The 68,298-nt window shown below is 58.2% G+C and overlaps 2 protein-coding genes across 9 annotated transcripts in view; one reads left to right on the forward strand and one right to left on the reverse strand.

Moving 5' to 3' along the window:
- The first annotated feature begins 4,820 nt into the window (after nt 1–4,820).
- CTTN (cortactin) lies at nt 4,821–35,766 on the forward strand. 6 transcript variants are annotated; one of them, XM_032879732.1, is made up of 18 exons: nt 4,822–4,904; nt 8,733–8,827; nt 10,633–10,719; nt 10,826–10,899; nt 12,619–12,748; nt 16,235–16,345; nt 17,312–17,366; nt 18,109–18,219; nt 21,166–21,276; nt 21,779–21,889; nt 22,747–22,857; nt 24,302–24,357; nt 26,815–26,884; nt 28,522–28,673; nt 30,946–31,038; nt 32,970–33,114; nt 33,855–33,926; nt 35,076–35,766. In XM_032879732.1, the coding sequence occupies exons 3-18, from the start codon at nt 10,633–10,635 to the stop codon at nt 35,210–35,212; spliced, it is 1,626 nt and encodes a 541-aa protein (XP_032735623.1). In that variant the 5' UTR covers nt 4,822–4,904; nt 8,733–8,827; the 3' UTR covers nt 35,213–35,766. The 6 variants fall into 6 exon arrangements, with proteins under 6 accessions (XP_032735627.1, XP_032735623.1, XP_032735625.1 ...); XM_032879734.1 differs by having other exon boundaries at nt 28,522–28,670; nt 30,949–31,038; XM_032879733.1 differs by having other exon boundaries at nt 4,886–4,904; nt 8,737–8,827.
- Nucleotides 35,767–58,096: 22,330 nt separating this feature from the next.
- SHANK2 (SH3 and multiple ankyrin repeat domains 2) overlaps nt 58,097–68,298 on the reverse strand; it is a 451,364-nt gene continuing 441,162 nt past the window's right edge. For all 3 annotated transcript variants that reach the window (XM_032879738.1, XM_032879741.1, XM_032879740.1), the window contains one exon: nt 58,097–59,229. In XM_032879738.1, the coding sequence (XP_032735629.1) occupies nt 58,659–59,229 (571 nt within the window). In that variant the 3' untranslated portion in view covers nt 58,097–58,658. The remainder of the gene's footprint in view (nt 59,230–68,298) is intronic.

Consider the following 68,298-nt stretch of genomic DNA (forward strand, 5'->3'; position numbering starts at 1 on the left):
TCTATTGTTTGTAAGCCACTCCCTCCACACTTTTCTGGGACAGAGACCCAGACACTAGGCCAGTCCCCTTGCAAAGAAGCACAGAGCATGGTTCCTGGAGGTCTCAGCGGTCAGCTTCAGGGGCAAACCGCCCCTCCCAACCCCCGTATGACCCACCTGGGTCCTCCATGCGATCACTATTGTCCCTGGAACAGAGAGAATAAGAGATTAATTATTTTGTGGATAACCTGGTGTTTTTGCTGTTTTTTTTTTTAAGATTTTTATTTATTTGACAAGCAGAGATCACAAGTAGGCAGAGAGGCAGACAGAGAGTCGGGGAAGCAGGCTCCCTGCTGAGCAGAGAGCCCGATGCGGGGCTCGATCCCAGGACCCTGGGATCATGACCTGAGCAGAAGACAGAGGCTTTAACCCACTGAGCCACCCAGGCGCCCCTGGGTAACCTGTTCTTAATTTAGCAAAAACAATTTCTTGGCCATGAGCCCTTAGCATGAAGATAACACTCAAGTGTCCAGATTTGGTAATAATAACTTGTGCGCTGAGAGTGGAACCCAGCCAGGCCAGCAGACGGCTGCTCCCGGGCGCTCCAGGATGCACAGAACGACGGAGGCATTAACGGTTAGGGTGAGGTCTCACTTCACTGTGGGACTTGGGCTCCTTGTGAGCTGGTCAGAATTCACATTTTCAGGGGCTCTGTACACTTTGTAGGCTCCTTACTCTGGGGGAAAATTGTATTTTTACGAATGTATTGGTATCAAAATGAATACAGCAACTACAAATACGTTCTTCAACCTAAAATTTCAATCTTTTTCCTTCTGATTTTAAAACATTTTTCAGGGCCCCTGGGTGGCTCAGTGGGCTAATCAGGTCACGATTTTGGGGGTCCTGAGATGGGATCCCGGCTAGGGCTCTGGCAGAGCGGGGTCTGCTTCTCTCCTTTTGCCCCTCCCCCACTCTAACTCGCTCACGAATAAGTAAATCTTTAAAATAAAACATTTTTAGGGGCCTTTGTGGTGGGCTGGATGGTGGCCTCCAAAAGGTAAATCCAGGGGCGCCTGGCTGCCTCAGTCCCTGAAGGAAGCGACTCCCCACCTCTGGGTTGTGAGTTCCAGCGCCACCTTGGGCAGCGAGATTTTACAAAGTCTTTAGGGAAAAACCAGTAAATCCCTGCCCTAATCCCTTGCACGTGGATCTTCCCTCCTGCGGCAAAGGTGGGACTCGGGGAGGGCTGGAGAGCTTATTCCGGGTTACTCCGCTGGGCCCGAAATGCAGTCCCACCTCTCCTCGTGCGGGGCAGCGGGGGCTCGGGGACCGCGGTCCGGGGCAGGGGTCGGAGGCCAGCGGCGCGACGCAGCCACGAGCTGGAGGGCGCAGGGAGGGCCGCTCCTGCAGCGCAGCCCGAAGGGGTGCGGACGGGGTCACAGCTCGCCTTCCCCGGTGGCCGAGACGGACGGCGAGTCTCTGGAGCCCGGCCCCGCCCGCCGCGAGGGCGCAGCAGCCCCAGCAGGTGCGCGCTGGCTCGGGGCGCCCCGCGCCTTCCAGGGAGGGTCCCCGGCCCCCGCCCGCACTCTGGTGGTTACCGCCACGGGCGGCCAGGGGCGTGCGGGCTCGGAGCGCTGCGGGAGAAGAGCGCCCCGGCCGCCGCCGGACCGCGGCCGCGCAGACCCGGACCAGAGTCCCAGGCGCCCCGCGGCCCGTGCCGGGACCTCACGTCCGCAGCGGCGGCCTTTCCCGGGGGCGCGCCCGGATTCCCTGGTGAAGCCCCGTTGGGCCAGGTTGAGCCCAGGCGCGAGCCAATCAGCGCCGGAGGGTTGCGGTGTGCGGCGTGCTGACTGGCTGAGGCCGAGGTCGTGGGCGGTTCCCTGGCGAGGCTCCCGGGCGAGGTGCGCGCGCGGACCCGGCTCGAACCGCGGGTGCGGAGCTGAGCACCTGCGCGCTCCCGAGCGAACGCGGGTGCGCGGAACGGTCGCCCCAGGCCCGCAGGCGCCCCCCGCCGTGAGGCCTCAGGAGGCGGGGTGTCGGCCAGCCTCTAGGATCTCCGTCTCTGCCTTCTTAAAAAGATGTTACGTACTCATTTGAGACCGAGCATGAGCACGGGGTGGGGGCGGGGCGGGGGGGGGGAGCAGGCTCCCCGCTGAGCAGGGAGCCCCACGGGGGGCTCATCCCAGGACCTGGAGATCATGACCTGAGCCCAAGGCAGACGCTTACCCATCCGAGCCTCCCAGGCGCCCTCCATCGCTGCTTAAGACTCTGTTCCCGGGCCTCACCGACTCCCTCCGCCTGCGGCTATCACCTGCGGGCCCACGCACGAGGCACCCGCATGCCGGGTCTGGGGCTCATAAAACGACACTCGGTCCTCATCTTACAAGTTCGGGACGCGGGTGCTGGCTGCCCGGCTGGGGAGACCGGGCATGGAAACGCACTGCGGCTGTCCACAGCCGGGCAGCTAGTCGGTGGGGGAGCTAGGGTTGTCGTCGGGGCCTCGACCTCCGCAGTCTTTGCGTGAAAGGACCCGTTCTTGTCCTCAGTGAGTGCAATCCTCCAGGGAAGACGCCGCAGAAGGGAGTCCACCCCCTTTGTGAGCACCTCACCCAGCGCCGTTGGGGCTGCAGTAATGATGGAAGGGGAAACCCTTGAGTCCTTTCTCTCTGACCCCCTCTGTTCCCCGTGCATGTCTGGTTCTCTCCCATCTCTGCACCTTTCCTTGACTCTCTCCCTGATCCTGGGACCCCTTTCCCACCATTTTTTACATCCTTCTCCTGCTCACTCTTAGCCCCATCTTTAGACACATCTTCCCCTCTTGAGCCTCAACTTGATGGTGCCTCCGATGTACCAAGTCCAAATCCGTATTCCGGCTCTGATCCCTCCATCTGGGTGCTTCTCTCTTCCTCCACCCCACCTCCCTCCCTTTTCCTTGTCTGAGCATCTGCGCAGAGACTAAGGGCCATCCTTTTGTAAGGAAGGATTTCAGACTTTAGAATGACAAAAGTGATTATCAGATATTTTTCAGCAGAACTCAGGGGCCTCTGGTAATCATTTGATTCCATGGGCTAGAGTTTTTGCCCACACTCTCTCATACTTCTGAAGAAATCAGATGGCAATGCAAGTAATTCTTGTCCGTAGATATACAAATTAGCTGAATGTAGTGAAATACAGTTGACTCTTGCCCCGTGGATAGACTGGTTTTGCATATTCATTTCAGCGGTCCCTTGGCTTCTCCTAGTAAAGCTGGAACACCTTATTGCTTCATTCATTATTAAGTTACATAACATCTTTGACATGTGTTCATTTTACAGGTATATGTGTAGGAAAGTCACTTTATGTTTTAAAATTATCCTTTGACACCTGACATCTCCTTTGCCACCCCTAATCCATCCAAACCTGACAATTTAACTTTCTCAATGTCTCTTGTATCTACTCTCACTCTCTCCATCTTACCTGCTACCACAAGTTTGCCTTAACTGGTTGTCCTAGGCTCCTACCTGACTGTCTTCCCATCGATTCCCCACAGAGAAGCTAGAGGGGTCTCATTGTAATCGAAACTTTATGATGTCTCTTCTCTGCTTAACTTACTCTAAGGACTTCCCATTTATTTTAGAATAAAGACCAAGGTCCTTGCTGTGCCCCGCCAATCTCTACATGACCCTGCCCGGTCTTATCCCACTGCCACGCTTCATCACTGTACTTTTTCTACCCAACTTTTTTTGGTTCCTCTGCCTCAGGGCCTTTGTACACGTTGTTTTCTCCGCCTGGAAAATTCTTCCCTCCTGACCTCCTTACTTCTACTGACCTTCACATCTTGGTGCAAATGTTAATTGCCCAAAAGAATCCTTCTCTGATCTCCTGGGTGAGTTAAGGTCCCAAATTCTCCCCAGTACAATTTCTTTTCTTTATTTTTCTTTTTAAAATATTTTATTTATTTATTTGACACAGACAGAGAGAGAAAGGGAACACAAGCAGGGGGAGTGGGAGAGGGAGAAGCAGGCTCCCCGCAGAGCAGGGACTCCCTATGCGGGGCTCCATCCCAGGACCCTAGGATCATGATCCGAGCTGAAGGCAGGCGCTTAAGGACTGAGCCACCCAGGCGCTCCCCCCAGCACAATTTCACAACACTGTTGACTTTCTCATAGCATTTATCTTGTTTCCTAATTATGTGTCCGTGTGATGATACCTGACTTCCCTTCTAGGCTGGAAGGGCCCTGAGGACAAGGTCCATGTTTATCCTGCTGACTCTCTATTCTTGCTACCTATGTGGCCTTCTCCGGGTGGACAGATGGTGGACGGGTGGGTGAATGGAGAGCGGAAGGAGGGACGGAGGCGACGGATGATGCTCTGGTGGGTGGGTGGGTGCATGGAAGATGCGGGTCATGGATGAAGGCGGGCAGATGGGTGGGCGGGTGGAGAGGATGCATGATGCGTGGCTGGGCAGGTGGAAGAAAGGACGGTGGGTGGACGAGGATGCGTCCCCTCGCTGACTGACCACTGCAGCACCCTCCTGGGAGTCCACCTGGCCTGGCGCATTTCGCCTTCTCACCCGGGGCAGTGCTAGGGATCTCAGCGCACGCCCTGGGAGCTTCCGCCCCGGCGCAGGCCGAGCGGGCGCCCCGCACTCACTCCGCGGGGAGGCGCCTGCATTCCCGGGCCGAGCTCGCGCGGCCGCCAGCGGAGCGCGCGGACGGTGCCACGTGGGCGCAGGAGGCGGCTCCGGCCAGACGAGACTCACCCGCCCGCTCCCAGGGCGCCGGCAAGCCGCCGCCCCCCATCTCCGGAGGGCGCGGGGCGGGGCCTCGCCGGGACCCGGATGCAGCCCCGCCCCCGCCGCGGAACCGGAAGTGGAGTCGGGCGCCCGGGAACAGCGGGCGCGGCGGATCCAGGGCCGGGCCGGGAGCGACGGACGCCAGGCCGCGGTGAGCGAGCGCGGCTTCCTCGGCCGGGCTGCAGGGCGGGGGCCCGGGTCCTCTGCCGGCTGCCCTGGGCGCCGCCAGCCCCGGAACGGGAAGGAAGCGGCGGTCGCTGCGGTCTCGCCGCGCTTCCGCTCGCGGTTTCTGGCGGGGCGGGGGCGGGGGGGGCGCGGGCCGGTCGCTGGGCTGCGGGAGGAGGGCTGCGGGCCCTGAGCGGGAGCAGCTGGGGCTGCGGGGAGGAAGGGGGCCGGAGGGTCGTCGGTCTGAGTGCGGCGTGCTTGGGCCCCGGTGGGGAGGGGGTGAGAGCCGAGGGACGGAGACCGGGGGTCTGCCCGGGGTCGGGTGGGCCGGGGTCCGGTCGGCCCAGGTCCGCGGGGCCGGGAAGGGCCAGGGTCAGGCGGGGCGGGGCCGGGCCGGGGTCCGAGGGGCGGGGTCTGGCGGGGAGAGGCCGAGGAAGGGCCGAGGTCTGGCGGGGGAGGGAGGCCTGGAGCCGGAGGAGGGCAAGGGTCGGGCGGGCAGGGGCCGGGAGTCGGGGGCACCTACCGGGAAGTTCTGCAATCAGGTCAGTGGGAATGCAGCGACACGCGCAGCTGCGGCTGGTCGAGAGGCTCTAAATTTGGAGCAGTCCCTCCTCTGGGGGTGTTGGAAGTCACCAGAAAGGTTCTTTTGGGCTGGTTGTTGTGTTTCCGTCTCTTGAATATTATGGGAGCTCGATCGCCCTGCTGGAGGGTCGGGAGAAGAGGGGACAGGGCTTCCTGAGACTGGAATCTGTGGGGGAGTGGGGCCTCTGGGGGAGGAATCCCATTTTCCGCTGACCGCAGCTCCGGAGGCATCCTGAGTGGGCGTCCCTTCCCAGAGACCGCCCTGCCAGCGCCCCATTTGGGCTGCGTGGACTTGGCCCCGCTGTGCTTTGTCAGGGGTTAGCGTCTGGTCTGGCCCAGCGGGCCCAGGGCTGTGCCTTGGACAGGCGCCTGTTGTCCCTGCCTCCCTCTGACCGTGGGGTGAGTCACTGCCCCAGTGCTTGGAGGCAGCCGGGTCTTAGAAAACCAATCCCAGATTTCCTCCGGAGCGGGAAGAGTCCTAAAGGCCGCTTTCCAGTGCTCCGGAATAAGAATAAAGAGGGCGGGGGCTGCAGGGTTGTTTCTGATCCTTTGTCTCCCAGTGGCTGCCGCTGACTTTTGGGCGGGTCATTTTGAGGGGCTTCTCTTTAAAGCCCGTCTGAGTGGTTGCGATGGGTGTGATTCAGACTTCCTTGGGTGCCGGGCAGCCCAGGGAGGTGCTCAGGGAGGTGCTCTTAAAGGGTGTGGTGGAGGGCCTGAGTCCTCGGGAGCACCGGGACTGCCTGGTGGTGCGGGATGCCAGGCTTCCCCAGCGGCTGCAGGAGGGTGTGGGCTCCAGCCCCGGCCTAGTCTTTCAGGTTTGTGGGGGTGCAGGCTGTTGGGGAAGCAAGCCTAGGCACCAGGGCCTTTTCTCTGGGGAGTGCGGTGTGAGGAGTGGCCGGCCGTGCACAGCTAGGGCCTTCTGGTCCAGTCTACTGCTCTGCTGCGCTGGCCATAGTGACCTTAATGGGAAGCCAACTCTGTCCCGTCATCTAGAACTTTGTCCCATAGAATGTTCCCCTCGGTTCATGTGGTGGCGCACGGTGATGTCACCCTTGTGCGGTCTTGATGAGTACGTGTGACGTGTGACGTTTGCAGGGAAGGTCCGTTGATGGTGAGGGGTGTATTTTGGTAACGGTTTTATTGAGGTGCAGTTCATACACCGTATAATTCACCCGGTTAAAGCGAACAATTCAGTCATTTTGTATGCATTCAGACTTGTGCCACCGTCGGCACAATCGACTTGAGAGTAATTTTATCCCCTCTAAAGGATCCCTGTTCCGTCCTTCCAGTATAGGTAGCCGCAAATCTACTGTTGTCTCCCTAGACTTGCCAGTTCTGGACATTTCACGTGAAGGGGATTGGCTGATATGTGGGGTTTTGTGTCTGGCTTCTTTCCCTTCGCATGTTCTCAAGACTCGCTCGTGCTGTAGCGGGTGGTCAGGTCCCTCCGTGTTGCCAGATAACATTCCAGCACGAGTGGGTCACGTGGACCTGCTGCATCACGTGGGCGCTGGCCTTGTTCCTGCTTTTTGGCCCTAAAGAAGAATCCTGCCGGACCGTTCCCGTGCGAGGTTTTGTGCTGCCATAAATCTTCCTTTCTCTTGGGCCTGCGTCTTGGGGTGGGGACTGCTGGGCCAGTGGTGACTGTGTGTCACCTTTCGCCGACCTGTGGCTCTGTTACTCGTTTTCCCTCGCACCAGCACTCTGGGGCGGCTCTGGGGTCCGCACCCGTCTCACTCGTTACTGTCTGGTGTTTCGTTTCAGCCTCAGCTCACTTGGGGGTCTGATTTGCATTTCCTTCACGGCTGATGCTCCCTCCTATCTTGTCGTGAGCTCAGCAGCCGTTTACTCCTCTTTGGAAAAACGTCAGTCAGATCTTCCCCCCTGGTTTTACAACGTGGTTAATTGTCCTGTTTGCTGTTGAGTCGTCTGAGTTCTTTATTTCGGGTATATGATCTGGAAACATTGTTTTCTCCCGTTCTGGGACTGGTCCTGAGTCTCTTGCCGGTGTCTCTTGAAGCAAAACCTTTCAGTTTTGTCCAATTTCTCTGTTCTTTCCTCTTCTCCCCTGTGCTTCTGGTGTCACATCTAAGAGCTGTCGCCAAATTGAAGGTGATGGAAATCTACACTGATGTTTTCTTGTGACAGTTTAATAATGGAAGCTTAGATTTGTGTGATCTCTGACCTGTTTTGGGGTTAGTGTTTGTATATGGTGTGAGGTAGGGCGCCAGAGGGATTGTCTTTGGGTCCAAAAAAAGACCCAGGCTTTTACATTCTCAGTTATTGTTATGATTTTTTTTTTAATTGAAAAATTTGAGGGGGTGGTAAGTGTGGACCTGGGTCTGTCCCTGGCTGCCCTTGGGTGGGTTTTTACAGGTGCTCGCTGATTACGGTAATAACCTCAGCCCCTAGCACGTACTAAGCAGCCTACAGAAGTTAGGGTCTCCAGAGGGGACTGAGAAGAGGGGAGGAGTGAATAGTAGCGTCAGGAACACAATAGGGAGTGTAGGAAGGCTGGCAAAGCATCATCCGTCCAGTTCCTGACGTGGGACAAGGCTGGGTGCCGACACAGGCAGCTGGTGCTTCTGAACGGCTTCTTCCTAGGCGCAAGGGGACCAGGTTCCTCGGCTCTGGGATGTCTGGCAGTACAGTGCCGGTGGGAGTTGTCTCGGGAGAGGGTGGTGGAGAAGGTGGTGCGGGGTGGCCCGAGGCGCTGGAGTCTTGATCCCTGTGCTACCAGTAACCGGACCCGCGCATCGGAAGCGCCGTCCCCTTCTCATACCGGTGACCATCACCATGTGGCTTTTGTCTCCAGCCACACACGATCCCTTCAGAGTTGTCCTTACGTTATTATTTTCTTAAACTTACAGTAATAGGATTTAGGATTTTGAGCAAAGTCATAATTTAGAAGGAGCAAAAACCGGAGACGTGTCAGGATGGTAGCCAGCAGGAGACGTCTGCGAGCCGTTGCCGCGGTCATCTCCGCTCGCGCGGGGAAGCAGCTCCACGCGGCCGTGAGTCCTGGGAAGCCTGCTGTTTTCTGTATTTTCTCATGTGTCTGAAAGGCGAGCTTTTACGTTCGTCAGCTGCGAATCTTGCCGTCCTCCTCTCAGGCTTCCGTACAAAGCCTCGCGCGGCGGGGGAGGATGTCGGAGTTTCCCGAAAGGACCTGAGCACGAGGCTCTGCCCAGACGGGCTGCTTCTGAGCTTTCTGCCCTTCATCTTTTCGCAGACAGAATCACTCCCAAATGCTGGGAATTCCTCGCAGGAGCACTGGCTTTCCACAGGGACCCCTGAGCAGCCCTTTGTCGCCAGCCGGAAAGAAGGGTTTGTACCCCGTGAGCCTTCTCACCTCGTCTCCCCTCGGACCGTCGGGGTGGCTCCATGGGCAGGAAGGGGGACTGTTCTGTTCTCCCTTTGGGTCTGCGGAGGTGGGGACCATCATTTTCCGCAGGAAATGTTGCTTAAAAAGTAAAGTCAAGGGGCGCCTGGCCGGTTCCGTCAGAATAACATGCGACCCTTGATCTTGGGGTCTGGGGTCGTGAGTTCGGACCCCCACGTTGGGTGTGGAGATTACTTAGAAGTAAGTAAAGTGAGTTGGCCCAGTTTCCAGTGTTGCCGGTGGTTGAAAGAGAAGGGGGTTCCAGAAGTCTCTGGAAGCCTCTCTGTTCTGGGAGGAGCCATCTGGCCTCTTGGATCTGTGAGGTGGAAGGCGGGAGGAGCTGCCAGGCAGGGTGTCAGGAAGCAGGTGCCAGTGCTCACCCTGCCCCCAGGAGGCTGGCTTCCAGAAGGTTGGCTCTGCTGTGTTCTCCGCATGAGTCCATGACAGCAGCAGCAAAGACCTTTCACCTTTGCCTGAGGGGGAAAGGTAGCCTCACTGACCCTCCCCAGAGACCCTGTCCTTCTGTGTGATGTCCTCACTGGCTGTACCCGTGGGCAGCTGACCTCCCACAGTTGTGGCCCCTTTCTACTGTGGTGACGTACGGGGCACATTTGACTGGGAGAGGCAGACTGGGGGCAAATGTATTTTCAGGTGGCTGTCCTTGCGTTTGTAAGTGGGCGCATGGGGATGGGGCACATCTGGTTGCTCCTCCCAGGGCTGAGCGTTTAGTCTGTTTTTTCACTAAACTCGTATCAAAAGCAGATTATATCTGGGAAATTCTTGCCGTGCCTGGGACAGCTGGACAGAGGAGAGCAGGGTTCGCGGTGGCCTTGAAGGGACTGCGTTGGTCCTGCCTTACCCAGGAGCAAACTTCTTGGCTCAGGTGACAGTGACAGGAGTCGCATCTGGGAACTTGAGAGCGCTGTCACGCGCCCCTCACCACCACCTTGAGTTTGGACTTGAGGCCCAGCAGATCTGGGGTCAGGGGTGGATCCAGACGGGAGGTTCTCGGGCTCTTGAGGGGCTTCTGTCCTGTTTGAGTTCAAGCCACAGAAGCTTTCGGTTGATTGAGTTAAAATAATCTCCGAGGTGCTTCCTGGCTCGGGGGAATTTTATGAAATCTTCTGGGGAAGACGGGTCCGCTCTTCTCAGACCTCGTTTTCTCTTGACACCATTAAAGGTTGAAAGGTTAGAGTTTACCTTTGTGGTTAGGGAAAGCCTCTGCTGCCCCGCCGTGAAGCCGTCATCCTCTGTGCCAGGTGAAACCGTCGCTGGGGCGGAAAGGCCACCTCCCGTCCTCGGGGCTGCCCGGGGCAGGAAAGGTTGGCAGTTCACGTCCTGGCTGCGTCCCGAGGTGGATGGTGAGGGACCCTCATAAATCACGTGGAACATTTATTCACTTGCCAGAGGCCGAGCTAAGGAAGCACTTGCATGTCCACTAAGCAATAGAAAGCAAAACGGGTCGTCTGTTTCCTTTTTTTTTCTTTTTGCGGGAGGGACGGGTTCTTCACGACGTAAGCGCACGCATGACGTTTTTATTTTCCCGAAGATGTTCTCACTTGAACTGAAGGCGGCATGTTCTGAGGCCTGTTTCGGATGCCCTTTGAGAACAGGGCTAGAAACAGTGCTCTGTGTCTTTCCTTTCTTGTGTTGGGGTCCACGCGGGGCAGGCGACCCCTGAGCCGGGTTGCAGTTGGGGTGCCGGGGGCCACCCGCCCAGCCCCCGTGACCCCGCACACTGCTCTTCCAGATGTGGAAGGCTTCGGCAGGCCACGCCGTGTCCATCACCCAGGACGACGGGGGCGCCGATGACTGGGAGACCGACCCCGACTTTGTGGTACGAGCCTCCATCCCGCCGCCTCTGTACTGCTCCCGAAAGCGGCTTTCCTCCGCGTGTCCCCGGGGTCGTGGGGAGTCCGCTGATCGTGTCTTCTTCTTTTCAGAACGACGTGAGCGAGAAAGAGCAGAGATGGGGGGCCAAAACCGTGCAGGGGTCTGGGCACCAGGAGCACATCAAGTAAGAGCCCGTTGGTGTGAAAACGGTCCCCTGAAAAGCAGACAGCAGGTGGGCCGGGGGCCCGGCCTCTGTCCCTCACGCAGTCCCTCCCTCCCTTCAGTGCGGGAGACGAGGGTAGGACACGGTGATGTACTTCTGCGTGTGTGTGTGTGTGTGTGTGTGTGTGTGTGTGTGTGAGCTCACAGATGCAGCGACTTCAAGTTCCTGCTGCGGACGAGTCCTTCATTTGCAATTCTGGTGTCCAGTCTCTCGCGGGAGGACGTGGTCCCCTGCGTCCCCTTTGCCAGTGGCCCGTCTCTGACACACACAGTGTCCTTGAAATTCACGCCTTAGACCTGAAACACCGCCCCACCCCTGCCGTGACTATTACAGTTTTACTATTTTATCACGGGCCTTTGGGTCCTGGATTCTAAGCACTGTGTTCTCGCAAAAAGCCCAAAATAGGGGAACTGAGTGACCGTTGTAGGAGAACGTGGCCTTGGTCCCGACTCGGCCCTGTCTTGACCTGTTCCCTCTCTGGGTGGTGTTTCCTTGTCAGGAAGTGTAGCTAAAACCGACTTTTAAAATGTGCTCAGACTTCTGCGTAGGCCGCACTGGCTTCAGAACATCCCTCTCGCTCCCTGTTCGTGAAGGACTGTCCCTGACCGGCTGACCCCTGGGACCATTGGCACCATTGGTCCTGCTTGGCCCCGCTGTCTCTCAGGAATATGAGGCCCTTCTTGGCCGAGAGAGTCGGTAAATCACCCATAGAAGAGGATGCAGCCCGTGCTGTGGGCATTTTAGACACGAGTGTCCGTTCCTCCCTGACTTGCTGGGCCCGCACCCTCCACAGAAGCCCTAGGAGGACGTCAAGGGAGGTCCCCGGGCCTGCTGGGAGGGGGGGCCAGCGCTGTCGTGCGTCAGGCCGTCTCCCCAGTGGGTTAGGTCACCCGTTCTTCTCCTCGTTCTCTCTGTTCCCGTGGCTTTGAGACATGTTGGCCGTCGCCGGCATTCTCTGGTGGAGCAGCCTCCGGGACGGTTCCAGGGGCCCTGGGGTCCTTCCAGGGGTGAGGAGCAGTGTTCTTCCTCCTGCTCCTGAGGGGGGCGGGTTTGTGCCACTTTGTGGTCTGATGGGGACAGCTGTAGATACTCCCTGACCTGCCAGGCTTTGACCACAGCTTGTGATCTGTTTGATGATCCCCAGTATTTTCCGGTAAAAGGTGGCTTTGGATGGTAAATCTGAAAGTCTTTCATTTCACTTTTGAATATTTCCAAAGCTGGAGTATTTCAAGTAAAGGGACACTGTTGAAATGTTTTGCCTCACTGTCTTGGACCAGTGTCCTCAGTGTGTCTGGGGTAAGGGACTGCTGACTTTGTTTCCCCTTCTGCCTTGGGTGGTGTTCACAGAACTGCTTTTCCTGGTGCTGTTACCTGATGAAGCAGAACCTTTTCTCCATTTGAGAGAAGGTCCACGTCTCAGGGTAGCTACTCGGGGGGTTTGGGATGCCTTGTAGGTGTGCACATTGGTTTCTTTTCCCCCTTAAGCTTAAGCTGCTGGAGCAGGTGGGCCGGCTGGCGGAGGAGTCAGGAAAGTGTGATGAAGTTGGGGACTTGGGGGGCCAGAGTCACGAGATCACAGGGGTACGATGGTGACATCTCTCGTCCTCGTGTGTCCTCCTCGAAGGCGAGGGTGCACTTCTGTTCCGTCGGTTTGCTTTCATTTCCTCTCTTCCCTTAAAGCATACACAAGCTGAGAGAGAACGTTTTTCAAGAACACCAGACCCTCAAGGAGAAGGAGCTTGAAACGGGACCGAAAGCCTCTCACGGCTACGGAGGGAAGTTCGGCGTGGAGCAGGACAGGATGGACAAGGTGAGGCGCGGCCGCTGCGTGTCTGTTCTCCGCTCGCACGTGGTCGGCCGAGAAGGGGCTCCGACCTCCTTGGGTTAACCGTTTGCAGTTGGTGTCTTGGAGCTGGGGTTTGCCCAGCAGTCATCCTCTGTCGGCTGACCTGACTCCCGCTCTTCAGAAGCTGCTGGAGGGTCTCACGGTTGCTGGGGTGTGGGGACGCATAGGGCGGCCTGCCCTGGGACCCAGACAGAGCCCAGAAGCCTCTTGACCGCCGGCGTTGCCGTGACCGCCACACGCCCTTCAGCTTGCCGCCTAACCCGGACCAGCCTGCCGACCGGGACCAAATCTGGGGGTGCCCTGGTTTCACGCCGCAGGCGAACGATGAGCCCCGTAGGTGTGCTGACATCTGTCGTGCGTGATGAACCGCACGTGGGAGTCTGGCGCTCCGTGAAACAAGGGCCAGGCAAGATCGCTCCCTCTGAGAACACTGGCCAAGCCTCCCCTGAGCTGGCACTGGTTGGGTTCAGGAACCTGGCGACATGGTGTCAGCCTTGTTGACTGAACGCATCAGGCTTTGTCAGCAGTTTGCGTCTTCTGTGTCCCGAGAGGGAGCAAGGAGCTCCGGGCGGCTGGTGGTGCGGGAGAGGACAGAGCAGGGGCTGGTGTGTCGCAGGCTTCTCCCCTGAGATGGTTCTTCACCTTCTCCAGACGTCCCTGGAGACGCGAGTTTCCCAGGCCCCGCGACGTGAGACTGCTGTGACCTGCTGGCGTCTGCTCACATCCTGTGTGGGGGGAGGCCGTCGGCAGGGGCGTGTTCTGCTTCTGGTCTGTAATTCCAGACCTGCCTCCCCTCCCGCCCCCCCGCGCTCGCACGGATCGGAGTCCGTGTCTGAGCAGACATGGAACGCCACCGCTGGGTCCCAGTGTGCCGCGCCACGCTGTTTTACCACAGAGTGGGTGGGCAGGGGGGCCTATGGGCTCCCCAAACGAGGTCCGAACTTCGCCTTAGCTGGAGTTGGACCAAGTGTGAGCCGCAGGAAAGACACGGACATTTCCTGGTGTGACACTCACTCCTGGAGATGTCTGGACAGGGAAAGCGGGCAGCGGGATGATCTGTGGATTTTTTTTTTTAAGATTTTATTTATTTATTTGACAAAGAGACCACAAGAGAGGGAACACAAGCAGGGGGAGTGGGAGAGGGAGAAGCAGGGAGCCCGATGGGCTCGATCCCAGGACCCTGGGATCATGACCTGAGCTGAAGAAGGCAGATGCATAACGACTGAGCCTTCAAGGCGCCTCTAATCTTCAGATTCTAAAGGAAAGCCTGGTAGCTTTTTGCAGTGCAAACACACAGAACCACCATGTGAAAGAATCCAGTCAGTAGAAGCCTTTCTCACCCCGCACGAAGCCTGTGCGCATGGGGCTGTGGGCAGTTGGAGAGAAATTAATGATTAGTTTGGGACCCGGGTCTGGGTTGGGAAAATGACACCCTGGGGAAAACAAGGTGTTAAGGAAGCTGGATGGTGGGAAGAACCTGGCGTTTACTTCTGGCTTCTCTGCTGCTGAGGGACTGCGCCTCCTGCCCGCTCAGCACCTTGGCCTCAGGTCTTTCTAGTCGAGAAGCTTCCCTAAGGAGTGTCCTCTTCCCCACTCCGGCCAGCCCGCAGCGCCCTTCCCCGGTGCCTTCTCCCTGTTGTCCTCTGTGCCCCGGAGGCTCTCTGGGGCCGGCGCCTGTCCTCACCTCGTGCCTGGCTGGCCACCGTGAAGGTGCCCAGGGATGTCTTCTGAGTGCCTGGGTTGTACGCCCCAGCTGACGTGCCAACCATCCCCAGATGGCTCGGGGCAGCCCCTTCGTGCCAGTGCAGCATGTGGGGCCCCTTAAAGAGGAGCCAGGGGCGGGTGCTGATGGGGCTTGGGTTCCTCCGACCCTGCCTCACTGTGCACTTCGGCAAGGTCGCTTGCGGCTCCGGGGGCACGGTTGAACCTTTTGTCAGAAAAAACGAAGATTCCCCAGCCCAGTCACTCTTACTTGTAACTTGTTCTCTCCAGAAGTTGGAAAAAGCCCTAAGCCCTGAGGTCTCTGTTAACAGTTGAGGACGATGCAGTAGAGACTTTCGGGAGTAAGACCCACCTCAGGCAGGCACAGATTGGCCAGAGGCATGTGGCCTGGGCCGTTGGGGCAGCCGCCAGCCCCTGTCTGCTCGGCTCTCGGGCCCCTGCCCTTGGCTCGGGTTCGAGCTGGCCACAGCCACACCCCGGGACCTGGAGTGTGCGTCCAGGCGGTGCCCTGCCCAGTGCTGAGCTCTAGTCACGAACATGGCTTCGTCAACCGGGTAAATCTGTGTGGATAAAAAGGTTGAGAAAAATTGCCAAGCTGTCACTCTGGCTACGTTTTTAGGAAAGTCTTAAAACTTTCACTTCTTCCTGGTGCGATTCATGCTGGGGGACCCCTTCGGAAGGCTGCCCCTCCGGGCTGCTCTGTCAGCGTTTTCTGGCCAGGGACCCTGGAGGCCACGCCGTGTCCCGGAGCTTGTCTGTCAGTACTGAGGTTGAGCAGACTCGGGGCGCGGGCGGTGGTAGCGCAGCCCCGGAGCTTCCAGGAGGATGCTGCTCCTTCCCCTGGGGTATGGCGAGAACGGACTCCTGAGTTGCCCACGGAGGGTCCGCGGTGGGGCTGACCCTGCTTTAGTTCAGTCTGGGCATCCTGTGGAACCCCACAAACGAGCGGCAGGTGATTGTGGGGTGCTTCCCGGGTGGTGTGACGGTCGGAGCTAGAAGGAGGGCTCAGATGTGCTGTCCCTGTGCTGTGTCCCGGGACCCCGCTGTCCATGGTCCTGTCCATTCTGGGGGCGGTGCTGGCGGTGCTCGGGGCTCGGTAGTAAATGTGTTCAGCTTTGCAGGCCGTGGGGTCTCGGACAGTTTCCAGAACTTGGTGGCTGAGTCTCAGAAGTGGCCTCAGGATATAAGTGAGCAGATGTGGCCGTGTTCCAGAAGCTTTGTTTACAGAGCGCTGGGTGGTCGGTGTGGCCCAGAAGCCCAACGGAGAGGCTCTGTAGCAAACGGCACGGTGGGCAGAGGGTGGCTGAGTCTGCCTCTTCCCATGGGCCATGAAGGGACACGGTGGCAGCTGCTCCTTGCCTGGACGGGGCGCTCGCTCGGTACTAGTAGCTGGACATGTGTCCTAACAGAAGCATGCTGTCTGCGGCTCGGTCCCTTAGGGTATTTTTGGCTCCTGGTCTCATGTCACGCTTTAGTGGAGCAAGTGACTGTCGCCAGCAGTCTCCGTGGACAGGCTGGATGTCGCAGGCCGGGTTTGGGGAGGAATTGACAGCAGGGTCCTTGCCTTGTCCCCACTGCGTCCAGAGGTCCCGCCTGGCGGCGTCTCAGGCAGCTCTGGGCACCCCCTCCGCCGGTGTTCGCGCTGTGTGTTTTGGGGAGGAGCCCAGCCCGGCTGTGGGGGTCTGGTGCAGCCAGCAGCTCACTGCCCCCCTCCGCGCCCCGTTGCAGTCGGCCGTCGGCCACGAGTACCAGTCGAAGCTCTCCAAGCACTGCTCCCAGGTGGACTCCGTCCGCGGCTTTGGAGGCAAGTTTGGTGTCCAGGTGGACAGAGTTGACCAGGTGAGTGGGGGGCGTGGGAGCCAGCACGTGGCGATCGGGCCACTCTCTCCAGACCGTGGCATCCGCTGGGACTGTCACTGTAGCACGAGGTGGCTCCGGCTCCGCACTGCCAGGTGGGCGTCCTGAGGGCAGGATTCCTGGAAGAACCCCCAGCGCCCCCCCTACCCCCCAGGGCTCGGAAATGGTTGGCTCGCTGGGCTGAGGACGTGAGGACAGGAACGCGTTCAGGATCGTTTTTGCTCTTGTGGGGGCAGTCCTCTGTGTTGCTGTCGCGTCATCAGATGGACCAGGAACAGCCTCACATTTGCCTGAGAATGCCCCTGGGACCCTGTCATAGCCACCCACGCTGCACAGACGTCCCTGTGACACGGGAGAGCCCCGCCCCCAACCCCTGCACCCATTTCCAGAACTGAGGCCTGGCGTCCAGGTGTCATCCAGGGCCTCGGCCTGTCCCCGATTCTCTGACTGAGCCCTGCCAGCATCTTTGCTCTCTGTCGTAGCCTCGGAGAGCCTGGGCTGTGGGCCCACACCTCAGTCTGCATTCAGGCTTTGTTCCGTGAGCCGTGGGTCTGTGTTAACTGTAAAATGGGTTGATGGTGCCTGCCTGTCCCAGGGCTGTGGGTGCAGATCCCCCCCGCCCCCATTCTCATGCCTGATGTCCGTGTTGCTCTCGGAAGAGCTCACGTGGAAAGCGAGGTCACGGCGGCAGTGGGAGTTGTCCCAGGCTGGCATTGGGCAGAAATCCACGAGCGGAACTTGCCCACGTGACCCAGTGCACGTTTTGTGGCCCGACACACATCAGACACCTGAGCTTTGGGCTTTGGTTAGACCTGCACCTGGGTTAAGTAATCAGAGGTCAAAAAATAACATGGTTCATGTTTTTAAAAATGTCTTACGTATTGTGGGTTCAAATGAACTGATTTGGAGGCATTTAAAAATGTGTGTCCCTTTCTTTGGTACCTGCAGTCCGCTGTCGGCTTCGAATACCAGGGCAAGACCGAGAAACACGCCTCGCAGAGAGGTAAGCTGCGCTGGACGGCCGTGCAGGAGGGAGCGGGGGAGGGCACTGTCACTGGAGGAGGTTTCCTGGGGAGGGCCGTGCTCCCTGAGTGTCCAGTGTCATCGTGGTGCCTCCCAGGCTGTGACAGAGGCTGCCTTCTCCCTTCTGAGCGGCGTTGTCCCGGGAGAGTCGGTCTCCGGCATGGCTGGTGACGAGCTCACTGCCCCTAGCGGTGGGAACCGGAGCCCTCCGATCCCTAATGCTTTACTCCCCGGGTGGTCCTCACGCGGCGCCCGTGACCGTCGAGTCGTGCCGCCTTCTAAAGCCTCTTTCTGAAAGCGGAAGCACGTCCCTTTCTCCAAGTGCTTGATGCGGTCTTCACGCACGCACGGGCTTACACCTGTGTCTTGCATGTCACCGGGCGGCCCCGGGAGCGGGCGCGCTGTCCGTTTGGCCTGGCCTGGACTGGACCTCTGCAGCCCCTTTGGGAAGGGGTGAGCCGTGTGGCTCTCCGTGCTCCGGCTGCTCGTTTCCCAGCCGGGACCGCAGCTCTCGTGCGCTGTTCACGGGTGCCGGGGCAGCACCGGAGACGGAGTTGGGGTCACTCATGGGTGATCCTGGGTGGGGGGTGTATTAAGCTGTGTGCTTGATCTCTTGCCGAGGCCTGACTCTGACACGTGTTTGTCTTGCTTGGTCAAAGAGCCAAAGTGACAGTTGAGGCTGTTGCTGGGCTCCTCGACCGACCGCCACCATATCTCCGCAGACTACTCGAGCGGCTTCGGCGGCAAGTATGGCGTGCAGGCCGACCGCGTGGACAAGAGCGCCGTGGGCTTCGACTACCAGGGCAAGACGGAGAAGCACGAGTCGCAGAAAGGTCGGGCCAGCGCAGGGCCTGCCTCCCTCCCCCTCCGTCCCGCATGCGCAGTGTCCGTCCACCCCGGGGAATCTCCTCCTCCGTGCCGGCAGCTCGCGTGACCCTTGCACGGCCTTGTTCGCTGCACGCGTGGGGACGCTCTGGTCCCGCTCAGGTCAGCGTAGGGATTTGTCTGTGTCGACTGCTCCGTCCCCGGCGCGCGGAGAAGCTACAGGCATGGAACCATATCTCCTTAGAACGTGGAATTGAGCTTACTTGCGATTTTTGAAGCCAAAAATCGACCACAGTGAATGTTCTTGTCCATTTGTCTCATCCGTAAGTGATCATTTAACAGTAAGTTTCGAGAAATGGAACTGCCGGGTCAGAGGGCGTTGTCTTCAAAGTTCAGGAGGCAACTGCACATTGGCCTCACCCGCCGGCCGCTTTTTCCCTCCGTTGTTGGGGATCCTGCCCGGCGAGGGGTCTCCCCGTGCGGCATTTACGGGTGCAGCCCCTCCCACGAAGGCCCTGGGCGCTCACTTCTTCACTAGGTTTTTGTCTGGCTTGCATATTTAAATTTCTTTAAGGTTTTTTATTTTATTTATTTATTTATTTTTAAAAGATTTTATTTATTTGACAGACAGAGAACACAAGCAGGCAGAGAGGCAGGCAGAGAGAGAGGGGGAAGCAGGCTCCCCGCAGAGCAGAGAGCCCGATGCGGGGCTCGATCCCAGGACCCTGGGATCATGACCCGAGCGGAAGGCAGAGGCTTTAACCCACTGAGCCACCCAGGCGCCCCCAGTTTTTTGTTTTTTAAAGTAATCTATGTACCCAGTGTGGGGCTCGAACTCACAACCCCCAAGATCAGGAGCCCCGTGCTCCACCAGCTGGGCACCCTTACACACTGAAATTGATAAACACAGCTCCCAACATGTAAAAACAGAGCTCACGTCTAATTTAAAAATCCTGATTTCTTTTTTCTAAGATTGATTGATTTATTTGAGAGAGTGACTGAGAGAGAGCACAAGTGGAGGGAGGGGGAGAGGGAGAGGGAGAAGCAGGCTCCCCACTGAGCAGGGAGCCCAGCGCGGGGCTCCAGCCCAGGAGCCTGAGATCATGACCTGAGCTGAGGCAGACGGTTAACTGACTGAGCCCCCCAGGCGCCCCTAAAAACCCAGATTCCTCTAAGAGAAGTCCACACTGGAAGTGCTGCTGGCTGGGCATTCCCCAGGGAAGCGGCCGCGAGCCTGGGGGCAGCTGGGCCTCTGCCTTGCCGTGGGCATCGCTGAGCGCGCCCCGCAGGGTCACGTGCAGCTCAGCCGCCTCTGTCCGCTTGTCGCAGACCTGTGCTCTGCTGCCCAGTATGGCGCGCGGCCTGCGCATCGGGGCCGGCCCTGGGGTCCACTCGGTGCTCTTCAGACTTTCTCTGCCACGAGCCCTTGAAGAAGAACAAAAACTGCTTCTGGGCAGTCGGGGAGCGGAGGCCAGAGCATGTGGGGCAGACGGGCCCCTGCAGCCCAGGCCTTCCCCCGAGGGGCCGATCGCCGTGGTCTGCTCCGAGAGGGGCCCCAGGAGAGCCCTGCTTAAGTGTCGAGATGGGTGCGTCAGTGGCCTCGCTGTGGCGTAGAAGGGATGCTTCTGGGAGACGCTCTGTGTGTGTCCTCATCTTGCTGCCTCTGGTTGAGGCGGCGGAGCGACCCCGTGAGAGCTGCTGGCTTGGCGGCTCCTCTCACACCTGGGAGATTTTTATAGCATGTGTCTGTCTGCCTGTTTTTTTTTCTGTTTTTGGTTTTTTTTAACTTAAATTCAGTCAGTTGACACATGGTGTTTTGCCGGTTTCGGAGGCAGAGCTCAGGGATTTATCGATTGCCTCTCACGCCAGTGCTCATTCCGTCTCCTGCCCTCCCCAGTGCCCCTCAGCAGTCACCCCAGCCCCGCACCCGCCTCCCCTCCAGCAGCCCTTGGTTTGTCTCCGAGTTAAGAGTCTGTTATGATTCGTCTTCCTCTGTGATCTTATCTTTATTTTTCCCTCCCTTCCCTGGTGCTTCTCTGTTTCGTTTCTTAAATTCCACATATGAGTGAGATCACATAATTGTCTTTCTCTCATCTAACTTCGCTGAGCACGATACCCTCTAGTCCCACGCACGTCATTGCAGACGGCAAGATCGCGTTCCTTTTGATGGCTGCGTAGTATTCCATTGTGTATATGGACCACATCTTCACCGTTCAGCAGTCGATGGGCCTCTGGGCTCTTTCTTTCTTTCTTTCTTTTTTTTTTTTAAAGATTTTATTTATTTGACAGACAGAACACAAGCAGGCAGAGAGGCAGGCAGAGAGAGAAGGGGAAGCAGGCTCCCTGCTGAGCAGAGAGCCTGATGCAGGGCTCGATCCCAGGACCCTGAGACCATGACCCGAGCCGAAGGCAGAGGCTTAACCCACTGAGCCACCCGGGCGCCCCTGGACTCTTTCCCCAGTTCGGCGATTGTGGACATTGCTGCTGTGAACGTTGGGGTGCACGTGCCCCTTTTTCTCACTACGTCTGTATCTTTGCACTAAGTACCCAGTAGGGTATTGCTGGGTCGTAGGGCAGCTCTATTTTTAACTTCTCGAGGAGCCTCCCTACTGTTTTCCAGCGTGACTGCGCCAGCTCGCGTTCCCGCCAGCAGCACAAGAGGGCTCCCCCTTCTCCGCTTCCTCGCTGACCTCTAACACGCTCATTTCGTGATCTCCTTCGGAATGGAGGAGAGATACGACTGTTGTTACAATCTGTTGTCCTTGCTACTGTTCACGTTTCTGTGACGTACACAAGTAATGCTCTCCAGCGTCTCCCGTGTTAGTGACCTTACAGTGCGCCTGAAAGACTTTCGGCTTGTGTTGTGTTGTTTTAAACTGGGAAAGGAGTAGTTTGTCAGATCGGGCTCGCTGATTGTGTTGCTGGTGTGTGAACAGTACCTTCCTCGTGTGCAGATTACTCCAAGGGCTTCGGCGGCAAGTATGGTATCGACAAGGACAAGGTGGACAAGAGCGCCGTGGGCTTCGAGTACCAGGGCAAGACGGAGAAGCACGAGTCGCAGAAAGGTGCGTCCCGTTTTCTCTCCTCTCGCCGGCAGCTGGTGGCCTGATGAGGGTGGCCAGAACAGAGGGGGACAGCGTCACGGGGAGGGAAGCCCTGAAGTTAGATGCCTCTTTGTAATTCAGTCCTGCACCTGGAAATAGCAGGTCCCCAGCACAGCTGTTAAATGAGGAAACCATATCCTGACACGTCTTCAGCCCTGGCACCCCGGCCACTGCCTGTGATAACGGCTGCATGTCGCGCGTCTGGGTTGTAAACGGGGAGGCGTGGCGGCTCGCTGGGGCTGCTTTGGGCCGCGTGTCTTGGAACTTGGTATGCGGGGTCCTCTGTGTGCTCACGGTGCCGAGAGTACAGGTCAGGCTGCTTTCCAGACGCTCTCGAGGAGGCCCTCTTCCTGCGGGAGGAGCGAGCATGGATGTAGCAGGTTGTGTGTGTCTGCCTGTACCAGGAACTCGCTGCCTGTGCTCCCTGCTGACACCAGACCGTGGTCTTTTCTTGTGTGTGTAGACTATGTGAAAGGGTTTGGAGGAAAATTCGGTGTACAGACAGACAGACAAGACAAATGTGCTCTTGGCTGGGATCACCAGGAGAAATTGCAGCTGCACGAATCCCAAAAAGGTAATGTTTGTTATGCTGACTCCTACTTGAGAACATTCCAGAAGTTTGTTTCCGTCCACAGGTCCACCAGTGTGCCGTGTTCTTGCTACATTTCTGTCGTGTATCCTTTTCTCTCCACTGTTTGGGGTTGTCCTCTGCCTGCCACGTTTTTGAAAACCTCCCCAGCTAGTGTAGTGATGAACCCTCCTCCCCTGGGAGCTGCTATGATAAGGGGGCGCCGTGCCCACCTGTGCTCCTGGAGCATCCTGGGAATGCTGTGTCCTGCCCGCGTGCGCGTTCCCGCTGACCAGGTGTGCTGCGGCCGCTGCCTGCACCCGACAGCGCGTTCCCGTCAGGACAAGCACCATCCCTGGGACCCAGGCTGTGGTCTGGGGTGCGGCCCTGCCATGTGTGCCCCGGCCTCGCACCCGCCCTTGCAGCCAGCACGCATGAAAGGGGGGCCGACCTGCGGGGCCCTGTGGTACTTGTGCACAGTGTGTCTCTGCCTTACACACACAGAGATGCACTCTTGGGTCCGCAGCGCAGGTAGGACCCCAGAAGGAGACCTCAGAGCATGGAGTGCTTTTCCGGAATGATTTCATTTGCAGTTCCTAACCTCTCTTCAGACCCGGGCTGAGGTGTCACGACTTTCAGTGTGTCCTGTGGCCTCAGCACTGACTCGGGCCTGTGTGTGAGCCCGGGAGCTGGCTCCGGCCCCAGGCTCCGCGGAGCTCTGCCTTTAGTACCTGTGCTGCCGCAGCGAGCACAAGCGAGCACGTGTCCAGACGACGTGTGTGATGCCTGCACTTGCTGATACGATCCTAACCAGACTGTGTTTCCTCTCTCGGTTTTCCCCACCGTTGCTTGTGGATTTTCAGATTATAAGGCTGGTTTCGGAGGCAGATTTGGTGTTCAGTCCGAGAGGCAGGACTCCTGTGCTGTGGGGTTTGATTACAAGGAGAGACTGGCCAAGCACGAGTCCCAGCAAGGCATAGTCGCTCACCAGCCCCACCTCCCCTCCCCACTCCAGTGCAGCCGCCTCTAGCACGGACTTCAGGGGCTCAGCCTTCCGAGTTAGCCGCTGGCAGGGGCACGTGGCTGTTTTCAGCCCGGTTTGGGGCTGGGGCCCTTTCTGCCCCTGCTCTTTAGAACTTGCGTCTGGTAAGAGGAGTTGTTCTTAGGGTAACGTCCTCCTAACCCTGTAATGACGAGGGGTGGGGTGGGCTGTCTTTGGTCTCCCAGCCTGCTGCTGACCGTGACCTCTGGGAGTCACCCAAGATGCTGTTTGGTTCCGCCTGGCCCCGAGCCTCCGTGTTCTGTGTGGTCTGTGTGTTAACCTTGTGGTGGTGTCCTTGGCTGGGGTGGGGATATTGTCTTTTTGCTTTTGTTTTTTGGTGACACCATCTACGTGTAACTTCCTTGCACAGAGCCACTGGTATGTGCTCAAGACGGGAAAGAAATGAAATTTCTAGATGTAGGTATTAGGACTCTGGCCAGCGTGTTTTCTTTAATGACCGTTCAGTCTTTTTCTTTTTTTAAAGATTTTATTTATTTATTTGACAGAGATCACAAGTAGGCAGAGAGGCAGGCGGTGGAGGGGGGCTGTGGGAAGCAGGCTCCCTGCTGAGCAGAGAGCCCGATGTGGGGCTCGATCCCAGGACTCTGAGATCATGACCTGAACCAAAGGCAGAGGCTTTAACCCACTGAGCCACCCAGGTGCCGCTAATGACCGTTCAATCTTTAACTGAGTTGTTAGAACGGGGAGTGCGGCTGGGAAAGGAGTGATAGCCTGAGATCTGGGGGCGAAGCTCAGGTGTCCGGTGCCAGGGTCCCGGCAGGGTGGGAGCACGCACTTGGGTCCATCCTGGAGATGGCGTGGGGACAGCCTCAGGTCTCCATGGCAGCGCTGCGTGACGCCATGACTGTCCTGTAGACCTGTGTCGCTGGGACATAAGTCTTTGACCAGTAGAATTCCCCCATGGAGTTATTTTTGCTTTTTGAAAAAGCAAGAGAAGCCCACGGTTGAGCTTCCTTTTAGCGCTCACAGAGCAGGATACAGGAAGGGCCGCGGCTGGTCAGCCGTTGCTGGGCGGAAGACTGTGCTCTTGAAGCAGTGCCCCCTACCCCCCCGGCCCGCACTGTGGCCTCCTCGCCCTCACTGCCTGCCCACCCGCCCCTGGCACCCTTTCCGTCCCTCGGGAGAATGCGGGAAAGCATGCACACGCCTCTTCTCTGCCTCCCACCTGCCTGCCTCCCGAACACCAGTGGTAGAATCCAGACTCGCCTTGCAAGTAAAGACGCATCGTTGGTGGCTCTCGTTCTTTCTGCGCCGGGTGCATTTTCCTGGGCTGTTTCTGGGTCTGCATGGCTCTGGTGGTGTCGCTGTGCTGCTCCTTGACCCGCAAGTAAGCCTTGTGTTGCGCCTCCTTTCAGATTACTCCAAAGGATTCGGCGGAAAATACGGGGTGCAGAAGGACCGCATGGATAAGGTGAGTGTTTCCGGCCTAGGGCTGTCTTTTCTGCGGACAGTTCGGGAATTGATGGAGGTCCTGCTGGTTGTTGCTCTGGGGATGGTCTCCGGTGGGTGGGGGCTCCCACGTTCGGAAGGACAGACCCTTGAGTGCTGCTGCCCATGTTTCAGGCCTCACCTCGCTTGTTGGGGGTGTCCTGTCCGGGGTCACGCATGGCCGCGCTGTGAGGCAGATACTGTCCCTGCCCGTTTGGTAGTCGGTGTGTGGCTGGGCCACCGTCGGAACCTGGACACGAGATTGTAGGCCAACGAGACTGACAGCTCAAGAGCGTGTCGCTCTCTGAATTCATCTTAGTAGGAAACCACTTTGGGAACCAGGTTCCTTGGTCGCACGGGCCATGGTAGAAGAGCCCGTTGGCCATGTGTGGGTGCCGGCTGCCATGTTGGGGCCTCCAGATCTGGAACGTCTCTGTTGCTGTGGAAGGCCTGTGGCCCAGTGTTCGTCTACAGCCAGAGCCTAAGTGCTGGGCCACCTCTTACAGCGGCCTCCCTGGGATACCCCTGTTCCTCTCGCCAGGGACTTTGTCCCTTCTGCTGGCTTCAGAGTCTCGGCGGGTCAGTCTTAAGCATGTGTCGGGTGGCTGTTCTCGTTTACGACCCGACTACATCAGCAGGGTGAACTTAGGAGCTGCCCGCTGGGGACGGGGAGCAGCTGTGTCCTCTCAGGTCAGCTGACCAAAGGCAGGCCGTTCTGCCCAGTCCTGTGCCTGGCCCCCAGTCACCGGTGGCGGGGCTGGTCCTCCTGCAGTCCTGCTCCGTCAGGCTTGGACTTTATCACCCCGGGGGACCCTTCACGTGACTGTGTGGGACCTGGCAGCAAGTGGCAGGGGCAGAGGCTTGGAAAGAAGGTGTAGGAACTACCCATTTTCCAGTAAACGTGTACAAGGGGTTCGGAACCAGGCGGTGACATGAGGTTGTCGCCGAGAGAGGTGGGGCCCCCGGGACTTGGGTCTGCAGCGGTCCCTGGGGTAGTGGAAGCGGTGAGAGCTGTCCCGCGTCCTGGGCCAGGGGACAGGGAGCTGTGTCCATGTGGGGGAGTAGCAGCAGAGGGAGAGGGTTCTGGTCCGGAAGAAGGAGGTGGGCGCGGTGTTGGGGAGACAGCACAGCTGGGACAAGAGTCCCCAGGGAGGTGGCAGAGACAACCCCGAGCGGCGCCGGAGAACCCGCTGGACGAGGCTGTCACCCTGGGAGCTGCAGGGAGCGGTCGGGAGGGTGCAGGGTAGGGTGAGGGATGGGCATTGGAGACCTTTCTGGAAAGAGGTGTGGCAGACGTGGGCAGTTTTGGGGGGGGCATCTGGAAGGGGCAGAGAGTTTGGCCAGAGCAGCCCAGCAGCTGCACCTGGAGGAGAGGTGGGCATGGCTCGGGGACCCCTGGGTGCGCAGGTGCCTGACTGGATGCCGCTGGGTTAAAGGGCAGGTGGTGACGGGGGAGGGGAGCTGGGTTGCGTCCCTGTGCCACCGGCGTTGCACCCCGCAGACCAGCCACTCTCCCTCAGCCTCGCGTGGCCGTGACCTTCAGCTGCTCGCTTCCCGCGGGCCCTCGTCCTCCTCGCTCGTGTGTCAGAAGCAGCTATGTCCTGAGCCCCAGAAGTGTTCCTCTAGGAGGTGTTTATGGGGAAACCGAGGATGGCCGGGGTGCTGGCGGCCTGTCCGTATGCGTCTGAGTCCGGCTCTGGATGGGTGGTCATCACTGTCACTGCGCTGTGACGGAGTGGGGTCCTCTGCAGAACGGAAGGCTGGGACCCCGCGCGTCGGGGACTGGTTGATGAGGCCCCGCAAGGCTCCGGCGTGGCCCAGGGCGCCGTCCCAGGCAGAGCAGAGGCTCGGGGTGCCCGCCAACATGCAGGCCTCCCTCGGGGGCCCGGGAGGGTGGGGGGCTTGAGAAGAGCCCACAGTCAGGTCATTGGCACTGATGCCGATGTGTTTTGCGGGGTTGGGGGGTGCTTGTTGACTTTTCAGAGCAGTTTCAGCAAACACGGGGCAAAGCGACAGGTTCTGGTACACCCCTGCTTTCCCTCGTGCACAGCCCCTCCCGCTGCCAGTTACTAGCTCTCCCGATACCCCACTGCTGCCGCTCCCCGGGGGCACGCGCTTGTACTGCCCACGAGCTTGCACGCACACGTGCTCATTGCCCAGAGTCCTTGGCTGACGTTGGGGTTTGCCCCGGCCTTGCATATCGCATGGGTTTGGGCAGATGCAGGACGCCACGTCCGGTCCCCTGTGGTGTCACACAGGGTAATCTTCCCGCCCTGACACCATTGTGTCCTCCAGGAGGTGGGCGTGAGACCCCTGGCGTCCCCGGTGGTGCTTTCAGGAGCTGCAGGGCCGGCCCCCACCTTGGGGCGAGGTAGAAGGCCTGGCGGGCTGGGGAGGGCAGGAGAGTGCTCCCCTGATTTTCCCACTTCTGTCTCCATAGAACGCTTCCACGTTCGACGACGTTGCCCATGTGGCCCCAGCGTATCAGAAGACCGTCCCCGTCGAGGCGGGTAAGTCGTGGCTGGCCCCGGTGCCACGGTGTTCCTGTTGTGGGCACCGGGTAGGCTAGGAGCGCTGGCGAGCGCCCTGGTCCTGCTCACGGCGGGGAAGGGCTTCCTGCATGTCCCCGCAGCCTGTTGCCACTCTCTGCCACTGGGGTTAGTCTGCGGGGGGGGGCACCTTCCAGAGCAGAGCTGGGCCAGCCACCCATCTGCAAGGGCCCTCCCTCACAGCCAGGGACCAGGTTCTGGGAGTTTGTAGTGCCTGCAGGGCCCCCTCCCACCCCGGCTGGCCAGTGAGGCCGGTGAGCCGCGGCTGTGAGGAGCGTGGTGCTTGCTTGCGCAGAAGCTGAAGTCGACGCTCTCGCCCTTCCCTCTGCGGGTCGTGCACCCGGCTGCCGCCGCCCGCCCTCAGAGCTGGCCGCCGCCAGGGAAGGCGCCGTCTACCTGCTCTGGCCACGTGGGCCACACCCTGAGGAGGATCGCTGAGTTGGAGAAAACGTGTAGAAAGTGCTAAGTGGGGGGGAGGCAGAGCGTCCCCGCTGTTTCCTGTGGATGCCCTGGGTCAGCAGTTCCCAGACCTGGGGGTCTCGGGACCCTCTACCCCTCTACGCTCACAGGGATGTTGGTGGGCCTTGTGTCTCTTGATCTTGGCTGTAGTGGGATTGAGACACAGGAATTTCAGATTTCGCTTATTCACTTAAAAACGAAACATCCCATGTTGACATCGTAATACTTTTTTTTTTTTAAAGATTTTATTTACTTATTTGACAGACCACAAGTAGGCAGAGAGGTGGGCGGAGAGATGAGGGGGAACGGGCCCCCTGTTGAGCAGCAGCCCGATGAGGGGCTCGATCCCAGGAGCCTGGGATCATGACCTGAGCTGAAGACAGAGGCTTTAACCCACTGAGCCACCCAGGCGCCCCGACATCATAATACTTTTTATGGAAACAATAACCACATTTCTGAAGCAAAACCTGTGCCAAAGTGTGGCATTGCTTTGTGTCTTACCAGAGTCCTTACGTGAACCTGGGGGGTGTCATGCTCAGAGTAGATACAGGGTTTCCACAATTCTGAATTTTTCTTGGAAGCTTGAGTTTTCCCACTGACGAGAGATAGACTGAGTTGATTTATCTTAGAGAGAAAGCCTGCCAGGTGCACAAGACACACTCCCGTACCTCATCCGTTATGTCAGGGCGAAACGATGCTCCGTGAAGGGTCCGTAAGCTCAGCACACGAATGGTTTTGCCCGAGACCCTGGCAGGACGTGGTCTGCAGCCCCTCCCCCGCCAAGGAGATGCGCTTGGGGCTTGAGATTTCCACAACAGCAGTGCTCTGCGGGGTCGTCAGGCCCCGTCCTCAGGGAAAACGTTTTGGTCCCCTCCTGAGTGTGTGCTGCCAAAGAACCCAGCGCCGTTTGGAATAGGAAATACTCCCGACGCCAGGCTTGCGCCCTCTGGCAGGCCCCTGGAACGTCCTGGAGACGGGGGCGCGGAGGCTGGCCTGGGACAGGCGGGCTGAGCTGGCCGCTGGGGGACACCTGCGTGTGATGCCAGGTCCCGCGTGGCGGGCCGCCCTGGCGCGGCGCTGGGGTCGGGGGTCACGCTGCTGCTCTGACGCCCGGCGTGCATCTCTCCTCCCCTCTGTAGTGCACAGCAGAACAAGCAACATCAGAGCAAATTTCGAAAACCTGGCGAAGGAGAAGGAGCAGGAGGACCGGCGGAAGGCGGAAGCCGAGAGGGCCCAGAGGATGGCGAAGGAGAGACAGGAGCAGGAGGAGGCCCGGAGGCAGCTGCACGTGAGTGTGCCTTCCTGGGCCCCGTGGTCCAGAAGCTTCTCTATGGAAAACGTTCAGAACCCTCGTTCGAGGCTCTGGTCTTCAGACCTGTGCTCTCAGCCACACACCAGGCGGGCGGAGCCTTTGATGGCTGGGTCCTAGCCGGTCAGCCGTGCTGCTCCCGTGCCCGCCGCCCCTGCAGAGCCCTGGACCCCATGTGGTCCGGGCAGTCTCTGTTCCGACCCATGGCCCTCTGGAAGCCCCTTCCTCCTGGGGAGGAGGCTGAGAATACAGAGGGACTCCTTGTGAAGGAGCAGAGCCGCTCTCTGCTTTCTCTCTCAACTCTCTTCTGTTTGTACCTGCGTCCGCTGCGTGTGCGCGTCTTTGTTCTGCTGTCGGAGCCGGGCGGAGATGGGGAGCGTTTCTGGGCCTGTTTCTTCCTCCGCCTTCTCCCCATGGCCTGCGTGTCGGTGGCTCTGGTCCCCATGTTAGCAGCGGCCGGCCAGGCAGCCTGAGCCCAGCCGCTGCCTGTGCTGTGGCCTCGCGCTCTCCTGTGGAGCGGAGACGGGGAGCTCACCACCTCTCTCTCTCAGGTAGTTATGAGGCGGCGTCATAGATAAAGCCTGTGATGTTCTTTCATAAGCCGGAAAGCTTTGTTGCACTCTGTAGATGTGTCCTCCCCAAAATCAGCAGTTGGGGCTCAGAGAACCCCCCCCCATCGAGAGGGAACGGAGGGTTGAGGAAATGAACGTGCTGTGAGCACCGGAGAGACGAATTAAATAGAATCTGAGGGTTGTTCCATCGCAGGCAGAATAAGAACAAGATTGTGCAATTGCGTCTTGTTTCTGTTTTGGGTTTGCTAGAAACGTTTGCAGTCAAATGCTCTACCACTGAGCTGTACCCCCAATCGCTGGGAACTTCTGAATTAAGGGGGTTGCAGGTTAGGTTTTCGTGGTTGTCCAGCTCATGGATACACACGCTGTAGGGCGGTTGGTAGTGGTTTCGTCGAGTAATGACTGCTTTCCTCATTTTAAGCCTGCACGTTGGACCGCTGAGCCCCATTGGCATCTGGACGGCCCAGCACGAGCGGGTGGCTTGCGGATGGCGGTCGCCGTGGTTCTGTGTGGCATCTTTGTTTTGCCTTGTCTTGCTATCCCTTCTGCCGTCCTGTCCTCTGCTTCGAGCCACTGCCCCTGGCCTCTGCTGGTCCTGGGGAGCCGCTCGGACTCCAGAATCCTCTGGACCATAGGACACTCCCATCGGCAGGCGGGCAAGACTTCACGAATCCACACGCACTGGACTCTCGGGTCGTGCTGGCTCGCAGTGACAAGTTATTGTCTGCGGCCAGTGGCTGTGAGAGGGGCCGTCACAGACCCTCCCCATGGCAGCTCAGGTGTGAAGGGCAGCTCTGTGTCTGGCCGGACCGGCTCCAGGCAGCGTGGGAACCTGACTGTCCGGCTGGCGGCAGGGCGGAGGCCAGGGGGGGTCCTGTTCCTGCTTCTGCTGCTTCCTGGCACCGGCCCTCTTGGTCCTCTGTCTCTTCTGCTGTGACATGAGACTGTCCGCATAGGTTTCCTGGGGCTGCCATCCCACACGATCCCAGACTCTGCCTCGGAGCAGCACACGTGGACCCTCTCTCAGCTCTGGAGGCTGCGAGGAGACCCATTTCCTGGCCTTTTCTAGCTTCTAGAGACACCCGCGTTCTTGGCCCGGGGCCCCTTCCAGGCCTCTGCTTCCGTGGTGACTCTTTCTGATGGGTCTCCCACATGTCTGCGTTCCTCTTGGTGGGAAGGACCCTGTGGTTACGTCGGGCCCACCCGGGGATCCCCGCATTGTCTCCCACCTCTGTCCCCAACTGCTTCCATCCTCTGTCCCTTTGGCCTGCGAGGTCGCCTCTTCCCAGGATCTGGGGACTGGGGTGCCTGCATCTCTGAGATGCCAGCCCCCACTCTGGCCCCCAGAGATTCCCGTCTGTCCCGCGTGCTTGTAGGTCTGCAGAATCTAAGTCCTGGAGCGACAGCCCAGAGGCTCGAGGTCCTCCTCCGGTCACCTGTGCGAGGTCTGGGCCAGGCATGGGCTGGCCGCCTGCCTGCACCCTGTGCTTTGCGTGGTGACAGCAGGAGCACCGGGGGCCCCTTAGGTCCTGTGTGTTGATGATGTGAGATCTTCAGTTCACCTTGTGCTGAAGTCTCCGTGCTTAGTCCTCCCCATGCTCTGCTCTGGTGGTGAGCACGCGGTGGCGTGAGCCTGGGTGGACCTTTCTCTGGTCGCCTGACCGCCCCTTGCCTTTCGATTCCAGGAGCAGGCCCGGGCCCAGAAGCCGACGCCCCCAGCCTCCCCGACTCCTCAGCCGGCTCAGGAGAGGCCGACCCCAAGCCCCGTCTACGAGGTTGGTGTTCTCGCTCAGCGTGCAGAGTCTGACCCCCCCAAAGACACCCTTCCCAGGTCGATGTGACTGTGCATGGGGTCCCCTACCCCACTCAGCTTGATGCCCCACCCGAGGGGACGGCCCTTGTGAGTGCTGGGAGGCCCGTGCTGGCACGTCCAGCCTCTCCCCGTGTGTGTGGCCGCCCCCGCTGGCCTTCCTGGCCCAGCCTGCTCCCTCCCGGGCAGCTCTCCTGATGCCGCGTAGACGATTTCTAGTCTTCATCTCGCTTACCGTCTGCTGCATCTGACACTGACCCCAGTCCCTTAGTCTAGAAACCCGTTTCCCGGCACGTGAGGTGACTTCCCCAGCTGGCCTCGCCAGCTGTCCCTCCCAGTCCTTCTTGAACATTGTGCTCCCCGGTGACCGTCTTTGGCCCGTAATCCTCATTCCCGTCATCCGTGCCTTGTGGCCGCCGGCTTGTGTCCTGTCTTCTTTACTGGGCTCTGAGTTGACTGGGCTCCCCGCCTCACCGTTCCTCATTCCGTCGCGGGGTGTCTGCCCTGCCTTGGCAGAGGTCTCTCAGACCGCTGCCACTGCCTCAGTGCCCACCTGGCTGAGCCCTGTGTCCTGTCTCCTCTGTCCCCATGGCTGCTGCTCTGGTTCCCTTGCCCACCTCTCTCACTGGGGCATCGGGGCCATTGTGTGGTGAGGAACAGAAGCTCCCTCAGCTCAGCTGACAGTTGAAGCGGGGCCTCTTGGCTAGCTCAGGAACCAGAGAGCTCCGGGCAGCAAGCCTGCATCTCGGGGGAAATCACGTGGCCACTGGGCTCCCTCTGCGTGGTGCTTGTGTCTTCCTGGACCTCGTAGGCATTGGGGCATGATCTTAGGGCTCATAACCCACTGGCAAGAGGGCCCTTGAGCGATCTCCCCTCGTCCTGTTGCACTGCCGGCCGGTCACTGAGGATTTGGTCCTCTGAGAAGGCGGCGTGGCTTGCTGTCCCTAGCCGGAGGGTGGGGGGGGTCCCGTGACTGGCAGCCCTGTCAGAACCACATGAGATGCTCGGGGCAGAGGTGCTGATGCCAGAAGACAGGGAGTGGGGGGCCGCTGGCAGCCCAGGATGGGGTCCCCTGCGCCTCCGGGCTGCTCTGGGTCCGCGGGGCAGCCGGCACAGCGCTCCCGTACCGCGACTGGCCTCTGGCCCTCAAGGGCATCCCCGCACATCCATGGACTCTGGGCCTGTCGCTCCTTTGTGGCTGGATCCTTGAGTGGCACAGGGTCTGGCCTGGATGCAGGGTCCCCTCTCCGTGGCCTCCCTCGTGGCTCTCACGGGCTGCCCGAGCCACGATGGTCATCGGCTGACAAAAGCCAGTACCTGACCCCACTGGTTCTTACTGGGGCTTTTCTGTGTGTCCTTTCTCTCTCTGAGCCCCCGAGGGTACCTTCGGATGGACCCTGGTCAGAAAGACGGCCTAAAGCCACTTCCTTCCACTCGGGTCAGAAGTCTTGGCTGACCCAGCAGCCTGGCGTGGACCTCCCCTGAGTGCCTGCGCTTGCCCGCGGCCTGCCGGTCACTCTCCCTTCCCTGGGGGATTCGGGCAGACTCGGCCCCTCGGGCTGGGGGGGTGCGATGCTGCGAAGCCGCCAGACAGGGCGTGGCGGCTCTGTGCGGTGCTGTTCCCCACGGGCTGTGTGGTTTTGTCTCCACGGGATCCCAGGGGGTCAGGGGCTGGGATGGGGCAGCGGGCGGGAGGCGGTTGTTGAGGAGGACATGGCACGTGGGCCTCCTCGCGGCGCTGGGCCACCATCAGGACCCGAGCGAGCTCAAGACGTTAGTGATGGTGCTTCCTCGCCCACGCGTCTGTGCCGCGATCCCCCCGGGTCTGACGAGTCATGTGTTGGGGACCCAGCGTGGGCCACGGGTCACGTCTCCTCCACCCTTCCCCCTCCCCAGGACGCGGCTTCATTCAGGGCTGAGCCTGAGCCTGTGTACAGCATGGAAGCGGCCGGCTACCAGGAGGCCAGCAGCCAGCAGGGCCCGGCCTGCGCCTCAGACGCCGTCTATGAGGCCACAGAGGCCCCCGGCCACTATCAAACAGGTATGGGTACAGGGGTGCCCCACCAAGTCCCCTGTTTCCGCTCCTCTGTGAAAGGGGTGCCCGTCTCCCTGTTTCCTGGCCTGCCCCACCCTGCCTGTGCCGGCGGGGTCCTCATCTCCCCGGGTGGGAGGGCGCCAGACCTCCCTCCCCAGGGCTTTAGCAGTGGCTCCCGCGGGGGTTCCAGGAAGGCCCGGCTGCTCCAGGGTGGTGGGTGCAAGGAGTTTGAAGGACGGGGCTTCTGCTGTCCCTTCGCGGTGGGCACTTGGGGCAGAGCCGGGCTCCAGGAGCACAGAGCCATTTGAGGTCCCTAAAGATGATTTTTATAAACTCTGAAAATCGTGTAGATGTGTCAGTGCAGTGAACCCTGGAATCGGTCTCTTAGCTTTAAAGATGAGGTTTCCTTCCGTATGTTTGGGCTGATGGAACCTGAACCCATCCGAGAACACAGCTCAGGACAGAGCCTTCGCGTTTCCCCAGTGTGACGTGAGGTGTCGGGCAGCACGGGCCCCTCTGAGAACCAGACACGCGCAGTGTAGCAGCCCGTCCTCCAAGAGCGGCCTCGGTGCCCACCCCGGTTGTCCTGTTGCGGGCTGGCGTCGGCGTTGGGAGGCGGGGGCTTTGCTCCTTAAACCCGGGGTCCTTTTCCCGATGGGTGTCCCTGGCTGGCTGACAAAGGCGACATGGCTCGGCGCTCCGGGGCGCTTTGGTTAACTCTCAGCTCTTGTCTCGGTTATTTTTAGAGGAAAACACCTACGACGAGTATGAGAGCGACCTCGGGATCACAGCCGTCGCCCTGTATGACTACCAGGCCGGTGAGGGACCCGCCTTCCCACTCGCTGCCTGTTCTCTGCTGCTGCTCTTGGGGGTTTCACTCCCAGGCCTTACTACAATTTTTAAGAAGTAACTTGTGTTGAAATCATCTCAGAGTTCCAGAATCTCCCACTTCCCTCCGTTTTTCGGCATCCCCAAACCTTCGGTTATTCTTAGTTAGGCACAGGGGTGCCCTGGGGCCCCTAGAGGGCCCAGCGTGAACTCCCCGAAACTGAGGACACTGCCCACCCCAAAGCACGGTCCGTCCCCCAGTGGGAGAGGCAGCCCTGAGATGCCATGACGTCTGTGGCCGGTCCGTTGTTACCTTCTGTCCCGGCCGCCTCTTGTCGTATTGGTACCAGCTGCCTCCGATCTGCCCTGAGGCCTCTCGTCCTGGGGGGACTCGCGGCCGTTTTCCGAGGACGGGGCGGTCCTGGGAGAACTTCCAGGTCTTCACGGCATGCCATGTGGGACCTGCATGGGTCCCTCTGTCTGTCCTGCCCCACGGGGTCCCCACCGCCCCGGTCCAGCGTGCGGGCCACATTCTCCCCCGCAAAGCCAGCCTTCCTCCCTTCGCTGCTGCTGAGGGGTATTTTGGGGTGTCCCCGAGAGCCTGTGCGTCGTCCTCAGGCTGCTGGCTGTATCCCTGGCCCTGTCAGCCCTTGGCGGCGCGTGGCCTTGTCCCTTCCCTGCTGGTGGTGCCGCTGTCCTGCCCCGGGAAGAGCATTCCCCCCTCCCGTTGACTTACGTCTGTTCACGCCTTCTGTTGATCCCGGTGTGGGTTTTGTGGAGTGGGGCACCTGGAGTTTCTACAATGTGGTGCGTTTACCCTTGAACGTGCCTCCCTGGCCGCCGGCTCACCTCTGTCCTAGGCTCCCCTTGGTGCCTTACAAGTACTCTCCAGTGGGAGAACCGGGGAAGCCTGGCGGCGGGGCCCGGGTACAGGCTCTGTGTCTTGTGCTGGGGGCTGGTGTGCACAGGGAAGGGCGGGCAAGTGGAAGGAAGGCTGTGCCACGTGGGAAGGCTCTCCGTGCTCTGCTGCCTGGCTGGGGGTCGCCAGCCCGGCCAGCGGCTGCCAGGGCACTCCTTCCTGCAGACCGGGCTGTGCTGCGGGTCGGAGCGTCACATCCTCTCTCTCTGCTCTCTCCTAGCGGGCGACGACGAAATCTCCTTCGACCCCGACGACATCATCACTAACATAGAGATGATCGATGACGGCTGGTGGCGCGGGCTGTGCAAGGGCAGGTACGGGCTTTTCCCAGCGAACTACGTGGAGCTACGGCCGTAGGCGCCGGGACCGGGGGCCGCTGGACACGGCGCCTTTCCGCGGGGCCCTCCTGCCGACGCTTCTGGAGATGCTCATGCCGCAGAACGTGCTAACGTATTGTAACTACGCTCCTTAGGAGGACTTGGTAATCGATTCTACGCATTTCAGGCATTTTCCTTGTTTCTGCCAAAACCGACTGTCATGGGAGCCACTTGGGGACCCTCCACTGTCCTGAGTGCGTGCTGTCCTTGCCCCCACTGGCGGCGGTCGGGGCCCCCGACGCACGCGGCCTATGCTCAGACCTGCCCTGCGGTGTCCCAGGGGAGTCCCTGGCCCCGGTAGAGGGAGGTCTGGCGGGAGGTTGGGACTGACGGCAGGGGCTCCACAGGCGGTGGCTTTAGCTCTGGGTGGGAGCGTCTTCCTGTTCCCCAGACCCGCGCACTCCGCCTCGTCCCGTCCCTCCCCTGACGCCTGACGCCAGGAGGACCGCTTCTGCCCCTGCTCCTGCCCCTGAAGCAGCATCTCCCAGTCCAGCATCTCCCAACCCGTGCACACTGCCCTCTGGGTGGCCCTGGGCGGCCCTGGGTGGCCTCCTGCCACCGCACCCTGTGTCTGCTGGGCAAGAGGACAGCCCTCTGCTGCCAGCAGGCAGGCATCTTCACGGTCGTACACTGCCAGAGACGGTTTTCCCGTTGGGGCACGCATATTCATTGTGCCAAACTACCGTGTCCTGTGACAGTCCGGCACGATCCGTTGAGTTGGTAGAAGAGGGAAGCAGAGAGTGCGTTCTCCCCGCCGGGTGCTCCCTGTGCATGCCGCCCGGGAGCATGCCGCCCCCCTGAGAGTCGGGGAGGCCAGGGCAGTGCTGGCAACGGTCAGGGACAGTGTCTTTCCGGAAGATTCTGTTGCGGTGTCTCAGGTGTTGGGGACGTGAGCATCTACTTCCTGAAGTGTGTTTCTGCATAATCTTAGCTTTACCACAATTAGGTCGGGTTTTATATGCGATTATTGTATCTAAGTTTCTGTAGCACACATCATAGGTATGATTTTTTTTAAATTAATTATCCAGAATAAACTTTTTTTGATCCACCTGCTGGCTCATGTCCCTCTGGTATTGGTCACTTTGTTCCACGTGGAAGCTGACTTCCTGACCCTTGACCTGTGGTTTATCAGGTTTAGACGCATGAAAGATTCCCTTTTTAAGAGGCATGCTCCTTAAAAGGCACTTTTCATGAAGGGAAATGGGTTTATGCTGTCATGTTGTCCATTTTTTTAGGCAGGAATTCTAAGCAAAACAGGAAACCGCCTATTTAAAATAAAAATCAGCTAGGATGGCGGTTCTTGCGGTAAATCCCGAGGTGGTGACAGTGGGGCCTGCTCTCTGGGCGGGAGGGCGCGAGGTTCATAGCAGCAGGTTCACGGGCAGAGGAGCCGGCGGGCGGGGGGGTCAGGGACCGGCAGATTCCGTGAGCAGATGGGGGCCACCTGGCGGGGTGGTCATCTGCTCCTGCACATGTGGGCTCTGTGTTGGGGTCCCCCCAGCATGGCTATGAAGGGGCCTTGGTCACAGACCTGGCTCCCCAGACACTGTGGCACTCGGCAGGCTTCTCCTTGTGGGCGTGCGATGTGGCAGGACAGGGCTTGGAGGCTTCTTGAAGTGCCACCCTCGCCGCCCCAGGGAGATGTGGGGGACAGTGCGGATCAGAGATAATCCAGAGTTGTGCTGTCCTCCATGTACAGGAGCTGGGGGTTGCCCACCGCCACTACAGCTCTGCCGGGACCTCACGTGGGCAGAGTCCTGCAGGAGCTTTCCTTTGGTGGCCGGCTTGTGTCACTCCATGTCACGTCCTCCAGGTCTGTCCCCGCTGTGCAGGTTTCCATGTGTCCTTGGAGTTTATTATGGCTGTGACAGTCCCATTGTGTGGATGGACCCCTTATCCATTTGTGGACGGTCGACTTGTCTCCGCCTTCTGGTGGTCGGGTCACCCACTTCTCACACCTGCTGTGTCCAGCCGCCCACCCCTACCACCCCACTGCCGCCCCCTCAGGGACCACGGTGGACTGGAGCTGTCCTCACGCCCCCACCCTTCTACCACCCGTGCCCTGAGAATGTCCTTTGCGGCCGCTCCAGTGCCGTTCCCCTGTGCCTTTGTGGTCTTGATGTTCTCTCCTGATCTCTAAATGTCAGGATGTCCCAGGGCTTTGTCCTCGAGCATGCTTCTGTTCTGTCGGACCCACACCTGCGGAGGGCCCTGCAGACCAGGCCTCCCCGAGCACATCAAACTGGTTTCTTGGCTTAGCTCATGCAGGCTGGACTCCGATCTTGCCCCAAGCCGTTGCTTCCTGCAGACCCTCGGCTCAGCCGAAAAGTGCCTGCATCCTTCCCTCACGGATGCCCCCAGCCTTGGAGTCACCCGACTCCTTCCTTCTTCCTCTGTCCCACGTGCTAGCAAGACCTGTTGGCTGCATCGTGATGCATGGCCCACCTTACTGCTGTCACCCTGTCTGAGTTCCTCACCCCTTGCCTAGGTTATCTGATAGCTCCCACCTGGGTTTCCTACCTCCTCTGCCCTTTAAAGATGTTCCTTCCTGAGCTCTGAACTCGGGAGCCGCTCCCGTGTCCCTGGGAGTCAGGCTTCGGTCCTCCTGCTCTCCTGCCTGATGGGCCAGCACCTGCCCCTGCCTCAGGGCCTTTGCACTTGTGCTTCCTTCTGCCCAGAGCCCTACAGGCTTACTCCCTCACTTCTAGCTGGTGCCTTCTCAGGGGCTACCCTGATCCCTCCTAAGAAAACAGTGGGTCTCCCCTGAACCCAGCCCCCACGCCCTTTATCTTGTTCTCTTTCCTGTAGCAGGTATTGCTTATGTTACATTGTATGATTTTTATTTATTTTTAATTTAATTTTATTTTTTTAAAGATTTTATTTATTTAGTTGACAGACAGAGATCACAAGCAGGCAGGGGCAGGCAGAGAGAGAGGAGGAACCAGGCTCCCTGCTGAGCAGAGAGCCCGACGTGGGGCTCGATCCCAGGACCCTGAGATCATGACCCGAGCTGAAGGCAGAGGCTTAGCCCACTGAGCCACCCAGGCGCCCCACATTGTATGATTTTTAAAACTGCTTTATTGGGATACAATTCAGAAATCACACAAGTGACCCTTTTAATTTAGCACGTAATCCAGTGGTGCTCCATGTGTTTGGAGTTGTGCACCGTGAGCACATCTTAGAACGCGCCCGTCTCCCTGGAGAGAAGCCCTGTGCCCGGTGGCGGTCAGTTCCTGAACCCCTGCCGCCAGCCCAGGCACCCCCTCACCCCCTCACCCGCTCTCCGATCTGCCTACTCGGAACGTCCCGCGTACATCCAGGACATACGGGCTGTGTTTTCTGGATGGGCTCTGCGCACTGTCTCCTGTCTGGACCGCCGGCCGTGAGGACGTGGGGTCTGTGTTGTAAGCAGATGTGTCTCCAGCTGCTGGAACAGTGGCTGCCCCACGGGGTCCTCGTTAGATCGCTGCGCGCAAGTTATTTGTGGAGCGGGTTCTGCGCGGGGCTGTTGATGGAGGACCACTGGCGGCTGCCCGCGGAGCGGCGACCCTTACCTGGAAAGGGCAGCACGCGCCTCCCGAACCTCAGCGGGGCGCGGGGCGCCATCCCTCAGAAGCCGCATCTGGAGAGTGGCTCAGTTTCCAGCCCGACTCACTGTGTCCTGTTCAGTTCACTGTTCAGGACAAACACTGTACACGCTTCATCCAAAATATTTGTAAAATGCCTCTTTAAGCACCCACCCCCCATCAGTTCAGAAGTCGCCTTTATCTTGGGTGCTGTTGCCTGAGAGGCGGGTTCCTGTAGACCAGGGGTGGGAGGACGGGGAGGTGGAGGGTCGAGGAGGCCCGCACACACATGCTGGCCCTGTTTTACTGCGTATTTGACCGTTAACTCAGTCTGGCTTAAGTATTTCGTATCATCAAACCATCATGAGCGCACATTGAAAATAGCGCAGCGTCACGAGGTCTGGTGTGGAAAGCGAAACCTCTTCCCCACTGTCCTCTCCCTCACTCCCTGAAGGTGATTTTGTGAGTGATGTATAGGATTTTTAACGAAAAATTTATATACACAAGCACATGCGTTTACAACAGTTTTTCTTCATACGCAGAGAGCTCCGTACCGTGCTTCGGTTTCCGAGGCTTGCTTTCTAACAAAAGGTAGATTTTGTCCATCTTGATCACATCCCTTGTTGTATCCTCTGCGTAGAATTTCTCTCAGGAATGTGACGATTAGTTGAGCCCCACGGGTAGACACTTTGCCATCGTGGATGGCGCCCCTCGGTCTCACTGCACGTTTGGGCACAAGTGTGCGGAGGAGGAACATTCACAAGTGGCCTGGCTGAGAGCAGCTGACGACGGGTTGCCTCTCCCCGCCTCCCTGTTAGTCACCGACCGCCATTGTCTTCAGAGTTGCAGCCCACGACGTATTTTTCCATCACTTGCCACTAGATGCAGTCGTGTGACTGGCTTGGAAGTGGACTTTCGTTGGGGAGGATTTCTGGGAAGGTCCTAATGGAGAGGACTGACAGCAGGAGTATCTTGACCTCTTCCCTCCATTTCTCCTTTCTATTGTCTGGAATATGGGTGTGATGGCTGGAGCTCTGCCAGCTCTTTTGGGCTCTGAGGCACTTTGAAGGTACTTTCTGGGGGTAGTGGAACAGACCGAAAGAGCCTGGGTTTGTGACAACATCAAGGGACTGCCATGCTAGTCTGGCATGCTTCGGTACTTTCCTTTTTTTCTTCAATGAGGCAGAGACATAAATTTTTTTTTTAAGATTTTCTTTATTTATTTGACAGAGAGATCACAAGTAGGCAGAGAGCAGGCAGAGAGAGAGAGGAAGGGAAGCAGGCTCCCCGCTGAGCAGAGAGCCTGACGTGGGACTCAATCCCAGGACCCTGGGATCATGACCTGAGCTGAAGGCAGAGGCTTAACCCACTGAGCCACCCAGATGCCCATAAATTCTTATTCTGTCTAGACCATCGTTATTTCCAGTATCTGCTGTAAGTGCAAAGAGTTTCCAACTAATTTGCTGGGTCAGTGAGGATGAAATTTCCCTTGTGAAAGGTTTGCACGTGATGGCACGTTTCTTCACTTTGGCCAAATTCAAGTATTATAAAAATTGCAGGTCTCTGACCATCTAATACATGGACATGCATACTCTTGTTGCTCGTGTTTCATTTTACTTCCAGGATGGCCCCTTCCTGTCCTGCCCTCTCCTTTTATCGTCTTCTCTTGCTTGCTTACGCACACACAGGCAACTCGCGGCAGGCTCCCAGTGACCATTCAGACGAGGACTCAGTTCTGGAAATACTTGGAACTGGACATTATGACAACCCTCTTGCCATAAGCACCAAAAATGTTAGACAAATGCTAACCGACATCTTTTAGACATAGAGCTGAGGTTGTAGGAAGGTTAAGAACATCCTTGGGGCAGAATAGCAGGGGACGCGGGAGCCAGACAGAAAGCTCAGCTCCCAGTCCTGACGAGCACGCGGTCCCTGGTGCGCGGCAGGTCGAGGGGTTCGCCCGCACACGGGGCAGGAGGCACGGCTTGAGGCCCGGCGGAGAGCCCTGCTGGGACAGAGGACCCCAACAAAGCTGGGGCCCTTAACAGGACATGGCCTCGAGGCAAGAGTGGCAGGGTACGCGTCTGCCAGTTCGCAAGGCCGGAGACCCCTATGACATGTCTGTCTCGCCCGCGGGTCTGGGGAGGGAAAAGGAGGTTTTGATATTTGGTCAAGATCTTGATTAAAGGAGATTAACTAAAACTGAGGAAGTGGAAAAGGTGAGCTTGGCAGAACCCCCGAGTGGCCCAGAAAGGATGGAGGAGGACATTAGGCCAGATGTTTTCCCAAACTAGCTCAAGGGGTGACATGAACTCAGGACCACTTGGTTGCCCGCTCACTGAGCAAATAGCGATTTCCTACTATTTCCCCACCTCTTTGCTTAGGAGTTGGGGACCCAGAGGACACCTGGGTGGCTCAGTCGGTTAAGCCTCTGCTGTTGGCTCGGATCATGTCCCCAGAGCCCCGCATCAAGCTCCCTGCTCGGGAGGGAGTCTGTGTCTCCCCTGCCCCTTCCCCCCCCTACTCGTGCTTGCTCTCTCTCAAATAGATAAATAAATAAACCTTAAAGAAAAAAAAAGAATTGGGAATGCAGAGATAAGGAGACTGTCTCTGTACAGCTATAGAAAGCAAAATTGTGGTTACGGGGGGCTGGAGGTCAGGGGAAGCAGGGAGACTGCTCGTGGCTCTGAGGTTTCTTTGTGGGGCTGTGGCGTTCAGCATTAGAAACAGGTGCTGCTTGCACAACATTGTGAGCGCTCGAAATGTCACTGAATCGTATGCCGAAATGATAAATGGTTTAAAGGAAAGGAGAGAGACGGTCCCCACCCTATACTTTGTGGGTGTGGGGACAGATGTCTGATACCATACAAAAGGCGGGAGTGCCACAGGCATCAGAGGAGGGCAGCTGGGCGGAGTCAGGGACAGGTTCAGGGAGGAGGCCAGGCTTGAGCTGGGGCTTGGTGGGCAAGTACAAGACAGCCGGGGAGCAGGGTGGTCTGAGCAGAAGGACAGACTGTGTGCGAGCGGGGCCTTGCTGTTGTGGGACGCTCAGGCACAGGGGCGTGCAGGCCAGTGACGGGGCCGGGCTTCACTCTGAGCGCACAGCAGTTGCTGCTGACCTTCAAGCCCTGAAGTGACCCCGCCTGTTTTCTGGAAAGTTCAGTTTAGGCATCTGAGCTGTCCGTGTCATGCTTCAGTTCTCAGCGCCAAAGTTCTCAAAGACGGATATCAGAAAGCAAACTAAAGTTTCAGAATTGAACCCTTTGTATTTCAAGGGTCTTTATTCCCTTTTGCCCTTGTGTATTGCGAAGGAAGAAAAAAGCCTCATTTCATTTACTGAAAACAAAGGAAACACAGTATTACTTATGCTTGTTTAAAAAAAAATTTTTTTCGGGGTCCCAAGGGGGCTCAGTCGTTGGGTATCTGCCATCGGCTCAGGTCATGATCCCAGGGTTCTGGGATCAACCCCCGCTTCGGGCTCCCTGCTCAGCAGGGAGTCTGCTTCTCCCTCTCCCACTCCCCCTGCTTGTGTTCCTCTCTTTCCCTGTCAGTCTGTCAAATAAATAGATAAAATCCTTAAAAATAATTAATTTTAAAAACCTTTTTTTTAACTGGTGGGTGTATGGGATTGGAGTTGATCCTGGGTTCTGTATTCTGTTCTGTCGATCTATCTTTCCCCCAGTACCAGCAGTCTTGGTTACCGCGGCCAGCCCGGGAGTCTTGAACTTGGGTAGACTGATCCTCTCTCACTTGACTCTTCTTTTCAGAATTGTTTTAGCTTTTACAGGTCTTTGCTTTTCCACAGATGTCTAGAATAGGTTATATCTACGACAGATCTTGCTGGGATTTGGATGGGATTACACTGTGGGCGCGTCACCTTCGCCTTGTAGCGAGCCTCAGTATAGGAACGTGGGATTTCCCTCCGTTGATTTGCATCTTGTTTTGTCAGTTCCATCAGCAGTTTCTAGTTTTCAGCATCTGAGTCTTACATGGACCTTATCAGATCCACATCTAAGCATTTAATTTACTTTGAACAGTTACAAACTCTGTTTCTGTGTTCAGGGTACATACATCCGCTGCTGGTCTGTAGAAGAAACACAATTGGTTTTTGTCTGTTTATCTTATATCTTGTAACCCTGCTGTGCCCCCTTATAAATTCTAGAAAGTTTTGTTGATTTTGTAGACTCTGGGGGATTTTCTGTGCAGACAATCATATCACCTGCAGAACGGGACCGTCTTATCTCTTCTTTCCAACCTGTATGCCCTTTCTTGTCATATTGCCTTGGCTGCAACATCCAGCAGTAGGTCGACAGTGGTGACAGCAGACTTCCTGGTTCCCAGTCTTTGGGGGAAACCCTCAGTGTTTCCCCATTTAGTGAAGTGTTACGTGTGGGTTTCTGGTAGATGCTCCTTACCCCTTTATAACAGTACTGTCTAGGCGTGTCTTCCAGGCATCCTTCATCTGTAACCTGCAGTGATGATGTCCCAGCCGGCCTCCAAGGGGACCCCAGTGCTCCAGGATTGGGCCCCTATGCAGCCCCTCCCCGTAGAACAGGGCAGCCTGGGTCATGATTGGATGCTGGGAAAACGGCGGGGTGTCACCTCCAGTTGTGAGTCCTAGGAGACACCGTGGTTTCTTTCTTTCTTTTTTTTTTTTTTAATTTTTTTTTTTATTTATTTGACAGACAGAGATCACAAGTAGGCAGAGAGGCAGGCAGAGAGAGAGAGGAGGAAGCAGGCTCCCTCCCGAGCAGAGAGCCCGATGCGGGACTCGATCCCAGGACCCTGAGATCATGACCTGAGCCGAAGGCGGAGGCTTAACCCACTGAGCCACCCAGGCGCCCGACACCGTGGTTTCTGCCTTGCTCTCTTAGGTCGTGGGCTTTCAAAAAGCTGGCTCTGTCACGAGGACACTCAGTCCTCTGGAGAGGTCGGGGTGGTGCGGAACTGAGGCCTCCTGCCAGCAGCCGTGCAGCCGTGCGAGCGCGCCACCTTGGAAACGAAAGGTGTCTGTCCCCAGAAAGCCTCCGTCAGCATCTCAGCCGAAGCCTCATGAGAGGGGCTGAGCCCTCTTCGCCTCGCTGAGCAGCTCCCGAGTTCCTGGCCTGCATAAATAGGATGAGAAAATCCACGTTTCCTGCGGCGTCAGGCTGCTCAGTTTTGGGGTAACTTACAAGGTAGCAACGTGTCACGAGGGAGATGTTTGAGTTTCTTGTTTGAATCCGGCAAAGAGCAGGCTCAGGCTCCCTCAGAAAACGTTGGCTGTGCTGACGGGCATAGCCTGGTGCCCTCTGTGAGGGGGCGCCAGTCAGGCCCTACAAGGACTTAGGAAAATGCAGAGAACGGCCTTTAACCCCCACAGTCCTACTGGTAAGGATTCATCCTGCTTGTACATGCACCTGTGCCTAAAGGTGACGCCCTCCGTGCCCGTCCGCGGGGGCCTGTCAGAGAGCGTGGAACCTCCCCGCCGAGGGGCTGGGCAGCCGAGGAAGAGCAGCCCCCCCGGCCCTGCCCGGGAACCATCACCAGGATGTGTGGGACCTGACAGAGGCGATCAGTCCCGGGGACAGCGGTTGGGCGATTTCCAGGAGCTCGGAGAGGGCGGCAGTCCCATCCGGAGGGAGTGCCTGAGAGACGGCCTTCACACACGCACACGGGAATATTCACGGCCGTGCGGCTGCTTTGGGTTTGTTTTCTCAGTATGTTTAAAAATTATTTATTTATTTGGAGGGGAGGCGCGGAGGGAGAGGGAGTCTTCAAAGCAGACCCCCCGCTGAACGTGGAGCCTCCTGTGGGGCTCGACCCCACGGCCCCGAGACCACGACCCGAGCTGAAACCAAGAGTTGGACGCTCAGCTGCCTGCACCACTCAGGCGTCCCTCGATCAGTTGGTTGATGTCCAGCGTTTGTAACACAAGGGCCAGAGCTCTGTCCCCAACTCAAGTTTGTACATTTCCGACTGGCTCTGAGGTCCCTGGGGACACTTCTCGGCCACGTTGCTTTCTGGGGAGTCTTCATTCGGGTCCTCAGGGGTCATCCGAGCCCACGGAGTTCTGTCCTTCATCTTCTCTGGCTCCTGTTCCCGCTCCTCAGACCTGGCTTTGGAGAGGGACGGAGACTCAGCACAGCGTTTCCCGTCCTCTTCAGCGTCCGCCCGAACAGCGTGTCTGTCCCCTGGCACGGGAGCCTTCAGGCTGTTGAACTCTCTAAGTCGTCTACCCCACCAGCCTTCGCCGCACTGGCCTGGTAGTAAGCCCGGCCGAAGCAGGTGGTTTCCCGGGGACAGTAGCCAACCCGGAAGTAAGCATCTGCTTCCAGGATTTTGGGGGGCTAGCAACGCCTTCTTCCGGTTTTGGGGTGTGAGCTCCCCAGGAGCTCCCCAGTCAGTGGCTCTCTGAGCACGCCTTCACCCAGCCATCTTGGGATCCTTTGCCGACCCCGGCGGCCCACGTCCACGGCAGCAAGGAACGGCACGGGGTCCCACCCAGGTTTGTTTCTTAAATAAACTTTGAATTTTGGAATAATTTTAGATGTTTAGGGAAGTTGTAAATTTAATACAGGGAAATTCTTACGTACTCCCTACCAATTTCCCTTACGATTAACCTCTTGCTCAACCACGGTCCATCCACTCACTCAAACTGGGAAATGAACATTGGTATGACATCGTTAACAAATGACAGACTTTATTTGGATTTAAATTTTTTCCACGAAGGTCCTTTTTCTCTTCCACGATCCAGCGTAGGATCCCACGTTCCATTTAGAAAAGCATTTTTTTTCCCTTTAAAAGGAGATTTATTGAGATGTAACTTGCTTACCGTATAGTTCACCTAGCTCGTGTACAGTTTTAACAGGTTAAGCGTATTCACAGAGTTACGGAAATACCGCCGCTAATTCCAGAACATTTTCAGCACCCAAAAAGCAACCCCGTGCTGGGCGGCGGTCACTCCCCGTCCCGTCCCCCACATCCGGTCCCCCACTCACCTGCTGGCTGTGTCTCCGGATCTCCGCGTTCCAGATGTTTCACGGAAACGGAATCACACGCTATGTCGTAATTTGCGACAGCCTTCTTCCACTCGGCGTGATGTTGGAAAGCTTTGTTTTTATAGCCAAAAAACCCCCAAGACTAAAAATGGACAGACGAACAGATACATCAGTTTTGGTATATTCATACAGTGAAGTGTGTTCCACTGGGAACAGGAATGATTTAGAGCCACATCTGTCCTCTTCGATGAGTCTCGGAAGTCATGTTGAAATCAGCCAGCTGCAGGATTCACGACTGCCAATGATTATCACGCCAGTGACCGTGACGGCCGCCACCTGACTGAGCGGAGTTAAGTGCCAGGCGCTGTTCTCTTTCAGGATTGCTAATTGATTATGTGTGAAGTAGAGTTTATTTCTATAAGGTTTTAAACTGTGCAATTCAGGGGCGCCTGGGTGGCTCAGTCGGTTAAGCCTCTGCCTTTGGCTCAGGTCATGATCCTGGGGTCCCCGGATCGAGCCCCGCATCATGCTCCCTGCTCAGGGAACCTGCTTCTCCCTCTGCCCCTCTGCTCTCTCTGTCAAATAAATAAATAAAATCTTTTAAAAATACACACCATAGGGGCAGCTGGGTGCTGCAGTCAGCTGAGTGTCTGACTCTTGGTTTCAGCTCAGGTCGTGATCTCAGGGTCCCGGGATCGATCTCCAAGTCAGGCTCCTCTCACTGTGTGGATCTGCTTGGATTCTCTCTCCTCCCTTTGCCCCTCCTGCTTGTGCTCGCTTGCTCGCTCGCTCTCTCTCTCAAATAAATAAGTAAATCTTAATAAAAATAAAATGTGTGTAATACTACGTATTGTTTATGGACACATACATAAGCCGTAAGCAGTGCGTGTACCAACATGCGTAGAGATGAGAAACACTACATCCAGGGCAGTGGTTTCCTCTGAGGTGGGGGGAGGGAGGTGGGATTAGGAGGGGACCCAAGGGGCTTCGAGTGTCCCTGTAATGTCTGATGTCGTCAAGCTGGGTGCTGGCTATGGGTGTCCGTCATTCTCTGCCCTTTCAGTGTGCCTGGTATGCTTAATAATTTCAACAAGAGCAAGACTAGTACAGAACAGTGTGTAGAGTGAGCTGTATTTGGGTTTTAGAAATGATGCATACGCATACGCTTACAGATGTATGCACCAGGCCAGGAAAAGAATCGCAGGGAATCCTTAATAGGTTCAAGTTCTGGGGAGGTGCTCTGGGGTCTGGGGAGCCGGGGGGAAAGGACACACACTTTTTCCTGATCGTTCTGGATTTCATACGACGTGCATTTTTACCACTCCATTAAAAAGATGCCCCAAGGGGCGCCTGGGTGGCTCAGTGGGTTAAAGCCTCTGCCTTTGGCTCAGGTCATGATCCCAGAGTTCTGGGATCGAGCCCCGCATCGGTTCTCTGCTCAGCAGGGAACCTGCTTCCTCCTCTCTCTCTCTGCCTGCCTCTCTGCCTACTTGTGATCTCTGTCAAATAAATAAATAAAATCTTTAAAAAAAAAAAAAAAAGATGCCCCAACCTGTCTTTGCTTATTCCTGGTGGCTGGTGCCCAGGCGAGGTCCCACCTTGGGCAGTGATGGGCGGGTCGTTCAGGGCTTGTCGGCCGGCTCTGTGGCACAGGGCGGAAGCGGCCTCAGGCCCATGGTGCCCTCCCTCTGGGCATTCAGCATGGCTAGATAGGCTGTTTCCCGAGGTGTCCCCATGGAGATCTCAGTGACCTGAGGGCCACAGCCCCTGGGAGGGTGGGGTGCGACACGCTCGTGGGGGAGTGTCAGCTGTCCCCTGATGCTGCATCACTGGAGGCTTGGGGCAGGTTTGTCTTGTAGGGTTTGCTTTGGAGAAGGCATGGGGGTCACCTGGAGGACCCCGCCCCAGAGTGCTGATTCTGCAGATGGGGGAAGAGGCAAGAATCTGCATTTCTAACCCGGTCCCTGGTGAGCCCACTGCTGCTGGTCCGTCAGCCAGACGTTGACCGAGGACCCCGCCTTAGAGCTTCCTGTCTGTGTGCTGTAGATTGATGGAGCCACAGGGACGAGCCCGGACAGCAGAGGTACAAACTACCCCCCCACAAAGGTCGTGTGTCAGGCTGGACCCCCACGAGCGGCAGCATCGGCACTGTGGTCTGTCATCCATCCCTCACCCGCTCCGGTCGCATGTGGATGGCAGGCGCAAGGCGCAGTGTCTCTGACTTCCCTTAAGACCCGCCCAAGGAGGGTGTCGACCACACAGATTTGGGCCTTCCTCTGTTTTAAAGTAAAATAAAAAAGATCCTGAGCAGACAGACCCATTTTGCCTTATGTGGGCAAACCTTTATCGAGCTCATCTCATGAACAAGAAAGCAGGTTATTTATTGTGAATGTCTCTGATCGTCGTAAATGAAACTGTACTCGTCTCCCCCAAATGATGTAAGATACGCCATTTGCCCAGTCCCCTGCCATTTGGAAACCCCCACCTAGTAACCATTCTTGCTTTACAAGCCCACCTGTAACGCCACACCCCTGAGCTTCCTACCACTTTCAAATTGGAAATCGCCCTGTTTGAGAACAGGTTGTTTCTCCCTCCATAAAGTATTCATAGAGTAGAGCTCTCGGAATGCTGACGCGTCCTACTGAAACCGGATGCTGGGGAGGAGGCCTGGTAATGTGCTGGCAGACGCTCCTGGGAGCCGCAGCGGGGTGAAGTGAGCAGCCCAGACCAGTCTCCCCAGCAGTACCTGGGGCTTGCTGGAAAGGCAGCGTCTTCGTGCCCCAACCTGTTCTGGGGGCCTGGGCTGTACGTGGAACCCTGAGATGGAGCTCCATCCCCTGAAGGATTGCAGCCTACAGAAGCGGGACCTCAGAAGGCTCCAGGGAGTGTAAATGGTCCAGCCTTTGCAGGAAACAGTCTGGCAGTTCCTTGACAGTTTCAGCATGGAGTGCCCACACGACCCAGCAATTCCACTCCCAGGACAGGCGCCCCAAAGAACTGAAAACAGGGACTCACATGCACACGCATGTTCGCAGCAGCAGTACCCACAGCAGCCAGAAGGTGGAGACAGCCCACATGTCCATCAACCTACAAAGGGAAAACCCAAGTGTGGTCTTCCCCTCTGATGGAATGTTCTTCAGCCATGAGAGGTGTCACCCGCTACCCCATGGATGACCCCTGAAAACAATCATGCATGGTGGGAGAGACCAGACCCAAAAGACCACATACTGTATGATTCCATTTACGTGAAATGTCCAGAATGGGCAGCTCCACAGAGACAGACAGATTCCCGGTGCCTGGGGCCCAGGACAGTGGTGGAGACGGGATCAGGGACAGAGAGCTTCTCTTTGGCAGGATGGAATGGGACAGTGCTGATGGCCGTACAGTGTTGTGAATGTGTTTAATGCCACTGGACTATGTACTTTCTTTCCTTTCCTATTTTTTTTTTTAAGTGGGCTTCATGCCCAGTGTGGAGCTCAACACGGGGCTTGAACTCATGACCCTGAGATCAAGACCTGAGCTGACATCAAGAGTCGGACACTCAATCGACTGGGCCACCCAGGTGCCCCTGGATTGTGTACTTTGAAATGCTCAGTGAGGAAAATCTAACTGGACACTCTGGTGACCCCACTGTCACCTGTCCATATGTTCTATTTCACCTTCTGCCTTTTAGCACAGCCGCAGCTTTGTTCCTGGCAGTGCTGTGCCAACCTGACTGCTCCCTTTCCCAGTCTGCCCTGCCTCTAGGGATGGCTTTAGAAACCACCGTGGCTCATGACAAGTTGGTAGACACTTCTGGAACGCATTGGCTTCCCTGGTAAGGCGAAGCAGACACAGCGGACATGGTCTTCTCCTCTTCTTCCTGGCTTGGATCATAATGAGACGTGTAGGGTAGCAGCAGCCTTTCCTTGCTGTGAGGCTGACAAGTTGGAGAGGGAGGCTGATCTCAGACTCGACCATGCTGAGCTTTTGGACCAAAGCCAGGGATGGCGGAGGAGCCTCCAGCACACCCTTATCAGGAACGTCCTGTTGTAGGAGCAGGACCTCGAACAGGGTTGCTGAAATTCCTGACCTCCTGGAGCTTGCATTTTTGGGTCTTATGGGAAGAATAAAGCACTTCCGGCATAAGCGACTGTCAACGTGAGTTTCCTTTATTTGCAGCCAAACGCTGTCTTTTATTAACACTGATCCGCTTCCAGGGCTGGGGTGAACATGCTCCCAGCTGCGTCAGGTTGCGCGGCCCACGTGGCTAGCAAGCCCGGAGCAGGTGCCTACTCGCCCCGCAGCTGCCTGCACAGTCCCACCCCCACGGTGGGCGGGGCACCTCGTCCACAGCCCACCTCCTGGCCCCAGGGATGGGCCAAACACCGCCCCTCCTCTCGTTGGGCCAATCACGATTCCCCCTCCTTTGCCAGTTGTGATTGGTCCTCACGGGACACGTGCTCAGTGGTCCCTCTGTCCGTCCTGATTGGCCGGTGCGTGGACCGTGATGGGGGGGCACGTGACCGACGGGCCCAGCGTCCTTTGCGGCCAAAGAGGCGCGCGGTGGCGGTGGCGGGAGGCGTCGCCATTGCCGCCTTGTCCTGGAGGCGAGGGGCGTGCAGACGTGCGGCCCCTCGTGCCCTGTCTGTGCCCTCGCCCCGCCAGAGCTGTGGCGAAGGCCGCGTCCTCCAGAAGCCGGGCCTGAGGTAGGCGCCCCAGACCGCTGTCCTCCAGAGCTGGGCGGCGCGGCTGAGCCCCTCTCCCTGCCTGGCCGCCCACTGCCCCGTCCGCCTGGGCCCGGTCCCGTTGCTGCTCCCGCAGCGGCCCTGGGAGCTCCGTTGCTCTAGACGGAGCGGGGCCTGGGGTCGCAGGGCGGGGCGGGGGGCACGGGGGGGCCACGGGCAGGGCTCCCACGGAGCTTTCCAGGCAGGACGGGGAGGGTCGCACGGGGCGGCGGAGCGCTGCAGCCCGGGGGGCGTCGCGGAGGCGGCCTTCCTCCGGAGGGGTGCGCGGGTGGGTGGCTGGGAGGGAGCCGCCGCAGGAGCGCCGGGGCCGCGAGGCCCGGGACTGGCAGCGCGCGAGCTTGGGCAGGACGGCGCCGTCCGCCTGCGGCGTCCCTGCCGGAGGGGCGCGAGCGTCCGGCCGGGGCCAGCCGTGAGCGGGGGAATCGGCCGCGGGGCCGTGAGAGCCGGTAGCGTGCCGGGCGACGCGCTGGTCTCCGAATGCCGTGGTCCAGGAAGCGGCGCGGACACGGGGAGGAACATTCCAGAAGCTGGGGATGCCGGCCGTGGGGCTGTCCTGCTGTGGGAGTGTGGCCGAGCAAGGACCGGTCGGCCAGGCGGGCGGGGCGCAGGTGGCCCGGCGGTGGGGGCCGGGGCCGGCGGCGGAGCTGGGTCTGCGCGGCTGTTTCGGCGCTGCTTCTGCGAACACATCGCGGCCTGCACTTCGCCGTCGCCGTCACCGTCGCGCCCGCCGGAGGAGCCATCAGGCTGCCGCTTGCCCTCCCTGCTGCTGCCCGCAGCGGCCACCAGGGTCTGTCTGGGAGGCGCGGGCTGGGCTTTCCTGGCCCACCGTCCCCGGCGCTGAAGGTTTCGCCTGCGGTGGCCCCCAGAGCCTTGATGTCTTTATCAGGACCTTCGTAGTCACATTTATAAACTCTCGCGACCAAACGGAGCCCTCGTTTTTAGCTTGGGCAGATGGCAGGCTCCAGCCCGGGGAGGAGGCGCCGCTCTGCGCCGGGGGCTTCCCGTTGAGCTTCAAAGCCGGGTGGGCCTGGGAGACCCGTGTTCAGACTCCTTGTGTGGCCGTGTGCTGACTCCTTACCTGTCCTTCCTTGGCTTTTGTCCTCCGCCATCCGGGGTGCTTGTGAAGGGGCAGGAAGGGCTGCCCGGCTTCTGCCTGGCGGGAGGAGGCTGTGGGGTGTGGGAGGGAACGCGCTGCTGGGGTTGGGAGCGGCACCCGCCCGCGGCTTGGGCTTGCGAACAGAAGCAGGCCTGGCGGGCCTTGGCCACAAAGGATCCCGCTGGGAGATTGCTGGGTGGTTCGGGGCCATGGGAGGAAGAGTCGGGGCAGGTGGGGTGCTGGGAAGGACGGGGCCCAGGGCGGCTCTGCACCCGTGGCGAGGACAGCCAGGCTTCAGGATGAACGGTCCCAGCTGCCAGCAGGCCGCGGCTGAGGGCGTCCGCTTCCTCACGAGGGAAGGACTTGGTCCCGTTTTCCACACTGGCCTCACAGCGTCCTGAGAGAATTTAAGCAGGTGCTGCACAGCTCTAAGCCGTGGGCCTCTTACAGATACCTAGTTTTTGAGAAGACCTGTGATCCGGAGGTCCTGGCTTCCCTGATCCTCCTTGAGGGCGGTGGGATAAGCAGGTTACCTCTGAGTTAAGTCTCTCTCCACACCCCGGTGAATGAGCTGGGAGGAACCCCCACCTTGCCCAGCCTCCTGGGCCCCTGGCCCTGCACAGATGACTTCGGAGGGGCAGAGCAGGTGTGTGTCCTTGTCATGAGTCGTAGACCCTGACCCCGCCAGCAGTTCTAGGGCGCCTGATGGGGGTCTCTTCCCTACCGATGGTCATAGCCCTGGAGGTTCTACAGCAAACCCCGGTTCTGCCGTCATCGTGGACCTTGGCAAGACTTCACTTCCTGTAAAACGGGGCTGTCTGTGTCTACCACAAGGCTGTTGGACACTCAGTGGGTGCGGTGCCAAGTGCCCCCTGGAGATGTACTGTTATTTCTAGCCTGGGATACCTCTTGGGACCATGCACGGAAATAAACGGACCTCTGTCTCGTGCTGTGCTTTCCTCCTGCTCTCTGGGCCCTGGGGTTTGAAGAACACATGTAAGTACACGTAAGCTCCTTAGCAAGACAGACTACGAGCAGGCAGTGGCAGGAAGGCTTGAGGGCTAGGAGCATAGGACAGACGTGCTGCCACCAGACGTAGCTGAGATCAGCTGTCTTTGCACTCAGACCCGCTCGCCTGGCTGCCCTGAAGGCCAGCCTGAGATTTCTCTGGTTCTCATCGCCTATGGGGCCCAGGACTTGCCTGCCCGTCCACATTGTCTGGTGGCTACGGTTGGCACTGGGCACACCCCTATGACTTGGGACACATACATGCTTCCAGCCAAGGCAGCAGCGCCATGTGGAATGGGGACCCCCAAGAAACCCCACCATCTCTCCCAAACCACCTTGTTCAGATTCTCAGATTATCGGCTACATTTGTGGCCTGAAATGAGTAAGTTTGGATCTCCAATTGACTTTGGCCTGGTACACAGCAGCACTGATGCTAGTCTTATGAAATAAACAGACACAGCCTGTGGAGGTCTTCTCCCCGAGACACGTGTTTGGCAGAGAGCCCAGAGACATGGCAGTGGACACGGCACAGGGTGCCTGTCTGCCTCTCGACTGGCTGAGCTGTCCCCCGCTCCCACTCAGGCTGTGATGACTGTGGCCCCAAAGGCAGGGTGGCGGCTCCTGACATGCTCTCTACACCCCAGACAGCTTCTAAGATGACCAAGGCCCTCGCATAACTTGTGGCACAGGGAGTGTAGCGCCATTGGGCCAGAATTCGGGTACTTCCTATATAATTTTTCTTTTCAAAGAGAAACGGACTGTGTACTGGCACGTCTTTCATTTGTAAGCGTCGCAAATAGTTCTGTGATGAGAGACCTGAGTCACTGGCAACAAGTATTTGGTTAATTTTTAACAAAATCTGAGAACGGTCCACACTGCTGACTCTGAGAAGCCGCCGACCAAGTGCTGCTGGGGCGACACGCCACCAGGGAGGCAGGCGGCTGCCCAGGACGCCTGCCAGGATGCCGTTCTCTGACGTGGGGACTCACACACTCTGTGTTAAGTCAGCGAGAACACTGCAGGTGGTAGAGCAGAGAGCACTTCTGATGGAAAATCAACTGATAACACAGTCTTATTTCAATTTTCTTTTTATTGTTTAAGCGACTGTGTGCGTTCCACAGTCTTAGGATGGAGGCTTCAGAATCACGTGTACGTCTTCTCAACATTTCAGTTCTTGAATCGGTTTTTACTTTACGTTGTGCATTGATATGGGCTTCTCAGTTCAGAAAACAAGGCACTAGAACTATTTTATCAGCTACATTAATACAGTGAAGGTATATTTATCCTTTCATTAAATATACAGCATTTGAATACAATATGGTTTTATGCAGATCAGGTTCAAAACACCCAAGGCACACACTTTATTTTTTTTCCTTTTTTTTTCATTTCTGTATTTATTTGAAGGCTCATATTAAAGTTTCAGAATTGCTATAAACATAGAGTTCCAGAGTAGAAGCAATGGACAGTGATTGTTGTCATTTTAAACACAGAACAATAAAGACTGAAATGCAGAGACATGTTACAGGAACAGTAAAGAAAATCATGGGTACAGCGCGGATTGGAAACCGAAGCGGTCGGGCCTGCTGGCGTCGGAGGGCCAGATTTGGGAATGACCCGGGCCCCACGGAGCGCGGCTGCCCCTGGCGCAGTTGTGGCTGTGCTCCCCCAGGTGCCGTGGGATTTCCACCTGTTCACTGGGTACACGGACAGCTACAAGTACAGACAGACGCTCCAGTGCCCTGGCTGGTGACACGCCTCAAAGAAAGTACAAGCCAAAAAGAAGTCTTCCATCTTTTTCCTTAGGACAAACTGGTACATTTACCCAGAAGCGGTCTGGAAGAAACCATTGGAGGTGATGGAGGTGGTTAAGTCTGGGAGAGACCATCGGACAGTGAGGCGGGAGGCCTAAGGGAGGGTGAACTAGGCCGGATAGGAGGATTCAGACTTCTCATGGACACAGAAACACAGTGGCTGCTGTTCGAGTGGAGCGTGTGCCAACATAGAGGCCACTGGCCAGGAACTAAGGACATCAGGTATTCATCGATGAGACCAGAGATGAGGTTCAGTGTTTAAAACATACTTCCCTACAGACAAAGGGATAGCCCCTGCCTTCCTGGCTCCGTTCTCGGCCAAAAGACACAAATTCTCTTGCCCCAAGCCTCAGTGCCTGCTCGCTGACCAAAATGTGGTTGGCTGCACGTTAACCAGAGAGGCCGCCCGGCTCTGCAACCCCACAGCCTGGCGGGAAGATGACGAGCAGGTGGGGGTGCAGGGGACCCCCTCGGCGCCACCCCCACTTCCATCCCAAACCAAAGGAAGGCCAGGCCTCAGCTGGGCTCTTCCAGGAGAGCTCGCAGACGTGCGCACTGACACGCACACGGCTCTGAAATTGTGCGTGTCTCCGTCCGTGCCGTGAGGGGAGGGAGCCCAGGCAGACGAGCTCTGCGAAGGGAGGGCTCTTACTCTTTGAAGAAAGGAGGTACCTGGTCAGCCTCACAGAGGTCCAGAGGTGATGACGTTCAAAGAGCCTGCGTCAGGTTGCAAGTTGGCAGCTCCGGGCTCACCCAGACGGCTTTCGCTGTGTGCAATCAGAGCCACACCCTTGGTGCAATCGCATGTTTATTTTTCTTACAGTAATTTTGGTTGCGGTACAAGAGATTGAAGGTTTGGGAGGAAGTGCACATTACAGGAGCTTGGTTTTTGTTTTGTTTTGTTTCGTTTTTTAAAATAAAGTTTAAAAGGAATAAAAGCACAAAAGTAACAGCAACACAGATAATGCGAACACAAGTTACACAAACCATAGTGTGAAACATATTAGTTTCCAAAAAAACAAAAAAAAATTTGTCAATGGGAAAAAAAAAATCAGTATTTGTGGCCCACACACACAAAGTCGTTGCCAGATCACCTGGGTAATGCTTGCTTGTTCAGTTAACTCAGGAAAAAAAAATCCCCATTTTACTAACTGAAGTACCACAAATAACCCACTTTGTGATATGTAGAGTTCAGCAGGTCAACAGTCACACTGCGTCAGTCTGTAGTCCATGAGCTGACCTAGAATGCGGCGGAGCCCCTGGAGCAGGCGTCTCCGCGGGGGGGTACAGGGCTTACAGCTGGAGAGTTTGGTTTCGCATACACAATGTTACAGACACTAGGCATGTAAATGCAATTTATTTAAATTACAGTAGATAACAAAAGTTGATCTTAAAACCCGGAATAGTATTAACATGATCTCTATATGAGCAGTTTGACTCGTGTCCCACCATTGAGGGGGTCATGGAATAGGGCCTGGTCCTAACGTGTCCGAGGGGGTGGGGAGGGAGAGCAGCAGGTAGCGGTCTCGGGAGGAACTATTGCTTTCTGTAGCAACACCATCGAACAGGGCTAGAGATGGGTTCATCTTGGCAACGTGTGTTACTCTGATGGTCAGTGCAGGTTCTACGGGTCCTGTGACTTTTCTAGAATAAGACAAGGCAAAAATAAGTGACTGCCCTGCTTTTTTTTTTTTTTTTTTTTTGTGTGTGTCGTGCAGTCTGCTTGCTTCAGATAAGTTGCCCGTGGCTGGACGGCTCTCTAAGAAAGGGCGTGGCAGCCAAAGTCCAGTGAACCTGAAGCCACCAGGTGGCATCCTAGCAGCGCCTTCCCTTCCTGCGCTCGCTCTCATGCCGGGTGTCGCCCGGCACTGACGCGGAGGTAATGCCCAACAGTAGACCGAGGAGGGAAGAGCCAGGGTGAGCGGTGCGCTGACTGAATTTTGCTCTATCTCCAAATGGAAGACAAATAATGGCCCAACCACCACCTTTCCGTTTTCTGAACACTCGCGGGTGGCCTCAGCAGGCCACCCGTAGCGTCCCTGGCGCACCCCACGACCGTGGGACCGCAGGTGCGTGGGACAGAAGCGCCTTCGTGTTCAATTGATTTCTCGTTGGATTGGGGCATTCTCAGACACAGATTGCCCTGCAGAAGGGTGTGGACAGAGGAAGGTCCAAAACTCAGTCTCCAATTCAGGGGCATGTGGCTGGAAAAAGTTTGCGCGCGGGTGTGAGTTGTGTGTGTGGTGATGCATGTTTGCTTTTGGAGAAACTGCTGCATTGTGAATTGTAACCACTTTTGAAGAAGTAATTGTCCTTTGATGACGAAGTTCTAGCAAAGATAGAAAATATAACACAGCTCTGCTGGTTCAGATGCATCCAAATAAGGTTGATTTAAAAAGGTCATACTTTTATAATCCCACAGAAATAGTATTATTAAATCACAAAAGTTTTTTTTTTCTTTAACTTTCTAGCACTGAAGTGGCACAAAGGCTGCTGAGTAGACCAGCCACTTTTTTTTTCTTAAAATATTGTGCTTATAAACTATCTGTACAACTATTTAAACTTGCAGTAAAGAAAGAGATTTTAAATTGCTAAATTTTATGTGTTCATTCTAGAGCTGTTCCAGACCTAATCAGACACTTGATTGTGAGCATAAAGAAAAAAAAAGGAAAAAAAGTCATGTTTTTATAATTAGAGATGGGCTAGGCTAGTTCTGAAATCATAATAAAAGCCAAAACCTGCGGTTCGAGTTCCTTCCAAGTGTGGGAGAATGTGCTAGAAGCCTGGCTGGATGTCTGGTGGCCCCTGGGCAGGCGGCAACCTCCCTTGGAAGCTGGAGGTAATGTTACGGGGGAGGGGACTCCAGGGAGGAGACCGGGCACAGCCCAGAAAAGCCTCGCGAGAGGGGCCTGGTGCAGCCTGGGGAAGCCTCCCTGGCTGGCCTTTTTTCATTTGTCTGCCTGCCCCCTCGCCCTGCAGCCCACCGTGTGTTCTAAACCCTGAGTCCGGTGTAGACGCCATACCCTCCGGGAGCTCAAGAAGCCTGTTGTAGGACAAACTGGTGGGCTGTGCGGACAGTTGGAGACAAAGGGGGAGGGCCCCCAAGGACCATCTTCCCTGGCCTCAGAGAGCAGAGGGTCTGTCTCGGCAGAGTCGCCACCCGGGCTGGGCTGGGAACGGACGTCGCGGCGCCCCACCAGCTCCCGGGGAAGACGTGGTCTCCTCTGCCGCGGCACGCGCCCACCGTTCACCTCGTGTCCCGCCCTCGTGTTAAAGTGGACGCTCACCTGCTCTGGTCTTAGCAGAATGCAGCACACTTGCAGTTTAAAAAAAGTGTCGTGAAAGGCAGAGAATCCCCTTCTCACCGTCCTGGAGACGCTCTTGGCAGATGACTGACTGCTCGTCCCCTGGAGGAGACTTGGGACCCAGGCAGCTGCGCACGGGCTGCTTCCCGTGGCCAGGTCTCCCCTCCTCCTTGGAATCGTGACTTTGTGCTTTGACTAACTCCGTGTGACATCTGTTTGGCCACTTTGGAATTATGTTACTAGATTTGCAGAAAGAAAGCAAGCTACGCAAAGCTGGGCACGATCCCATTCCGACTCCCCACCACTGCCAAGAGCCTCACGGCCGAAGAACCACGGGCGCACCTCGCAGGAGGAGACGGGGTGCCGAATCCAGAGGAAAAAGAGATTCTCTACCTTTCGGGCCCAAGAAGGGGCACCGGACAGACTACTGTGGGGTGTTTTACCGCAAGCGAAGTAGAGGAAAGGAGCAAGTGAGCATTGAGAACCCTCCCGGAGGCCACAGACTGCGGCGGGCCTGCGGCGGGGACAGCTGCCCGGAAAGCAGAGGGAGGTCTCAGGAGGCATCTGGAGGACACTGGTGTCTGCAAGAGCAAGGGTCCCGTGCTAAGTCGACGGGGGCGTCCCCGGGGCCTGGCAACGTGAGGTCACCTGCATGCTGGGAGGCAAGCCGGGCCGCTCTCTCGTGGTGCAGAACTCCCTCCCCGTGTCCCCTGCTGCACAGAAACAGCCCGTGAAGCCCACAGGGAGATTGGGGGCCTTTCAAGGCCTTCGCTCAGCCACACCTGGACACACTCGGCATTTCTTTGGGTACCAGGAGACACACCCGTGGAGTGGGGTTGGTGCTCACAGACCATGCTTGGCCGCCCAAATATTTCAGTAGAAGCCCATCTCTACTTATAACAAGGAGTCTGTGAAGGTACAGAGCAGCCACCCTTATCTGTCCAGCAGCTGTTTCAAAGCCCTTTCTATGTTCATCCTGTGCCCGACCCGAGTCACCCCGAGATCTATTAGGTCTTCCTTCTGAAGGTTTGGTAGGTGACTGCCATCAATCTCATTGTCCATGAAGGTCTCTTTATGCTCACCCAAGTTTAGACTTTCCAGCCAATCCGCCACGTCTGGTTTAGTCCACAGGTGCACAGGCTTAGTCGTAAAAGGCTTATTTGAGATTGGCTGTTGCAGTATCGAGGGGGATGGCGACCTGCTGCGGCCCACCGGGTTCAAGCCAAACAGGTCCCCAGATGGGGGCTGGCTTGGAAGGCTAAAGACCTCTGAGAGAGTGGGAGAAGGAGTGGCAGCAGCAGCGGAGAGGGGGGCAGGCAGGATCTCTTTGCTCAGCTCTGTTGGCGACACCACAGGGCTCGGGGCACGTCTTGTTCCTGAGGTCCTGCTCTCAAAGTCCGTGGGCCGGCTCTGCAGAGTGATGGGCTGCGAGGTCCCCGGGCGAACCGTGAAGGTCACCGTCGTGCTCCGCGTCCCTGAGACGGTGCTCATGACCTCTGGACTTCTGAAACAACAACAGAGACAACTGTCACCAGCCGGGTCACGGTCTGGGTCAGCGGGATGCTGACCGCCAAGGGTGCGGGGGCGGGCAAGGGGAGGGGGACACTCTAAAGGCAGCTGCACTGGCAGTGAGCAGACGACTTGCCATGCCAGGACCAGGGCAGTGAGGAGGAGAGCAGGAGCCAGAGTTCGGAGAAGACACCACAGCACACCAAAGCCACCCACTCACCTGGCCCCACGCAAGGGCCACCACCGGGCCGGGTTGGTGGGGGGGTGGGGTGCCTGTGCTTGCACCCTGCGAGCAGGGCGGGCCAGACCGGCGTGGCCGGGGAGGCACTGTTGAGGGCTCACTCGAAGACATGAGGACGGGGCCTGCATGAGGTTCTGCTCCCTGGGTGAGCCGTGGCTGGTGACGTCACCAGTACGTCACCCGTATGAGGAAAGGACAACTTCTGTGTCCATTTCGGCGCGGACAAGGCAGAGCAGCCTTGGGGAGAGGCCTTCCCTCTTAACCGCCTGTCAGGCCTTGGGCTTTTCGGCTCGAAAGGCCAAGTGCAGGGAAGGGCCCCTTGCAACCGGCCCAGGTGCCGTGAGGGGGAGGCCTGCAGCTACCTGGGGGCACTCAGGGTTTGAGGAAGCTTTCCATCCACGGACCCTGAGAACGAGGAGTACTTCGCCAGAGTGCGGTCTCGCTGACCCAAAGGGCTAACCCGGCACTGCGGCGAATTTGTCCGGTGTCGGCGGGGCCGTGTGGTCGCGGGCCGGAGTGGGCGCGCTAGTGTGCGTTCTCCGCCCGCACGAAGGCAGCGAGGGAAGCTGTCCGTATGTAGAGCCTCACCGGAAGCAGGAATCTGAAAGGAGCGCCGTTCCCCCAAGCGGCCGGGGGCGATCTGGGAGTCCCCCAGGTGCGTCCTGCTCCGGCCGGGCAGCTGAAGCCGAGCGATCGGCGTGGGGGTACGCTCGTGCCTCTGAGGTTTGGCCTTTACTGGCCCCTGGGAGAAGGCTGAAGGGAGGAGACTGCGTCCTGGTGCCAGGGACGTCTCTGGTCTCTGTGCTCCCTGGACAGGGGTCCCTCCCTGGTTCTGGCCAAGGCCCACGCAGGCTTCCCCACCAAAACGGAATAGCCACAGGTCTGGGCTCTGGTTCGCGCCCTTCTCTGCTGTCCGCACACTGAAAGCGCGTCCACGCCACAGCCCAAGAAGCCACGGCCAGTCGGGGGGTGGCAGGAGTAGGCGCTGTGTTTTCCTTTTGGGCTCATTCATGTGAATGTGGACAGACCACCTTCCCCCTTCCGGAAGGCTCCCTCCTACCACGGTTCCTCCCCGGTATCTGGACTTGAGGCGTGTGAAGCCTGGCTCTGGGCAGTACCAGCGTAGGCACCTTCTAGCCTGTGAGTCTCCTTGTCTTCTCACGTGGTATGGGCTCCTCTCCCTCCCAGGTGGTGAGGGTGGGGGCAGGCTGTGCTCGGGAGCACGTGAAGAGCCACACGGGTGCTGCCTTGGTGGGCGCGACAGGGACTGGGGGGTCTCTGTGCACGGAGGGCTGGGCTGGGCACGAGGCCCGGTTGGCCCGTCCTCTGCCCTAGCTTTTCTTTGGCGCTCTTTGTTTCCTCTGCCACTGACAGATAAGTGGGTACAACCCCCAGCCGGCTACCTGGCTGTGCCCAAGCTTGTGACACTTCTGCACCCGATGGCAGGCCTGGCCGCTTCAAGGATGGGATACGCAAGCGTGGGTCGAGGGACTTGGGCGGACTCCCGCTTCGGTCCTGACACGAGCACTTCCAGGGGCAGGTGGATGTGACTGGGCCAGGGACAGCCACCCCCAGAGTGTCCTCATGTAGCTTCCCGGAGGGCCGCATGCCCCAGGTGGGATCTGGTACAAACAGGAGACCTCCGTCAAGAACTTCCGGGGCTGTGGGTGCTGGTTGCTGGTGTACTGGTTATACTGGCCGCTAAAGGCAGCCCCTCTACCACTGCCAGGGTCGGTTACTCGGAATCTAGAAGTAGGAGCCCCTGTGGTGCCAGCTGTAGGGGCGGGGCACCAGCACCTCTGGGACCTTGGTCAGGTTCTTGAGAGAGAGGGGTGGACGCAGCAAAGGTTTAAGGAGAAACCTGCGCGATCTGCTGCTCAAGCAGGATGGGAAGCCCCACTCCACTTCCAGCTCGGGCCGAGGCACAGGCTGGCAGGGAGTGCGGTGGGATGCCCGGCAAGGTGGCCTGTGCCCCCTCTGTCCGCTCCACAGCACTCGGGCACCTCTGTTTTGGGAAGACTCATTGGTTCTGCTTTGATACAACAATTAAGCTAAGATGGTTGAAATGAAACCATGAGTAGGCGCAAAGCCACTCCATCTGGAGGCGATCTGAGCTGTTAATTAGGGCCTAGAAGCTCTGGGGAAGAGACGAGTGTTTTGTAAAGCGCATACATTACAAGAGCACCTTTGCTCAGGTCTTGCTTTGTTGTAAGAGTCCGGATGTGCTTTTTCCGGAGGTGATACTGCATGGTGCCAGTGCCCGTGCCCTTGACTCTGGGTGGACCCACGGGGCAGCACAGTTGGGGAGGGCCCCCCAAGCCCGGGCCACACTGAACAGTGGGCACCTTTGAGTCAGAGCGCGGCTGTCAGTACCGTCCTCCCCCTGCAAACATCCCAACCAACCCCAGGTAGCTGGGATGGTTGGTTGGTTTGTTTGTTTAGAAAGGAAAGTCTGGCAGGTAGCTGTGTTTGTTGTTGGAAAAAAGAGAAGGCTTTCCAGGCACACTGGTGGGCAGCAGCAGGGACAGCAGCACACACCAGAGAGCGAGGCGCTTTTGCGAGTGGCACTTACTTCTGTTCAGCATGACCCTCTTCTGTGAACGCCCATCACGAGAGCACATGAAAATGACAGAATGGAATGGCTTGAGACAACACTGCAGAATTAATTAAAATTTAAAAAGCAGCTTTTTTCGATGGATGAAATGAAAGCGGGGGTACAGACATCAGCCGAGAACCTACGAGGCTGGTCCCTTTGTGGCCGAGGAGGCAGGCAGAGGGCAGCCCGCCTCGCTGGCCAGACCGGAAGATGAATGTTTAGAATGGGAACTTGCCGACGCCGCCTTCCCTGGCTTGGGATAATGTGAACGTAAAGAAGAAAATTACCCAGGGAAAGCCTGGTGCGAGCGTGAGGACCGCAGTCCTCAGAGGACGAGCTCGTGGCTGAGACCCTGCTGAGGGTGCGTAGTCGTCCTTTGTCTTCTGCAGCCCGGCAAGTCTAAGTCAGCATTCCTGGTGGGGGGAGGGGCCCCGCGGGTACCTGGGCTCTGCTTCAGGTCTACACCTGAACGCCTGGCAGCTAATCACGGGGCAGGGTGGGGAGGGGACACCCCGGATCTGGCCACGCCCTTGGGGCTGGAGGGAAGTTGCCATGGGAAAGAGTCCCCAGAGAGCCCAAGAAGCAGCGCAAAGGCCCTTTCTGGGCTGGCCCATCCTGCCCTCCCTCTCAGCAGCTCGGCTCTCTTGGTTCATCACACCGGCATTATTCACTGGGTCCTCCTGGCTCCAGAGGTCGGGGCGTTGCTAAGCAGCCACTGGGTCCCCGGGCGGAACATGCCGGAGTCTGTCGCCTTGGTTTAGACACAGACACGCACGCGCACACACGCTCTTGGATCAGCACTCTCCACGCGGCCTTTTCAATCTAATCCACATGGAAACAGAATTACAGCAAGAACTGAGAGCTGACTCTCAGAGATGCTCGTTATTTCATTAGCCAGAAGCAGTTAACTGGGGTGGGCCAGGCAGATTCCAGTGGCTTTTTCAGTGTGTTTACAGATCCCATCTGGCTCTCGGGTGGCCACTGAATGCGGCCCAGCGGCCGCCGGGTGACGCCGGCCGGATGTGTCTGTTGTCCTGCACCCGCGCTGGGCAGCAGCTCTGAACCCGTCTGGCACAAGACCCTCAGCGTGCCTCGTCCCGCTCTTGTGGTTTAGTTACCAGGGGTTTCTTGTGTGGACATGGCCCTTACTGCTCAAGTGCTCTTATGAAGTGGCCCTGGGACAGGGGAGGTGGGAGGGCAACCGAGTCATTCCCACACCGGCCTAAGGCCTGAGCACTGCCACCATTGTGTCTCCCTGGCTCCTCGCCTGGGCGGTGTCGGTGCCTCTGCTGCCCAGTCCTCACGGCCGCCACGGGCCCTGAGCATCGCCGGGGGCCTCGGCCCACGGATGTGTGCAGCGTCAGTGTTGCCTCAGTGGGGGGTGGGTACTGTTTAGCTTGTGGCCCGACTGGCATCTTTAAGGGACTGGGAGTGCGGTAGGTTTCTTGGGTCCATCAGGAGCCCGGGTCCTCCTGTCAGAACGTCCACATCCAAGCCAGTCAGGAAGGCACCCCGTTTTCAGGGAGCTGCACCCTGACCTGCTCCCGCTGACCGATCCTAAAATCTAGACCGGGAAGTGAGAACCTAAGAGCCACACTTGCGATTGGCCGCGGGGCAAGCACGGGGAAAGGCTGTGGCTGGACTGGAATGACCCTCCTCCAGCACTGTCTACAAGACAACACACCGAGAGCCCATTTCAAGATGCCCTGTGCATAGCACTCGCCCAATTATCTACACTTCCATTCACTGACGTTTCCTTCCCGTATCGGTTGGGGGCTGTGAAATGGCAAAAACCCCGTGACGGCGTCGAGGTTAAGGGAATGCGCTTCCGCTGCTTCTGTTACTGAGTTAGCTTTGAAGTCCGTGCTTCGGGACCAGCTGGGCGGAGGTAATTTTTTAACAACCCAAATTGATTGATTTTAAAGCCAAGAGGCTCTCATGATAATTCTGCAGAGCTGGGGAGGCGCTGGAGGCATCAGCCAGGCGAGGGCGGATGCAGGGTTTGGCTCTGTGAGGCCGAGGAGGATGGCCTTCCTCCCCCGAGCCCATCTGGGCCCCCAGGAGGTAGAGGTCAGGCCGAGAAGAGCTGGAGGGGCCTTGGGATCTGGCGGATCCTGTACCCTGTGGACAGAAGCTGAAAGGGGACCCCCACAAGCTTACGTCCACTGCTCGCTCCCCCTGGCACACACAGGATGAAAACAAGACTGACTCTGTGTGGCCACAGAAGCGTTGGACACAGAGTGGCATGTCTGTCTTGCTCTGGAAACGATGTCTGGGTTGTCTGGGCTGCCAGTCAAAACGCGGACGTCAGGCAAATGGAGTTGCCATTCTGGGTTCCTGAGGCCCCTGGCCTTTGAATCTGCCCCTTGGTCTACAGAGCGCAGGCCCCCCGGCCTTGCACACGGACCCCGCCCCAGCTGGTGAAGGGCACCTGTGCCACCCTGAGAGCTGCTGCGCTGGGCGGCTGCCGGTAACTGTGACACGGTCAGGTCACACAAAGCCTGGGACGGCCACCTTCTTGCAGGACGCACACAATCCCGCTCTCCCTCCTCCGAGGCCTGCCAGGCCTCCCTCAGCAGGGCAAGTACCTTCCGGCCTCCAGGCTTTGTGCCCCTGTTCCTGTGCCTGGGATGCTCCACTTCTGGCTGTCCACACACCTGGCTCCTTTCTGTATTTCCCATCATTCCAAGGTCACTCTCTTAAGGGCTGTCACCGTCTTCCTGCCCACGTTCACTCGGACTTGGGGGTCAGCCCCTTTCCTTCATCACAGTGGTGTGCTTGGATTTCTGTTTCTTACTTCCTGTCCGTCTTCCCCCTTGAGAGTGCAGCTGCCCACGGAGAGGCCTAGAATGTCTCCCGGAGCAGGGACGAGCCCCGAGGCTCAGCACGGCCCCTGGCGCGGGAGAGGTCACTGCCAACTTCGTGTCCGCTGCCCAGCCTCCGAGGGCCCAGGCCTCTGCGGGAGTGTATCCCTCCCGCTACTCTCCACCCTCAGGGCTGGCCCTGGGGCCCTACAAAACAGCAACTCGGGGACTCCTGGCTGGGGACTCAGGAGGCCCTGGGCTGGGCCAGGCTTCCAGGCTCAGGAACGGAGTGTCAGGAACGGCTTCCCAGCTCTGTCCCCGGGGCGCAGGCGGGGCTGCACTGGGCCCCATGACTTCAAGCAAAACACCAAGTGCTCCAGAATGGGGAGGAAGCCGCTGGTGCAGAGCCCTCCACCATCACCACGAAATCCTTGGGGACGCAGATCACCAAAGGGCTTTGAAGAGGAGAAAGTGCGCGTGGGAAGGACGTCCTTGAGGCCGTGGGTAGCACGTTCGCCGGCGTCTGTTCTAAGGGGAGCGCGGCCGGCCGCCCTCCTGATTCAGAGCTTCCTGGGAAGGGCTGGGGCTCGCAGACGCCCTCAAACCACTGCTGTCTTTGCTTTGATCCAAGCTGGTCTTCTCTTCCACGACGAGGTCACTTCCTGGAAAGGTCGGGCTGGGCGGCGGAAGGACCGCTTTCCCCAGAGCTGCCAGGCCACTCCCGGCTCAGTGGGGCGTCTCCAGGGGGCGGAGGAGGCGTCTCCAGCCTTGGTGCTCAGCAGACTTCTCCATCATGCTCTCGCCAGCCCAGCCGTAGCCAGGGCGTCTCCAGATCCCGTGTCCTCTCTGGTCTTGAGGACAGACAGGAGCTGTGTGGCTCAGGTCAAGCCTCACGTCCTCAGGTGGGCAAGGGTCCCGTCCCACCCTGGGCTCTACCGAGAAGTGAAGAGTCTCGCCTCAGTAGCTAGAGGCAGCCAAGGGGGCTGGTAACCCCGAAGCGGTGAGCCCCAAAACTCGAGCTCTTGGGCGAGCGAAACAGTTTCTGTGGGGAGAAGGTTTGTGCGCGTGCTCGCTTCTCGCTCTCCCTGGAGAACCTGCTTCTCAGGAGGCCACCCCGCGTGTCGGTCCGCGCCCTGGCCGCCAGGGCCACTCCCAGCCCGAGGTCCTAGATGTGACCGCAAATCACGGTGAGCCACCCTGGCAGGTGGCTTCCAAACGGGCAAAGACCCAGGTCTGTCAACCAAGGCTTGCATCCGGCCCAGCAGCCGTCACCCCCCTCACTCTTGTCAGCAGCTTCACGGCCGCACCTCACAACTGCTTAGGGCTTTGCCCCGTGAGGCTGTGCAGTAGTTAAGCCACAGTAGCTGGTGGAAGGCCCCGTGGGGTGCCTGAAGGCGATGACCTTCCTCTTTGCCCTTGGGGCTCGAGGCCAGCAGATGCCCAGGCCAGCTCAGTCCACCCCTGGCTGAGAGCCGAGCGTAAGATGCCTGGTGCCCAGCAATGCCGGGGCTGCCGTCGGCCACCGGGTCACCGAAGAGAAGGGCTCTGGCAAGCAGGCGGGCTCAGGTGGCCCGCAAAGGCCTGGGGATGGCCTGCCCTCGGGGATCTCAGCCCTGCGGACAGCTCGGGCAGCCGCCCCTTCCTTCCAGGCTGATCCCTGGCTCCCACAACGGCTCACGAGTGGAACCCCGAGATGCTCCCTGGGTGGGAGGTTGGGTCTCTGCCTTCAGGTGGGCGGCCCCGGCCACGCGCTCCGCTTCTCTGACCTTCAGTCTGTTCGTGTGCGCCCGGGAGATCATGGCAGGCCCTGCGTCAGCAGTGCCCGTGCGGCGGGATGCCCAGCAGCTGGGGAGGCCTGGATCGATGTCGGCTGATGTTCTCATCGCAAGGGACTGGGCTATAAATAACAGAGCAGACCGGAGGCGGCTGTCCTTGGCTCTGAGCATCGCTTGGAGGTGGTCCTGCAGCTGTTCTCGAGAAATCCAGCAGGATTCTGCCAGGTGACGTCTGCTCTGAGGCCCCTCCCACTGAGGGAAACGCAGGTGGGGAAGCCCTCGGGACACGTGCGGCTCGACACCCGCTCTGCCTCCTGCCCCTGGGGGCTCACATGGTTGGGAAGGGAGTGGAGGTGGCGAGAAATCCGGAGGCCCCTGGATCGGGGTGGGAGAGCTCGGGGCAGGGGGCTCAGGCCCTGAGCAGCCCTCGGGTCACGCCTTCAGACCCTTCCGAGCTCAGACACTGGCCACGAGGGGAAGCGCCAGGCCAGGCCCTCGGCCCGAGTCCGGGCCCGGTCTCCCGCCGTGCATGGGGCCCGGCTGGCCCGCGCCCCACTTCCCACTTCTGGAGAATGGGTACAGTCAGTGCCCGCTCCCCTGCACTCGTGGGCCAGCGTTCCGGAAGAACGGGAAGCACTAGAGAGAGCTCCTCCTCGTGCCTCACGTGACGTAGCAGCAAAGCACTGTATTCTCACGCACCGGGAAAGGGCAAAACTGGCCAGCTCTAAGACCTTCCTTTCAAACTTCCAGGTATATGGTATTTGTAGGAACGCGTGTGCAGGTGTCCGCCAGGAACGGGGACTTTGTGCGGACTGCCTCTTCCGCCCGCGGGGTTGCGCGGCGTCCCGGCTAGCGGTAGAGCTGCCATTAAAAGACGGAGTGTGGCCCTGCTTCTCTCTACCTAGGCGGGCCCGCCAGTATTCCTCCGGGCCTAACGGGAGCCATGCGAGTCATTTATTTGCATCCACGCTGAAGGGTAGCTGGGAGAACTATGGCTCTCGGCCCAGCCGCGGGGGGGTCGCTGGTTAATGGGGGGAGACGTTTGAGGCAAACGCCTGTCCGGAGGGAGCGTGAAGAAAGACTCGGTAGTCAAAGCGACGCGACCTGGGCGCGGACAGAGGCGTGGGGCAGGGAACGGAGTGCGCCCCGGGAGCAACGCCCAGCACGGGGAGGGCCTGGGCAAGCGAACGGCTCTGGTGAGAATCACCCCCGAGCTCCAGGCAGAGCGCGAGGGGCCTCCTCGGGGCCTTCCGGCTCCGTTTAGACGTGACCCTCACCCCACCCCCAGCCGCGGCGGCAGCACCTCGGACGCTGCGCGAACCATGAATGGTCGCCCTGGGGAGACGCGGACGGCCTCTTCCGGGATGCCTGCTTGAGGGCTGGGCTGGTGGGGGTGGAGGGGGGCGTTTTCCTCTGAGCCCACTTGTGAAGCCGCCACCTGGCACCTTCCCCGGCTCTCCAACCCGTCTGCTGGGAGGAAGCGAGAAGGATCCACGCACACCTGGCCACGCGCAGGCCGCCGCCCCACTCACTCTCCTTTGGCAAGGCTGTTCCCTGCCGCCAGCCGGCGGAGCTCGGTTTGAGCGTCTGCGAGGCTCCAGAATGACCGCACAGGGGGTCCTGGCAAAGTTCTGGAGGACATGGGACG

The sequence above is a fragment of the Lontra canadensis genome, unplaced genomic scaffold, assembly GCF_010015895.1.
Source record: "Lontra canadensis isolate GAN:19392208 unplaced genomic scaffold, GSC_riverotter_1.0 scaffold66, whole genome shotgun sequence".
NCBI lineage: Eukaryota > Metazoa > Chordata > Mammalia > Carnivora > Mustelidae > Lontra > Lontra canadensis.

What these genes read in the sequence shown, in the direction of transcription:
- CTTN (XM_032879732.1), top strand. Translation starts at nt 10,633, where the DNA reads ATGTGGAAGGCTTCGGCAGGCCACGCCGTGTCCATCACCCAGGACGAC. An exon ending in AGGTGGACAGAGTTGACCAG is followed by an intron (nt 16,346 to 17,311) that starts GTGAGTGGGGGG and finishes TGGTACCTGCAG; the next exon opens with TCCGCTGTCGGCTTCGAATA. An exon ending in CAAGCACGAGTCCCAGCAAG is followed by an intron (nt 22,858 to 24,301) that starts GCATAGTCGCTC and finishes GCCTCCTTTCAG; the next exon opens with ATTACTCCAAAGGATTCGGC.